Source organism: Macaca fascicularis, chromosome 1 (assembly GCF_037993035.2).
Source record: "Macaca fascicularis isolate 582-1 chromosome 1, T2T-MFA8v1.1".
In the NCBI taxonomy this organism is placed as follows: domain Eukaryota; kingdom Metazoa; phylum Chordata; class Mammalia; order Primates; family Cercopithecidae; genus Macaca; species Macaca fascicularis.
In genome coordinates this window covers 132661964-132734052 of record NC_088375.1, presented here as the reverse complement: position 1 = coordinate 132734052, position 72089 = coordinate 132661964, and the positions used below count along the sequence as shown (strand labels likewise).

At 35.7% G+C, this 72089-nt stretch overlaps 1 long non-coding RNA gene across 1 annotated transcript; it reads left to right on the top strand.

Moving 5' to 3' along the window:
• The first annotated feature begins 28042 nt into the window (after nt 1-28042).
• LOC135968686 (uncharacterized) lies at nt 28043-66511 on the top strand. The gene is made up of 2 exons (XR_010583628.1): nt 28043-28189; nt 66281-66511. It is a non-coding gene; the product is annotated as an uncharacterized lncRNA (long non-coding RNA).
• The last annotated feature ends 5578 nt before the right edge of the window (nt 66512-72089 follow it).

Genomic DNA, 72089 nt, shown 5'->3' with positions numbered 1-72089 from the left:
GCCAGCAAAAGCCAAAATTGACAAATGGGATCTAATTAAACTAAAGAGCTTCTGCACAGGAAAAGAAACTATCATCAGAGTAAACAGGCAACCTGAATGGGAGAAAATTTTTGCAATCTATCCAACTGACAAAGGGCTAATATCTAGAATCTACAAAGAACTTAAACAAATTTACAAGAAAAAACAAATAGCCCCATCAAAAAGTGGGCAAAGGATATGAACTGACACTTTTCAAAAGACATTTATGCAGCCAACAAACATATGAAAAAAAGCTCATCACCACTGGTCATTAGAGAAATGCAAATCAAAACCACAATGACATACCATCTCACACCAGTTAGAATGGTGATCATTAAAAAGTCAGGAAACAACAGATAATGAAGATGTGGACAAATAAAGTTTTACACGTTGGATGGGAGTGTAAATTAGTTCAACCATTGTGGAAGATAGTGTGGCGAATCCTCAAGGATCTAGAACTAGAAATACCATCTGATCCAGCAATCCCATTACTGAGTACACCCAAAGGATTATAAATCTTTCAACTATAAAGACACATGCACATGTATGTTTATTGCGGCACTATTCACAATAGCAAAGACTTGGAACCAATCCAAATGCCCATCAATGATAAAGTAGATAAAGAAAATGTGGCACATATACACCATGGGATATTATGCAGCCATAGAAAAACAAAGTTTTTTGTTAATTCTCTTTATTGTTTTCCTGTTTTCTGTTTCATTGTTCTCTCCCTACATTGCATTTTTTTTTTTTTTTTTTTTTTTTTGCATTTCTTTATCAGGTTTCTTAAGGTGGACCTTCAGGCTATTGATTTTACCCCTTTGCTTTTTTCTTATATAAACATTAGAAACTATACACTTCTCTGTAAGTTCTACTTTAGTTTCCCCTTAAGTTTTAGTACTAATACTTTTATTATCATAGAACTTGAAATATTTTCTAATTTTTCTTGGATTAAAGTTATGACTCTTGGATCATCCTACTTTTACAGGGGAAAAAAAGGTTATCCCCAAAATAATCACTGGGTTATTTAAAATTATATAATTTTTTTTCCAAACTGGGGGATTTTTCTAGATATCTTGTTGTTATTTATTTCTATTTAGTCCTATTGTCAGAGAACACATGTTATATGACTTCAGGGATTTTTTCTTTCTTTGAGATAGATCTCACTTTGTCACTCAGGCTGAAATGCAGTGGTGCAATCTCGTCTCACTGCAGCCCCAACTTCCTGGACTCAAGTGATCGTCCCGTCTCAGTTCCCCACAAGTAGTTGGGACTACCAACTGCTTGTTTTCTCCCTACATTGGATTTTCTTTGCATTTCTTTATCACGCTTCTTAAAGTGGAACTCTAGGCTATTGATTTAGACTACTGATTAAAACAGCGCGCACCTCCATGCCCAGCTAATTTTTGTATTTTTAGCAGAGAGGGGATCTTGTTATGTTGCCTAGGTTGGTCTTGAACTCCTGGACTCAAGAGATTTGCCCACCTTGGCCTCCCAAAGTACTGGGATTACAAGCCTATGCCACTGTGCCTAGCCAACTTTTTTTTTTTTTTTTAGTTTATTGACAATATTTTTGACCTATCTTCTGTCTTGTTGACCATACCATGTGTGCTTGAAAAGAGTGTTTTCTGCAGTTGTTGGGTGTAATGTTTTATAAATATCAATTACGTGGCCAGGTGTGGTGGCTCACACCTGTAATCCCAGCACTTTGAGAGGCCAAGGTGGGCAGTTAACTTGAGGTGAGGTGCTGGAGACCAGCCTGGCCAATGTTGGGAAACTCCATCTTTACTAAAAATATAAAAATTAGCTGAGTGTGGTGGCACACACCTGTAATCCCAGCTACTCAGGAGGCTGAGGCAGGAGAATCCTTTGAACCCTGGAGGTGGAGGCTCCAGTGAGCAGAAATTGCCCCACTGCACTCTCTTGCACCATTGCGCTCCGGCCTGGGTGAGAGTGAGACTTTGTCTCGAAACAAACAAAAGAACAAGCAAACAAACAAACAACTATGTTAAGATGCAAATGCTGTTCAAAACTTTTATGCCTTTGACGATTTTTTAAATTAACTAACATTTCCTGTGAAGAGGTGTTAAAACTTCCAACCACGACTTTGTCTATTTAACTCTTTAATTCTGCTAATTTTTTCTTCACGTATTCTGAAATTATCTTACTAGATGTTATCTGTATTTCTGATTGTTATGGCTTTGGTATGAACTGACCCCTTTGTCATTGTTATATCATTATCATTATGAGCACATTATCTCTGTTAATGCTCTTTGTCTTAATGTTGACTTTCTCTAATATTAGTATTTTATTTTATATGTAACATCAGTACATAATGTATTCACTAATTTTTTATTTAAAATAATTTTAAAAAGTAACTTTAAATTCATGTACCTTTAATCTATCTTTGTCTTTATACTTAAAATAAATATAATTGAGTCTTGCTTTTTAAATCTAAGCCGACAACCTCTGCCTTTTAATTGGAGAGTTTAATCCATTTATAATATATTTATTGTAGTTATTAATATACTTAGGATTAAGTCTACCATTTCAGTTTTTGTTTTCTGTTTATCCCATGTAGGTTTTTCCTCTGTCTTTCCTTTCCTGACATTTTTCTTGTTTTAAATTGAATATTTGTATGAATTATATTTTAATCTATCTATTGACTTTTTACTATTTTTTTGCATTATTTTTAGGAGTTGCCTCCGGAGTTATACTACAAATATTTAGTTTTCACAGTCTACCTAATTTGTATTGTGCCATTTGTAAAATGTAAGAGGTGTGCAATCTTATACATCTTTGGTTCTCTTCTTTTCTGGGATATCCCCCCCTCATCAAGCTGCCATTTACTTTGAGCTCTTTCGTCTAGTTCTTCAAGTTGGCAAAACTATGTGTTTCTATCCAATATTCAACCACCTGTGTAGAGTTGAATGGGGTGTGCCCTCAGGTAAAGAGCCACACAAATGGGAAACTCAGTGCTGTTTCTTTTTCCATGTGTGGACTCCGATTGGATTCCCATCTTATACCTTTACTGGAGTTATATAGTTTTGTCTGGAAGAATTAGTACAATAGAAGCAATCCTACCATTTCAAAAATCTCTTCAAACCATCTCCTTCAAATTTAAATTAAATTTAAGCTTTCTTTTCCCTACATCCTCTTTATTTTCAGGCATCTAATTTTTTACTTGTGTTAGGAAACTCACATTTTCTGAGAATAAATTAAAGATCTCGAATTGCTTACTGATAACTAAGTCAGACACACCTTGAAATTTTCTTGAACATTTAAACAAAACAGAATTCTGCATTATCCTCAGGTGTACCGAATCATGGTATTAAGATTTAGTTTTATGAATCTGTATTAAAGAAATGAAACTTACCTGGTGATTCTGACTAACCTTTGAGACAGACGTTTGAATTCTAAATTAAACAGAAATTGTTACTAATTTAAAATATAAATTCTGACATTTTAATTCTATAGAAGGCAGGCAAGGAATTGGAGAAAAGAGGAATCATCAGAGTTACTTTGGGTGGGAAAACTATGTAACATGCAATTTACAATAATTTTCTTGTATTTCCCAATTATCTTAAAATTAGAAAATAATAATATAATTTCACAAGTAAACATTTGGGGGCATTTTATATGCTCAATGAAAGTTTATATTAAATTTTTCTTAGAATTGAGGGTTATTAATAATGATTTGCTCAATTTGTAATATTATTTATTCAGCACATACTTATTAATGATGTAAAATATCACTATTCTAAACCATAAAATATGCTATGTGATGGAAACTCTTGTTTTAGATAAAGATAATTAAAAATGACCTCCCTAAATTTTGTTTATGTGAGCCTAAGTTTTTCACAGGTTTCCCCACTTAGATTTCTCATGTAGAAATAATTGATGAAAAATGGTATTATTATCAATCCAATTTGAAATAAGAACAGTTTTGGAAGTCATAATAAGCTGTCTTCCTCACACACACATGCATGTACACCCACACTCACATACACACACACACACAATCAACTCACATTTGCAGGCCTTATGAACCTGATCTATTAAAAAGTAATCATGCAGGCAATTTCCTTCCGATAGTTTCTATGTGAGAATCTAACCAAAAGAGTGTCAATGAAAAGAAATTAGTGTAGAGTCAATGATTAGGCATCTGTGTTGTAGTTTTCCAGTTTGCTACTTGGCATTGCTTTTGCAATGTTATTGCAGTGGAAGAACTGAAAACATCAGACATGAGTATGAGAAAATCAGCAAGAAAATATAGTAAAGAAAAAATATGGAGCAAAAGCTGAAATTTTACATAAGTCTATTTTATTAATATCCTGTGGGAAAGAACAACTTTCTCTTCACTTACTTAAAAGTGAATGCCTTACCTGGAAAGAAGCAGAAAGTAGGACAAAAACAAGCAAAGAAAAGAAGATTTGGTTTAATGACAGAGTTCACAAGTTGTTTAGAAATCTCAAGGCATAAAATTTTATAGGTTCTCCTTACATAGGGTTCAGGGAAAAAGCCTAGAGATGTGTAAAACAATAATTAGTCTTTAGAAAAGAGTATGCAGTGCAAGACGCAGTCCTTGAGGCTGTTGCTTGCAGTTTCTCAGTTCCCACTCTGACTGCAGTACTGTGGAAGACTCAAAAGCAGTCGTCCCTGACATTTTTCAGTCTGCAAATCACTTTAAAAATCCCAAGAGGGAGATATATGGTAGTGAAATATAGTTAGTACTTGGAGCCAACCATGATTTGAGCTCTTGGCATAGGCACAGCATAAAGTAGCTTTAAAAAATACTGCATTACTTTACAGCCCCTTGTTGATTTATAGATTGATATTTCTTTCAAATTTTGTGTTCATTTTCATCTCCTATTTGTTTTTGTGTATGCCATGATAAAGCCAGTATCTGGTCTGAGAATAGTTTTATTTTATGATTTTCTGAATTCACAAAGTAGAGAATAGACACAATTGCCAATATGCTGCTCCCAAATAAAATATTCTCCTGAAATTTATAATTGATGCCAAAATATTTTCTCTCAATCTATGTATTTCAATTATAAACTGAACTACTTAGGTGTCAGTTGCAAACTGATGGAGAGTTATAGCTACCTAAAATAACCACATAAATTCTAAGGACTCAACAATGCTGTTGGAGAGTACATTTCCAATCAAGTGTGACTTTGCAACTTAACAAGATAGGCTAAGAATTAGATTTTCCATTTCCTGAAGGCAGATCTGGTTTTATATGCGGGCAGAGTAAGTAGCTGCTTCTGTATTGGGATTTGAGGAACACTAAAATTCCTTCCCTATCCCTGATGCTGAAGTATATGTCATCCATATTCAGAATCTTGAAGGTTTTGTAATCCAACTCTCAAGTTTTTGAATGAGGAAACTGAGATCCAGGGAGGTCAAATAACTTGTTCAATCTTGTCTTTTTTCCAGAAGTCTGAAATGATACAGAAAACCAACATAACAAGGAGACTATATAACCTGCGGTGAAAAAAAAAAAAAAAAAAGCAGACAGAATAATGTTAACATGCTTACTGTAATGATTTGTTACCTGTTTAACTGAACATATTTTGGAATTTTTTAACAACTTAAGAAACAAGGAAAATTGAGTCATAGCATTCATAGTAGTCAGAAGAAAATTATTATTTATTTATTTTGGCAAAGTACAATTAGCAGTGAATTTTATGTTTTATATTCTGAGTAGAGAGAGATATTTCCTAAGGATTACTTCATAAAAAGGACTACTTGTGATGCAATAAAGAAACTTCTTTACAAATCCTGAAAATGGGTGTAACTAATACATTTCAGAAAACGCTTCCTCATAGTCACCTTCAATATAAATTGATGGTCACATACCAAAGTGCAATGAAGTGAAAGGAATTCTGTTGGGAACTAGGACAGTGGTATTCTACTCTCAACTTGTCTGTCTGGATTTAGATACCTAATAAGATATATGCTTGGCATGTTTAAAAAATGGTTTTTACTAAAATCAATAAAATATTAACAGTAGTTAGCATGTTTGACCTTCTTACATCTTGATGTCAGATACTTCACCAAAAATGGCCAATTTTAAAATTCATTTTTAACAGTTGTATGCATTGTGCACAAAGAAGAATAGGAATTCAACTGCAAGAGCAAAAAGCTCAAGAGAAAATGAAGATCAAACATGTTAATTGGCAAGAATCTCGAGATTAGGTTTTTTGATGAAACCAGTGAAGAATTATGCATTGAGAATCCAATATGTTACCACATATGTTCTGAGGGTTTTGCATTTTCATTTAATGCTGTAGGAGTGAAGCAGATGAAAATGCAAAACTCCCAGAACCTTTCAGTAAATTTCATTTTAGAAGAGATTGAAAGCAAACTCTTAAAGAGATTAACCTATACTCAGCTCATTTGGAGATCTCTGAGCATATTTTTTCTTAACTCAGCAATACAAAGCGAAAAGAAAGCTCACAACACTATAGTCCATGGTTGCATAGTTTTTTATCAATAAAAGTTAAGGGCTTTTTTTTCCACACAGAAATAGCTCAGTGACCAACTCAGTGAATACTTTATATCCTAGAACAGATGCTAATGCTGTATGATATAGTTCCTCTAACATCCCAAATATAATTCATCAAGAAGTCTTATTGGTGCTGTCTTGAATGACTACCCAAATCTCATTACTTCTCAACATCCTTACTGCACTCGTGAAGTCAACATCATCTCTCACTTCTATGACAGCAGAAGTCTCCTAACGGATCTTTCAACCGCCACAACTTGTCCCCATCCTCCAAACCACAAAGCCATTTTCCAATCAGCAGCCAAAGAGATTTTCTTAAAATGTATATCAAATCATATTTACTTCTTTTTTAAAAATTCCTCCCAAGATTTTCTATTTTCATTGGAATATAATCTCACAACTTTATCCTGTCCTTCAAAACGGCATGTAGAAAGAGGCATTGGTAATGGTTCTTTCCTTTTTTAAAATGCTGTACCACTTTACCGCCCTCGCTGCTCCTGACAGTCCAAGCATGTACGTTTCTGTCTGTGAACTTGCAGTTTGCTCTGCTCGGAACCCGCTTCTCTCCGATGTGTTATACTGTTTCACCATTCAGTTCTCAACCTGCCAGCTCTTCTGAAGGACCTCTTTTACAACTTACTCTTTATGAATAAGTTCCTAGGGGAAGGGAAGAAGTCTACCAAAATAACTCCAAGGAGATACGATGCCTAGAATCGCCCCTGATAAAACTGTGATATCACTGAAGTGTTTACTTGGTATCCCTAGCCTCTTCTTAGTGTGTTATTTTCTCCTTTTTATGGTATTTGCTCCTCCTTGTTTCAGCAATTAGTGTCTCCTCCTCCTTCAACAAAACCTCAGAAAAAACCCTCTGTCATTCTTTGCCTCTTATTTTGCATAGTAATTAAAAAGTTAAAGTATGAAGAGCATTCAACAGTTTTTTATGACCATTTTTTGTTTGCTTCTGAAGTTATATCATTTGCTTGTATATGATTGTTGTCTGCTTACTCCTAGAATATAACACTGATGAATACAGGGACTTTGCCCTGCTGACTTCTGTATATACCATAGAACAGTGCCTTGTATCAGATAGATAATGTTGAATGAACGCATGGGTAAAAAATGATGCTCTTGTCATATAACCATAACAGTGCTGATTTAGAATTAGTGTGATATCTATAAGATGCAGTCATAGGAAACAATCATAACAACTTTGGTCTGTGTTTCATTGTCACCAAAGAAAAATATTTCAAAATGATTTGATTAAGGTTTTAGCACAGTGTAAGTTTAGCAAGTAAGAAAGTTGACCCATAAAGGCATATAGCTCATGGGCTTGGCATCCATTTGCCATCCTCTCCTCAGTGAACCCATTACTAGTAAGTGAACCTAAAATTTTTAAGGTGAGTAAAACAGTTAAGAGTATATTTTTATATTTCTGGACACCTCATCTGGTTATAGAAAATATTATCCATGAAGAGTAATAACAAGACTGTCATTAATACTGGATCATATTAGGATTTGAGATCAACATACTCTGTGTTGATCTTTACTAGGACTGAGCACTTGCCCAGGATGTAGTTAACTCCTGGTCTCCTTCCTGATATTCTTCCTCTCCATTTCCTAAGAAAGGAGACTCTAGAGTCATGGGATATACAGCCTAGTGAGTTTCTGATGTTGATTTATGCAGCTCTAAGATTTGTAAACCACTTAGGAAAGCTCTTGTTGTTGAAGGGAAAATACAGTATTCTTTATTTCCATGAATAGCTTATTTCTAATAAAGCATTTTTAACAATCTGGCATTTACTTTAGGAAAAAAATGGACATTAGGTATCACTTAAAATTTTCATGTGTTAGTATGACAGAATGTAATAAACGTTCATTAGCCCTAACTACAGTCTTTAACACAGATAACAGACAATTTATAAAAAATGGTTATACTATATTTATTTAGCACTTTCTAAGATGGATTATGTTATAGACCAATAAATTATCAGAAAAGGATGTTAGTTAGCCTAAAATGCAGTTTTAAGTAAAGTGCTAGCTCAGTGCTGAGGGGGAAGAAATCTTGTGACTAGATGCCAGGTGGTCTCTTTCATACACTCTGTTTCTATGAATTAGTTTCCGGGGGTGGGGGTAGAAGTCTGCCAAAATAACTTCAAGGGAATCCTGTGCCTAGGACAGCCCCTTGATAAAACTGTGAAGTCAATGAGGTGTTTATTTGGTATCTCTAGCGTCTCTTTTTTTCTTTCTTTTTTTTTTCCTCCCCTCACCTCTCCTCCCCTCCCTTCCCCTACCCACCCTTTCCCTTCTTCCCTCTTTTTTTTTCTTTTTTTCTCTCTCTCTGTCACCCAGGCTGGAGTACAGTGCTGTGATCTTGGCTCACTGTAACCTCCATCTTCCGGGTTCAAGCAATTCTCCTGCCTCAGCCTCCCGAGTAGCTGGGATTACAGGCACCCGTCACCATGCCCCACAATTTTTTTTTTTGGATTTTTAGTGGAGATGGGGTTTCACTATGTTGGCCAGGCTGGTTTTGAACTCCTGACCTCAGGTGATCCACTGGCCTCGGCCTCGCAAGTGCTAGGATTACAGGCGCGAGTCACTGTGCCCAGGCTCTAGCCTCTTCTTACTGTTATTTTCTCCTTTTCATGGTATTTGCTACCCCTTGTTTCAGCAATTTGTGTCTCTCCCCTCCTTCAATAAAACCTCAGAAAAAACTCTCTTGTCCGTCTTCGTCCCTTATTTTGCATAGTAGTTAAAAACAGACATTTGCGAGCTAGACTACCTGGATTCAAATCCCAGATCTACCACTTATAGTGTAATGTGTTTGTAACTCACTTTTTCTATAACTCAGTTTTCTCTTGTGTAAAATGGAACTATAGGAGTTTTTCTGTCAGAGGTTTGTGGTTTTGGTTTAATGAGTTAAAATGTGAAATCCATGATAGTCTTGCCATGCAGCAGGTACTCAGTAAATGTTAGCTCTTACAAGGTATCTGTTTCATTGCTAATTTTGGGAGGAATAATTTTGTCTTTTCTTGAAGGAATTTTAGGCAGTTGTGCACAGAAGGAGTCAAGTAGGTAATCTTTGGTGCTGGAAGTCTTCTATATTCTTCCTGAAATAATAAAATTAGGTCAGTTCTTACCCTGAGGGTCAGCAGAGCTTGCCTCAAAATTTCAAGGATTAAATGGCCACTACAGCCAAAACTGTCCAGGCTCCCAGATTTTATGTACGGCTGATGCAACTTCGGAGATCGAAATAGTTTACAACTTATGTATTTCTTATGTAACAAGTGAGATGTTACTAGTATGCTACTAGATTTCAGAGATCTTTTCTATAAGATGTTTAAGAAAAAGGGATAGAGAGCTGGGAGTGAAGGCTGCTGTGATGTTTCTGTTCTCTTTGAAGGTCTTTTAAATTAACTAACACATATTGTCAATCCACTCAACCGGTGTCATTAAATGATATTTTGTTGTTCAATGCCATGGGCATAATCTTTTTCTACATGAAATGCGGAGAAGGAGTAGAGAAACAATATAAAATATTTATGCCATATCAGTATGTGTGAACATTATTTATGGAAAACAATTCTATATGCCAGGCACTTCCATGCGTTTTCTCGTTTTGCCCTCAAAACCATTCTACGAAACACATTTTGTTCTTCCCATTTCGCTGTAATAGATGGAAATGGCAAAGGTTAAATATCATGACTGTGGCTGACCTGTTGCCCAGAGGTAGAGCTAGGATTCATTCCAGGCCTGTCTGTGACTAATTGGAGCTTGTGCTCTTCATCACTGCATTCCATCATGAACTACACATGTATCTGATAGATTTCATAGCAATGGAAGACTTTTGCTCTGAAAGCTAATAAGCAAGGTTTACCATCCTTGGGAGTTTCCCAGAGGCATGATATTGATCCTAAGACTGGTTGAGTCAGAATTGCTGCATTTGTTTGCTCAAAGCTTCAACAATGAAATGAATCTTGCGTTCATAATTGCCTATTATGTTCGGTCTATTTTGCACTGCAAAACTCAAGAACAAGAGCTCTCAAAGATGATTCCAGATCTTTTAGAATACTTTTCAACTAAAGCAATTTCAGTTTAGGTTATATATCTGTTGAAACCAGCATAGGAAAAAGATTTTGGATCGTGTGGAGAGAAATAAAAAATAATTCACTCATTTCTTGCTTTATTTGGATTAATGTCTTATATACAAATATAAATGATACAAACTATTTGCTTCTGAGTCTGCTAAGTGGATGGAAAAATGTATGGGCAATTGAGATTTGGGCATAAATAATTCCCAACCCCATATTTATAAGTATTGTTTTAAAGTAAGAAAGCTCAGGAAGTATTACATGAAAATAAAAATAGAGTTCTTTAGACTTCTGAAGAGTGAGGGGTGTTAGCAAAATTCTGCTTCCTTAACAGGGAACTAAAAACCATATGTACATAAATGTTATATCATTTTCCAAAAGATGAAATGAGTTAAGGCATATAAAACAGAACAGGGCTTTGCCTAAAGCAAGAATATTACTATTCTTATTCTGTCATATGTCCAAGAGAACAAAGATGGAAATATATTTATATATCTATAATAAAAAACACCTCAATAAAAAACTACATGTTTCATATTGCTGAAGGATCATACACTTACGAAAATATATCAGTTAACTTAGTCTGATATTAAGGGAAATACTAAAAATTTTAAATACTAAAATTTTAAAATACTAAAAATTTTAAAATACTAAAAATTTCAAAATTCACTTTGAGATGTTAAATCTCAATGTATACAAAACAAGCATAGGAGGACTTCTGATATGTTTATTATAAAACAACCCCAAGTGATAAATAATTATAAATCTTATATTTTTTACTAAACACTACTAATAGTCAACTTGGATTGTAAAAAATTATAATGCACAAAGTATGTGTTTAAACATGCTATTTCTTCACCATTTAACAAGACTAACCCTATTTTCTTTCCCTAAACTATAAATTTGTGGGTGGGGTCTGACAATAAGGGTAAAAAATTCCCAAACATGGTAAATCAATCTCTCTTTTGGCCCCATCATATTCAAATTTCACTTATCTGAAATCCAAAAGATTTAAAACGACAAAAAATACGAAATTTCTCCTTTAATGTCTACCTCCCCAAATGAGGTAATTAATGTCCAGAGAAGGAAATTGACAAGTTTTTTGTCTGAGGAATGGTGGAGGAGAGGAGTGACCAGAACTCAGGCTTCTAGCCTCCTAAAAATTTTTATGAAAAAACAGATGAAAAATACATAATGGATATAAAAATGTTTTAAAGTGAAATGACTTTCAAGTTATGTTATGAAGTTAGTGTAGATATAGCCTAACTTCTTTCAACTTTTTAATTTACTTTAAAAGAAAATAGATGTTCATCAAAATATTGTAAGCTGTTAAAATCTTTGGAATTATTGAATATTACATTACATTCAGAATAACTTTAATGATAAGTATTTATTAGTACACCGTATTTGTTTTCTAAAAGGATTTGTGTTGTTGCAAAATAATGGGACACACACCTTAAGGTTAATAATATAAGAATAGGTGGAAGTCAGGGAAACTAGTAAAGAGTAAAATGAAGCATTTCATATGCTAAATTCTATGCATTAATATAAATCTTGTGTTGCAGAGTAAAATTTGACGGTGAACCTTCACGTTGTCAATGCAGAATGGTTATACAAGCCTTATCAAAAAGGAGAAGACTTAATTCTAAAAAGCATAGAAACTTTCACCTGACTCTAAATTCTTATTTTATTCTATTATACTTTAAGTTCTAGGGTACATGTGCACAACAGGCATGTTTGTTACATATGTATACATGTGCCATGTTGGTGTGCTGCACCCATTAACTCGTCATTTACATTAGGTATTTCTCCTAATGCTATCCCTCTCCGCCGCTCCCCACAATAGGACCCAGTGTGTGATGATCCCCTTCCTGTGTTCAAGTGATCTCATTGTTCAATACCCACCTATGAGTGAGAACATGCGGTATTTGGTTTTCTGTTCTTGCGATAGTTTGCTGAGAATGATGGTTTCCAGCTGCATCCATGTCCTTACAAAGGACATGAACTCATCCTTTTTTATGGCTGCATAGTATTCCATGGTGTATATGTGCCACATTTTCTTAATCCAGTCTGTCACTGATGGACATTTGGGTTGATTCCAAGTCTTTGCTATTGTGAATGCTGCTGCAATAAACATACGTGTGCATGTGTCTTTATAGCAGCATGATTTATAATCCTTTGGGTCTATACCCAGTAATGGGATGGCTGGGTCGAATGGCATTTCTAGTTCTAGATCCTTGAGGAATCACCACACTGTTTTCCACAATGGTTGAACTAGTTTACAGTCCCACCAACAGTGTAAAAGTGTTCCTATTTCTCCACATCCTCTCCAGCACCTGTTGTTTCCTCATTTTTTAATGATTGCCATTCTAACTGGTGTGAGATGGTATCTCATTGTGGTTGATGGTATCTCATTGATTTGCATTTCTCTGATAGTGAGTGATCATGAGCATTTTTTCATGTGTCTGCTGGCTGTTTGAATGTCTTCTTTTGAGAAGTGTCTACTCATATCCTTTGCACACTTTTTGATGGGGTTGTTTGTTTTTTTCTTGTAAATTTGATTGAGTTCTTTGTAGGTTCTGGATATTAGCCCTTTGTCAGATGAGTAGATTGCAAAAATTTTCTCCCATTCTGTAGGTTGCCTGTTCACTCTGATGGTAGTTTCTTTTGCCGTGCAGAAGCTCTTTAATTAGATCCCATTTGTCAATTTTGGCTTTTGTTGCCGTTGCTTTTGGTGTTTTAGACATGAAGTCCTTGCCCATGCCTATGTCCTGAACAGTATTACCTAGGTTTTCTTCTATGGTTTTTATGGTTTTAGGTTTAACATTTAAGTTTCTAATCCATCTTGAATTTTCATATAAGGAGTAAGGAAGGGATCTAGTTTCAGTTTTCTGCATATGGCTAGCCAGTTTTCCCAACACCATTTATTAAATAGGCAATCCTTTCCTCATTGCTTGTTTTTGTCAGGTTTGTCAAAGATCAGATGGTTGTAGCTGTGTGGTGTTACTTCTGAGGCCTCTGTTCTGTTCCGTTGGTCTATATATCTGTTTTGCTACTGGTACCATGCTGTTTTGGTTACTGTAGCCTTGTAGTATACTTTAAAATCAGGTAGCGTGATGCCTCCAGTTTTGTTCTTTTGGCTTAGGATTGTCTTGGCAATGCAGGGTCTTTTTTGGTTCCATATGAACTTTAAAGCAGTTTTTTCCAATTCTGTGAAGAAAGTCATTGGTAGCTTAATGGGTATGGCATTGAATCTATAAATTACCTTGGGCTACTAGTATGGCCATTTTCATGATATTGATTCTTCCTATCCATGAGCATGGTATGTTCTTCCATTTGTTTGTGTCCTCTTTTATTTCACTGAGCAGTGGTTTGTAGTTCTCCTTGAAGAGGTCCTTTACATCCCTTGTAAGTTGGATTCCTGGGTATTTTATTCTCTTTGAAGCTATTGTGAATGAGAGTTCATTCATAATTTGGCTCTCTGTTTGTCTGTTACTGGTGTATAAGAATGCTTGTGATTTTTGCACATTGATTCTGTATCCTGAGACTTTGCTGAAGTTGCTTATCAGCTTAAAGAGATTTTGGACTGAGACGATGGGGTTTTCTAAATATATAATCATGTCACCTGCAAACAAGGACAATTTGACCTCTTCTTTTCCTAACTGAATACCCTTTATTTCTTTCTCTTGCCTGACCGCCCTAGCCAGAACTTCCAACACTATGTTGAATAGGAGTGGTGAGAGAGGGCATCCCTGTCTTGTGCCAGTTTTCAAAGGGAATACTTCCAGTTTTTGCCCATTCAGTATGATATTGGCTGTGGGTTTGTCATAAATAGCTGTTATTATTTTGAGATATGTTCCATCAATACCGAATTTATTGAGCGTTTTTAGCATGAAGGGCTGTTGAATTTTGTCAAAGGCCTTTTCTGCATCTATTGAGATAATCATGTGGTTTTTGTCTTTGGTTCTGTTTATATGCTGGATTATGTTTACTGATTTGCATATGTTGAACCAGCCTTGCATCCCAGGGATGAAGCCCACTTGATCATGGTGGATAAGCTTTTTGATGTGCTGCTGAATCCGGTTTGCCAGTATTTTATTGAGGATTTTTGCATCGATGTTCATCAGGCATATTGGTCTAAAATTCTCTTTTTTTGTTGTATCTCTGTCAGGCTGTGGTATCAGGATGAAGTTGCCCTCGTAAAATGAGTTAGGGAGGATTCCCTCTTTTTCTATTGATTGAAATTGTTTCAGAAGAAATGGTACCAACTCCTCCTTGGACCTCTGGTAGAATTCGGCTGTGAATTCGTCTGGTCCTGGACTTTTTTTGGTTGGTAGGCTATTAATTATTGCCTCAATTTCAGAGCCTGCTACTGGTCTATTCAGGGATTCAACTTCTTCCTGGTTTAGTCTTGGGAGACTGTAAGTATCCAGGAAATTACCCATTTCTTCTAGGTTTTCTAGTTTATTTGTGTAGAGGTGTTTATTTTATTCTCTGATGATAGTTTGTATTTCTGTGGGATCGGTGGTGATATCCCCTTTATCATTTTTTATTGTGTCTATTTGATTCTTCTCTCTTCTTTATTAGTCTTGCTAGTGGTCTATCAATTTTGTTGATCTTTTCAGAAAACCAGCTCTTGGATTCATTGATTTTTTGGAGGGTTTTTTTGTGTCTCTAACTCCTTCAGTTCTGCTCTGATCTTAGTTATTTCTTGCCTTCTGTTAGCTTTTGAATATGTTTGCTCTTGCTTCTCTAGTTCTTTCAATTGTGATGTCAGGGTGTCAATTTTAGATCTTTCCTGCTTTTTCTTGTGGGCATTTAGTGCTATAAATTTCCCTCTACACACTGCTTTAAATGTATCCCAGAGATTCTGGTATATTGTATCTTTGTTCTCATTGGTTTCAAAGAACATCTTTATTTCTGCCTTCTTTTCGTTATGTACCCAGTAGTCATTCAGGAGCAGGTTGTTCAGTTTCCATGTAGTTGAGCTGTTTTGATTGAGTTTCTTAGTCCTGAGTTCTAGTTTGATTGCACTGTGGTCTGAGAGACAGTTTGTTATAAGTTCTGTTTTTCAACATTTGCTGAGGAGTGCTTTACTTTCAACTATGTGGTCAATTTTGGAATAAGTGCGATATAGTGCTGAGAAGAATGTATATTCTGTTGATTTGGGGTGTAGAGTTCTGTAGATATCTATTAGGTCCGCTTGGTGCAGAGTTGAGTTCAATTCCTGGATATCCTTGTTAACTTTCTGTCTCGTTGATCTGTCTAATGTTGACAGTGGACCATTCATTCAGAACAAATAAGAATTTAACATATGATGTCCACATTGCCTTCAAAAAGTTTGAAAGGGTTCTTTGCACAGTGGGTAAATGCGTTTGTTTTTTTGTTTGTTTGTTTACTTTGAAGAGTCTGTTTTAAATTAATGACTTAATGATTTACTTGCTGTTTGTAATGGTTTAAAACATTTCTACAAAATTCTCTGACATTTTCTTATGGAGAAGCTGGGCTGGCCTTAGTGACTCATTTGTAACTAATAGAAATTAATGAAAGTTAGGTTGGGTGACTTATGAGGTCAGGTCATAAAAAGCCATGCTTACATGTAAGAAGTCTGAGTACGCTGAAACCACCATGTTGTTAGGAAGCCCAGGCCAAAAAGAGAGGCTGTGTGTAGGTACTCCCATCAACAGACCCAAACCAAGCTTCAGATAAGTGAGTAAAGTCACCTCTAGATAGTTCTGCCCAAGTTCTCTATCAAGAGACCTAGTCATTCAATTCTTCTCAGCTTATGTGCCAGATATTGTGAAGCCAATAAGAGACAGTCACGTTGTATACTTCTGAAAGTTTGGACTTCAGAATCCTTGTTAAGCTAAATAAAACGGTTGTTTTAAGCTGCTAAATATTGAAGGTTTTTTTTTTTTTAAAAAAAACACAGTAACAGTAATTAATGGACTGTTAAAATAAATTCTGCATTTAACCTGGAAAATATCTACTGTGAGAATTCAAAAAATTAGAAGTATGAGGAGATCTGAGATTAGATAGTTTCATTTTTGTAAATCTGAATAGTGATTTAGGAAATTTGCTCACATTTCTGAATTAAAAAGAAATGAAAATAATTTACTTTTCCTGAATGAAAAAATATATGGAGAGGTGCCAATTTATTTTTTCTGAATGAAATAAAATAAAACTAGATGATGTTGAAGAGGTTGTTGAGATTAGGACTACAGCACAATTCCCAGAGCGAGAAGACTCTTAGGCCCTGATACATTAACGAAGGTGGTCCAGAAATCACTTTCCTTAAGTATTTTGCCTCTAGATCTATAGCAATAGAGTCCACCCACTGCATTCTTTATGAGCATAGTGTTCTCAGAGAGTTTCTTTTGGTTTTATCAATTCAATAATGCCCTATGGAAGGAGAACTGTAGACACTATAGGTATAATAGATTGTTGCACAGACCACTTGCTGCCATCTGGTGTGCCACTGACTGCAAACGAGTCTCTTCTGTGGCAGCATATTTTCCCTTTTGTAGCCAACAAAATATTTTATTTTCAACTGATGACTCTGCAATGAGGTCTTAATTATGATTTCCAAAGAAGAAATTGAAACAATGAAAGAAGTTTTAGAGAATATATCTATCAATATCTCTATTTGTTTATTTGTATTCATTATCTAGTTACTTATTTTTATCTATCTATTGATACATCATCCTGAAGGGTTAATTGGCTATATGCAACATAATGGTAGACTGTTCTTCTGCCTTTTCTTTGAATGTGTTCCACAATTGGACTAAAAACTATTTTATTTCATGATTGCAGTGAGTCTTCCTTTCCTGTGACTTTTACAGAAATAAAATTATAAAACCATTGCTGAAAAACTGTAAGAAACCTGTGAAATAATTTATTGTAACCTCCAGTTTTTTCTTCTAAAATAATCTCCAAATTTCTTCGTTCTTACCCCATCATAGAACCACATAAAATTTGTGAATATCCTAAAACTGCCAACTCCTTTTATAATTCCATGATTTCTATATGCTGCATCTATAATTAGAAATCTTCCTGTCCCATCCCCTTAAAAAACATTCTCCTTCAAATCCTAAATAAAATGTCATGGCCTCTATGAAGCCTTCTCTAACATCCAAAGTTAGTTGTTCATATATATCACCTTGTTTTACCCCTCTTCTAAAGGATTCATCACATCGAACTGCAAGTGTTTATTTATCCATTGTTTTCTGCATCAGAGCAACCTGAACATAGGAAACTGTGTCTAAGTTACTTTTGTACTTGTAGTGCTCAATAAATTTTGATGCAGAAAATACTGTGTTGATTGGTGGCACTAAGATTTTAGGGTTTTACTTTCAGCTGGGCCCTCAGAACTACTCAGTAGTCCTTTATTCATTCCCAGTTGTACCAGGGTGTTACTGGGCCTTTCTCCTTTCCTCCTCCTCAAACCTAGTCGACCATTTCTCACCCTCTTTCTAGGAAAAATATATGAGGAATTTATTTAATTTACTCCTTACCCCCCAAAAATGTATGCATTACAGTTATCATTGCAATTTAATTTGTTCCTTTACATTGTTCCATTCCAAGGCCAAGTCTTTCACTTTGCACTATCCAATACTCTCACAACTACTCTTATAATCAATCAACTCTTCCACCTGTTTTCTCTCCCTTTCCATTGACAATATACTTTCTACATCCATAAAGCCAAAGAAAGCAAATCTTCACAATGAAAATAAAGGTCTAGTTAAAACCCAAACCATTCATTTAACTAAGCACCACCTTCAAAGTTCTTCCCCATCTCCCTCCTTCTTTCCTGCACTCTTTTCCTAAAAATACCACCTGCACCTCCCGTATTCACTTTGTCAGGTTCCTCATTCTCATCTGAATCTATCGAACCCGGCTCCTGCTCCCACCATTTCCATGAAACTCTTTGGATCAGATCAATTATAGTTGGCATATATCCAGGGTGTATTCTACATGATCTTGCAACTTTTAGATGCTGGTGACCTTGGACTTCTTGCCATCTCTCCTTATCAGTATGCTTTTCTGGTTCCCATCTCTGACAAAATCTTTTTTCTTCTATTCTTATCTCCTCCTCTTCTGCTTGCCCCTGAATGCTACAACACTGAGAACTCTGTCCTCCTTCATCTCTTTATCTCACCCACTCCTGTGGCTTTAGTTTATCATCTTTGTGTTGATAAATTTCAAACTGGATTCTCTGGCTCAGACTTCTCTTAGTTCTAGATCTACATTTCCATTACTTACTGAACTTCTACAAGCAAAAATATATCCTTTTTTCTATAACCGAACTTACTGTTTTACTAGCAGAAACTTTCAGATTAGTGTCAGTTGATTCATAGTTTATCCCTCAGCCACTTATCTCTGAGGTTGCCCTTAAGTTCCAGGGGGCATAAATGGGTATGGTGGGAGGGAGGAACATGTGGGGCTGTCCCTAGTCTATGGCTATTCTTGCTGGTGCCTGTCTCGCAGCCTCGTAAATGTTGGTTCCTTTTCATCAGAGTCTGTCCTAGTGATCTACCGAGATAGCTATATTTCCATCTAGTTTTCAGCATTCACTTAGACAATTTACTGTCCACTCATTTATAACACGACACAGCTCTCCTGGCCCTCAGTCATTTGCTTCTGAGACTTCCAGTGTAGACATGGAAATATTCTGATTCTGTTTCATGACACCCTGGGGACTGGGAGATTGATGCCTTCATTTGTATTCTGCTAATGCTAAACCAAACTTGCAGTGGTCTCTAGGTCTATACCATTTTTGAGTTTCCAGTTGTGCAATTTACTGTCTTTAATACCATCTCTCCTACTAAAAAATTTTACTTAGATTTGGGGATCTACTGCTCAGAGTCCCATATTGGTATATAAAAGTTTCTTCTCTTTTTTTCTTCACTAGTTCAAGACAAGTTTATCTTTTTTCTGATAGGGAGGAAAAAATTAACTCTGACCAAGCTCAGATTTTTCTGTGCTTATTATTTAAGGCTTAAACTTTATGCCCCTCATTATTTAGAGCTCTGGCTTTTGATCATTAAAATTTTGAATTTCACAGTTTACCATTTTTTTCCATTAAAAGCCTTTGTACCATACATTTCAAAGTTCTGTTTTGAAACAAAAACCAATTCTCTTCCACTCTCTTTGCATTTTTGCATAATAATGCAACTCTGAGTGAAGTAGTGTAGATGCCCTTACTGCAGCCTGACTTCAAGGAAATGAGTATGAGATTGAAAGAGGCATGACTATTGTTGCAAAATATCCTCCAATTCCGGTTTCATTCTTGAACATCCAGATTGTTTCATTCTACTGTGTCTTTCAATAATAGCATCATCATTTCCCTTGTTTATTGTTTTATTGACTCTTCTTTCTTGACTTCCCCTTTTGTCCCTTCTCACTCTTACTGGAAATGAATGTGACAATTCTATCTAGAAATGTTGCTCCAATTAGTCCTTTCTTTCACATCCCTTTCACCTCCAATTCAATACCGCTTTCATAAACTCTCCTTTGGACCACTATGACAGAATCCTGATTAAGTATGTCTGTCACCAATTTCTGTTTACTGCAGTCCATCCTCTAGCTTACTGTAAATGATGTTTCTATAAAAGAAAAATAACTATTTTACTCTTGTTTAAACACCTCTGTTACATCCGTTTCATACAGAAAAATTCAAATTCAAATTTCTTAGTTTGCATGAAAATTCCTTCATAATATAACTTCAACATGTGTGTTCATATGCACATTTCTTTGCTCTTGCTGTTTTCAGCTCTCTCCACATTGAATATCTCTCTGTTCCCCAGAACACTGGGCTCTTTCACAACTGAGTGCTTTAAGGAGTAGTTGCTGCCTTTATTAGGTGTGCCTAGTCTCTGCTTCCACCCTCTACCCCTTCTTTTTGTAAAAAATAAAATAAAATAAAATAAAGTAAAATAAAATAAAATAATATTGCAATTCTTCAGAACCAGTCACCTATCATAGAACTTATGCTCTGTTTTAACTGGCTCATCATTTGACTTTAAATCTGATTAGACTAATAAAGACCAATAGAGCATGTACTTTTTCTACTTTTTAAACATTATGCTGCCAATACGAATTACAGTGCCACTCCACAAATATGTATTAAATGAATAAACATAGGCCTTTCATGCTCCTATATCACTGTTTTTATTTTATAACACTGCATTGTATTACTGTTTACTTCTTTACATATCAATATCTCCTATTAGATTTCTAATATTTGCCATCTGCATTGCATTTAGCATAGTTGGTCCCCATGCTTTTTTGAAAGACTCTCTTCTGTTCCTCTCATGTCTGTGGCCACTGCTTCTTAGTCTTCTTTAAAGGTTCTTTTTCCATTTGTAAAATATCTCCTTCCCTTATCCCCTCCCTCCTCTTCGTCTCCCCCTCCCCTCCTTCTTCTCATCTTTGAACACTCAGTGCTAACTTCTCTTACATTATCTATCTATCTATCTATCTATCTATCTATCTATCTATCTGTCTGTCTGTCTGTCTGTCTGTCTATCTATCTATCTATCTATCTATCTATCTATCTATCTATCTATCTATCTATCATCTATCTGGTGATATCATCCAAATTCTGACTTTATCAGTAAAACACAAATAACATTAATTTATAATTATGTCCAAGATCTTCCCTTTGAACTCTAGATTTGTATATCTGTTTATATAATATGTTCATGCATTTTCTCACAGTCCTTCCCCCAAAAAGCATGATGATATAGACTGAATTGATTCCCCGCAATTTCATAAGTTGAAGTCCTAACACCTAAGATCTCAAATATGCCTATATTTGGAGACAGGTTCTTTAAAGAAGTAACTAAGTTAAAATGAGATCATCAGAGCTGGCCCTAATCCTATGTGACTGACATCCTACAGAAGAAGAGATAAGAAACACAGACACATAGACTGAGGGGTGTTCGTGTGAGGACACAGTGAAAAGAGGGCCGTCTGGCAAGCCAAGGAGAGACACCTGAGAAGAAACTAAATCTGCTGACACTTTGATCTTCACCCCCTAGCTTCCAGAACTGTGAGAAAATTAATTTCTGTTGTTTTAACCGCTCATTCTGTGGTATTTTATTATGGCAGTCCTAGAGAAATCATATACATGCCTAAATATTGAATTCATTTATTTTTCTTCAAATCTCCTCTTCTCATCTTTCTTATTTTAGTGGATAGCACCATCATCCACCCAGTTATAGACATTTGAAACCTTGTTAATTAGCACAGTAATTAATGTAGATTGATCTGTATTCAATCTTAAACTGCACCTTCATTCTAAATATCTCTTCATCTCCACTGGTGCCTTCCAAGTTAAGTCACCATTGCCTTTTACTTGATATGGCAGCTATAGCCCCTTATATTCCTTCTTCCATTTTTGCTCCTATTCTATATTCTCTGCACTGGAAATTGTTTTACTTAAAAATATAACCATGTCACTGTCACAATTAAAACCCTTAATAACATCCAATTGCATTAATGTCTAAAACCCTTCAGGGCTTAGAAGGCCTTTTTAGATATGAACCCTGCCTACCTCTCCAGGCCAATCTTGCATTACTTTTCTTTTCAGTTTCCTTAGTTCCTCAAATGTACTATGTTTCCTTTCTCAGGACCTTTGCACATGCTCTTCCCTCTTCTTACTTTCTCATCTTTCTTTCTCCACATCTTTTAATAAATGCAATTACAGCTAGCATTTTTCTGAGCTTTATTTTGTGCCACGCACTGTCCTAAGCAGTTTAAATATGTTAGATTATTTAAATCTTACCATAAACCCACATAAAAATTTTCTTATTTTTGTTTTGCCAGTTAAAAAACTGAGGCACAGATAAGTTATTAAAATTAAGTGACTGGTTTGAGATTCCAAAGCTGGAAGTGGAACTTGGATTTGAACTTGGTTGGGGACAGGGTAGCTCTAAAGCTTAGATCATGATTAAGAACAAAAGCTTTGATTCTCTAAATTAGGTCATGGCAGTCAGTATGCATGCTGTTAAGTCTCATCAGATTTGTAATGAATAATTGTGTAATAAATTGCTTAGCACCTATCTTCTGGATCAGAATGTAATCTCCATGGGATCAGAGGCAATGTCTATCTTGTTGCCATTGTATCTGTAAGTATCTTGTATATGCTGCCATGATGAGGGCATTCACAAATATTTGTTCAATAAATACACTGTAACTTTTCCTAGAACAGATGCTGACTGTACAGCTTTGGCTAACAGCAGAGTCCTCACCTACAGAAAATGCTCAATATATATATGTTTGATTAACTATCACCAGTTAGTTACAGATCTGCAGTAAACTTTAATTCCATGTTTTGCTGTCTACCTGTATTAGTTCATTTTCACACTGCTGATAAAGACATACCCGAGAGTAAGCAATTTACAAAAGGAAGTGGTTTAATGGACTTACAGTTCCATGTGGCCAGGGAGGCCTCACAATCATGATAGAAACCCAAAGCACTTCTTCCATGGTGGTGTCAAGAGAAAGAATGAGAGCCAAATGAAATGGGTTTTCCCTTATTCAAACCATCAGATCTTGTGAGACTTATTCACTCCCAAGGGAACAGTTTGGGAGAAACTGCCCCCATGATTCATTTATTGTCCACCTGGTCCCTCCCACAACACGTGGGAATTCAAGAAGAGATTTGGGTGAGGACACAGCCAAACCATATCTCTACCCTAAACAAGTGGAAGCATTTTTATCCTAATAAAGGGATGATGATGCAGATGGTGGGATGTTGGTGAGTGTAGAGAGGGGAATTATCTGAGCTATTTATCCCCATTTTTATCCTCCAAACCAAATTTTCATTTTAATTTATGTTATAATTCACTGCATTTGAAAATCTCAGGCATATATTAAAAATCTCTCTCTCTCTCTCTCTTTGTCTTTCTCTCTGTCTCTGTCTCTCTCTGGTTCTCATTCTCTCTTTGGGTAGACTGTGATAGTTACTTGTTTTGTGTCTTTTTTTCTAGCTCTCATTTTCTTCAAGTTCAGTATTTTTCATTTTAATGCAATACAAATATTATGGAGACTATGCCTGTCTTGGAGTCATTTTCGCTATTGGAAGAGTTTCTGACTCCTCTGAGATGAGTACTAGATAAGCCATAATTGTACTAGTACAGAGTTTAAAGGCATGGCAGTACTATGATTGGGTTAATACTTTACTACCTTCCTCCCACTTCTAATTCATCTCTCCCAAAACAATTAAGAAATGTCTCAGAAGTCCTATTCACACATCTTCGCCATCCCAGTAGAGGGAGAGAGAAACAGTAAAAAATAAGTAAAATGGTTCTAACACTCTGCACTTAATGAGCATCTGTAAGAAATATTTAATATTTAAAGAGTCTTTTAAATAATTTTGTTGGTAGAAAAAAAATCCAGAGTCTCCTTTTAATAAGCACATCTATAGAAACAGCTCATTGAATGGTTTTCAACAGTTAATGTTTTTGTTTCTTAAAAGAAATTTATCATCAATATGTTGTTCAAATTATCATTTCAATAGAAATTGACATCTTTACACTGAACACCATTCATATTTCATGTAGATTAGCATTTTTTTTCTTAAGATCAACGTGAGTTAGTGATAAAATTTGCTGCTTATATTTTATAGGTATATAGTCCCAGGGGTAATTAGTAAGGCAGTCACAATTTTAACCTCACAGACCATAAACTTGAACCTATTAATGTGTGTGTGCATGCGCGTGTGTGCATCCCTAGCTTCTCTTTCCCCATGGCAGAGGGTGGTGGTGGTGGTGTAAGAGGTTAACATGAAGGGAGGAAGGTGGGACCTCAAATGGATCAGATTGTGGAGGACTCAATCAATAAGTATTATGCACAATTGAAACACTTAGTGGTAACCATTAGGAAAATTTTTGTTTTGGTAATAAAGTTATTGTTAGGATTGGTGTTTAAATTTACAAAATAATTCCCTTAGACCTTGAGTAAAGGGAATAGTGCTGTACTTTTAAAGTTGTATTATAAAACCACAAGTTGTTTTATTTTTCCTTTCCAAGTTATATTGACAACTTACAGCAGTAGCATAAACAATATTATTAGCAGGTATAAAGAAAAAAGGTAGTGACAGAAGACAGTCTGGCAGCATTAAAAAACAAACAAACAAACAAACAAAAAAAACAGACACGAAGAATCCAGTTATGCTTAGCTAAAAGAGAGTGTCTCTGTGGTAAAAATATTTCACAAATTCTGTTCCCACTGCCAGGATTATCCAGAAAGTGGCAAATACTCCCAAACTATCTTATTTGGGTATTTTTAATAAGACTGTCTAAGTACTTTTAGCACTAATTTTGACCATGTAAACTTAGGATTATCACAGCTTCTTTTAAAAGTTGGATTATAAGAGAAAGAATGCTTTAGATACATCCTCTAAAATTCAGGTCTTGCAGCAATTACGTTTCTCATAATTAATAAATTACATTCTAGTGTCTACTTCAATTTTCAATGCATTTTAGTTGACTTAATTTATGTAGTAAAAAATCCCAAGAGCCTTTAAAGCATAGACTTAGTTTTTAGAATCCACCAAGCTAGCTAATGTGGTTCCTGGTTTGAATCAGCTTTCTCTTGGCTCAATCGTTTGGATTGTTTTTGGGGTTAAGGTCTTGTCTTTGCCATTCTGATGAAGACTATGCAATCTCTCACTACACACACACACACACACACACACACACACACACACACACACACACCCCTTCCATAATTCTATATATTCTTTCTTTGCGTACAATTTCAAAGGAATCTTGGGACTCTGAAGCTCACTCATTTGCTTGAGAATTAGGAACTTTCTACCTCACTGTAGTTCGGGTTTAAGCTTGTCTCTTGCTCCATTTTGTGGTGCTATACCGAACAGCTGAGGTTGAGGAATTTATAAAGAAAGGAGGTTTATTTCTTACAGTTCTGGAGGCTGGAAAGTCTAAGGTTGAGAAACCCAGATCTGGTGAGGGCTTTCTCACTATACCATCCCATGGTGGAAGGCAGAAAACAAGACAGCACACACAATGTTGTGGGGGCACTGAGGGCGGGAAGGGGGCTGAATTTAGTCTTTTACTAGAAACCCAGATAAAACCAGCCCTCATGAATGCATCACCTCTTACAGTAACCTCTCCACACTGTTGCATTAGGGATTAAGCTTCCAATGCACGAATTTGGGGGGCACATTCAAACTACAGAAGCTTCTAAATGCTGCTCAAAGTTTGATTTTATGCCCAGTAACCCCAAAGAGGAGAAATGTTCATCCTCACTAGCCAATAGTCCTTGGCAATTGGACTTCCAAAATGATTGAAAAGTTAAGCACATCCATCCATTGATTGGATTCTTTTCTTTAGCCTCTTTGCTGCATGTAACTGATGTGGAAAGGGCATCTCTCTTTTTCTTGTCAGAATTCTTCTCTTTTTACCATGAGGTGGAGAAGGTAAGCATTGCTCATTGCTCCATTCCTCCAGTCATCACATACTCAGTCACTGGGGATATATACCTCCAGCTGTTTTTTTTCTCTTTTCCTCTGTCTTTTTTTTTAATCTGTGTATATTCTTCTCACTCATGTTTTTATATTTTTATTACAGATATATGTATTCATAAATAATAGCCAACATTTATAGTGCTTTTATTATACCAGTCAGTAGTCATTATTTTGATGGCACACACACATACACACACACGCACACACCACACAATTTAATCTTCACAATGATCCTCTGAGGTAGATACTGTCATTATTCCCAAATTAATTATGAGAAAACTGAAGCCCAAAATATTTCTTGCCCAAAATCACAGTTAGGAAATGATGGAGTTGTCTCCAGATTTTATATTCTTAATCAATATTTTTTTGCTTTTTCATGAAAGACGAAAGCATGAATGGTATTTTTTTTTTTTTTTTTTTTTTTTGCCTAAGTATCTCCCTTAACATGTCTTGTTAACTCCCTTAACAGTGCAAGTTGGCTGATGATGAATTCTTTCATCTTTTGTATGTCTAAAAACACCTTTATTTTGTCTTTATTTTCTGCTAGGCATATTCATTGGGTATAGAATTCTAGATTTACAAAGTCCCCTTTCCAAAGTACTTAAAATACATTGCTCCACTGTCTTATTACTTGCATTATTTCCAATAAGAAATCTGATATGATTCCTAGGTTTGTTTCTTTCTGCATAACATGTCTTTTTCTCTGGCGCTTTTATGATTTTCTCTCTATCATTGCTTTTTAGCAATTTTGATTAAGCTATACATTGGTATTGTTTTATTCATATTTCTTGTGTTGAGGTTCATTGAGCTTCTTGAATATGTGGATCAACATTTTCCATCAGGCCTGGCAGGGTGGCTCATGCCTGTAATCCCAGTACTTTGGGAGGCTAAGGTGGGTGGATCATTTGAGGTCAGGAATTCAAGACCAGTTTGGTCAATGTGGTGAGACCCCGTCTCTACTAAAAATACAAAAGTTAGCCAGGCGTGGTGGCGGGCACCTGTAATTCCAGCTACTTGGGAGGCTGAGGTATGATAATCGCTTGAACCCGGGAGATGGAAGTTGCAGTGAGCCAAGATTGTGCCACTGCACCCCAGCCTGGGAGACGTACTGAGACTCTATCTCGAAAAAAAAAAAATTCCATCTCCATCAGGTTTGTAAAAATTTTGGTCATTATTTATTCAAATATTATTTTGGTTCTCCAACCCCCTCCTTTGAGGACTTCAAATGAAATTGTTCTATAGCTTTGTGATGCTTTTTTATTTTTTAAAATGTATTTTTCTCTATATGTTTCATTTTGGATTGTTATATTTATATACCTTCAAGTTCCCCAATCTTTTCTTTCACAATGTCTAATCTATCATTAATCCTGGCTAATACACTTTAAATTTCTAGTATGATCATTTGCATTTTTAGAAATTCAATTGAATTTTTTAAAATATCTGCTATGTCTTCTTTTAACTTCATTTAATTTTTTGGACATATGGAATATAGTTATAAGGTTTCAATGTCTTTGTTTGCTAATTCTAATGTCTATGTCAATTTTGGGTCAATTTCACCTAACTTATTATTCTTCTTATTATGGCTTATGCTTTCCTAAATTGTTTACATGCCTGGTACTCTAATCAAAAGCTAGATATTGTGAATTTTACCTTGTTTGGTGCTGGATAATTTTGTACTTCTATAAATCTTCTACAGTTTGTTTTTAGTTACTTAGAAGTGGTTTGATTATTTTGGATCTGGTGCATAATAAAAATAATTTGTCAGTAGCTTGGGAGCACTGCTTAGTCTATAATTAATTTTCAGTTATTGAGGCACTACCTTCCTGGGTACTCTACCCAGTGTCCTGTGAATTAAGAAGTTTTGCAGTCTGATTGGTCAGAACACAAACATTTCTTGGCCCTATGTGAATGTTGGGCCCTATTTATTCTAATTATTTTGGACAGTGTTTTCCAGCCTTGGACAATTTTCTCACACACTTGCATTGATCAGTACTCCACTGAATGCCGATAAGGGTGGGATGTGAAGGTGGAATGCGGCCCTCTACTGAGGACTATGGACGTTTCTCTGCACAGGTCTGTCGTCCCTGGTTAATTTTTTCTTTGAACACTGCCTGTCTTAATTCTTCAGGAATCTCAGCTCTATCTCTTCACCTCATGGGGTCTGCCAGGTTTCACCCTCATTTCCTTCTCTGTCATAGTTTAAAATCTCTTTCAAGGCCAATAAGATGGGGCTCACCTCATTTGTTTTTTGTTTTTGTTCACTTGTTTTTTCAATTGTTTAAGGAGGGAGGGTAAGGGGTAAATTTGATCTCTGTTATTCCATCTTGGCTGGAAATGTATGACAATTTTATATATACATATTTTTAATTAAAAATATTACCTATATGTTTTCACTTTGTACATATTCTTTTGAAACTTACTTTTTCTACTCAATCATATATGTCAAGATTTACACCTCCAGACTAGTATATTTCATTTGTAGAAATATTACGCTAATACTTGTTTCCTTATCAATAACTTTGCATCGTTTTCAACCAGTTGCCATTATTATAATGGAGCAGTTGACATTACGAATTTGCAGATTTTTTATCTGCAAAATACTGATAGCAATAGCAGAGTTGTTATCAGAATTATAAAATGTGTCTTACGTTGTTCAAAAGGAGCAAAGTACACAATGTTAAGTAAGTTTTAATTTATTCTAAGATGGTTTTCTCTTCTATTAATCTAATTCCTCTTCTCTTTCTTTCTACTTTATCTTGCCTTTTTGGATTTATCAAACAAGGCTAACTAATTCATTAAACCCAGTAAGTAATTACAGGTCAACAGTCATTTTATGAGCTACAGGAATGAGCACCAGAGGCAATCCAAGTGATGTCATGTGAATTGTTTTGACTGAACTTTTTGGTTTTTAAAATTCTGGCCTTGTAGGACTCAACTTTTCTCCCAGTAGCAGGAAATACAAGGAAGACCCTAGGGAAAGGTCACAAATAGTACTTCAAAGCACTGTAATTCCTTGGAGAGGTGGGAAGCAGGGCACTAAATCGTGTTGCCAAAGTGTGCAGAGACTGCCTTTCTCTGTATCTGCCTAATTTGCTCCTGGAGGAGTTAATTCTTTTTACATTTTGGAAATCAAAGCTCCATGAATAAATACTACTCTTTCTGACCTCATGATTTTTTTTTCCAGACTTCATCTAAAGCATCTTAAATCAGATCAAAGGGAACACGAGGCTGTGCATTTACATATCCAGTTGAAGTCATTTTCTTAGTAGTTTCCCTACCACCTGTATTTCCCTCCTCCCACTATCTGCATTTTGCTGCCAGGCTCATCTTCCTTAAGTGAACTTCACAGACATGGATGGTTCCCCATTGTCTCCTAAATTGAACACAATAGTCTCAACCAGCTTTCAAGCCTCTGAACATTGTGATCTATAAGACATCTTTTCATATTTATGCTATAGTGATACCTTTCCAGTACTCTGCATTTCAACTCCATAGGACTGTTGACTTAGGGCTGCTGCAAGTGGCTGTGCAGCAGTGAACTGCACAAAGGCAGAAGGATAAGGGGACTGAAACTCGGCATGCGCTCTGACCTAGCTACACACTTTCAGAGTTGTGTCCGCGCAAAGGAGGTGCTTTTTTTCTACTCTGAAGGAAAAGGAGTTAAGGCCGAGGTGGTCCTGTTAACTCATGGTCCTGTTAACTCAATGTTCACCAAATACAACTTAAACAATTTCCTGTATCTGTTTGTGTCTTTGCTCATGCTCATTGTCTTCTGTACATTCCCAGTCTCTTTTTTCAACAATAAATTCTTTTTTCAATCAATCCACTAAAGTTGTCAAAGCTTTACTGCTGACCTGATACTAGTGTTTATGGTTTTAATCTTCTCTTTGGTAATTTATTGGTTGACTTCCCTCTTAAGTCCTTCTTCTTCTGGTTTCTATGTCATGTCACTTTCCTTATTTTCTTTTAAATATCTGACTAGTCATATTTGGGCTTTCTTGAATTCCTCTCACCCCCACCTCATTTCTTGACTCTTAAAGTGTTATTATTCCTCAGGTTTTTGGTCTTTATATTTTTGTGCCTGGCTTATATGTTCTCTCTGGTTGATCACATTTTCTAGCATGTCTTCAACTCACATCTATGACTTGACTCTAAAATCTTTCTTGAGCTCCAGACCTGTATCTCCACCTGCCTGCTCAGGCATATCTCCTTGCATGTATCCCTAAATCGATATGTCTAAAATAGTATTGAATGTCCATTTTCAAAGCATCTCATCAACTTGTATTTCTATCTCAGTTCCTGGCAGCACAATACACCAGTTTCCAAAATTATAGTTAGGTAATTCTTCTCCTCTCTACTCCTGACAGTCAATCAATTTTCAAGGCAATTCTACCTTTGAATATTTCTCATCATCCTTTCTTCTTGTCTATCCCAACTGCTATTGCCTTAGTTCAAACGTTCATCTTCTTAAGGCTAGACTATTACAAAACACTCCTCTTTTACATTTATTGTGCTTCTTGATATTTCAACCCATCCTGCACGTTGCTGACCTAATTATATTTCTAAAACATTGATTTATCATGTCCTCATCCCATCTCCTTGTTTAGGATCAAAAAAACAAAGCACCAAATTAATTGAAAGCCCATTCTCCTAAACACAATGCTAAACACTTCACATACATTTGTTGTCTCACATAAAGTACACGGTAATCCTGATGCAGAGATAATATTACGTTAGAGATTAAGAAAGCTCACAAGTACAAATAATTTTCTCACACAGAAATGGCAAAGCAGTTTTTCAAAGGTAAGGTACTCTGATTACAAAGCCTCTATCTTCCTTCTAACCCTTACTGCCCCTTCCGAGATTTGTACCTTAATGTAAATATTTCATGTTTTGAATAGCCTTGTAAGTTACTTAACTTGGTATAATAACAATAATGACAATATAAAACTCATAGGAATTTTTTCTTAAGAAAAATGAAATACATATGAAGTACTTGAAAGTAATAAGTACTATGCAGATGTAAGTTATTATTACAGACACTTCAAGGTCCAGATGATCTATTTTCTAAAACTTTCTTGATTTGCCAGGTTGAACTGGCAAATCATTTTTTTCAGTGCACTCATTGCTGCTGGTGCATATCTCAGTTTATTTACTTACTTACAATTTTTTCTCTGCATAACTCAGCTTTTTAGAACAAAGGCTGTGTCTCCATCATTGCTATATACCCAGGACCTATCAAATTACCTGACAGAGTAGATTGAACACCATCTGCCAGCCAAAATGGAAAACAAAAACCTTAAGTTAAAATTAATGCAATAGCATGAAAGATATTTAAACCCAGAAAGATATCCTGTTCACCTTCAAAGTCAGTAAAGGTTTATAGAGAGCAGAGACTGAATTTCAAAGAGAAGATCTGAGAAAAGAAATCAATAGACAGATTAGATTCTCAATTCAAATATAAAGCCTTTAAAATATTACTGTTGCAGACCTTTTTACATAGCCCTTTCAAATTGTCCAACAACAACCATTTATTAAAAATTAGGAAATAGACTCCCTGCTACTTCATCTGAACCTGTAGTAGAAATAATATGTTGTTGGTTCCCAGATTTTTAAGGGTTCATGAATGTGGATATAAAATTCTATGGTGTTTTCAAAATTTTAATAATCTTCTTGAAATTGCTTAATTCCCTGAATTAGATGGTCTGGCTAACAAAATATATTTTCTTTTCTGTGGGCTAGAAGTAAAGCAACACATTTTGAAAGTAATAGGTAATGATTGACTTCTGGTGATATCATGGAAATTATTGGAACAAGTTAGGAGATTAAACACTGTGACGAGAAACCTGTCAGATGATCACCGTAATAAACTGAATATGTCCTATGTGTGATAAACCTTGGATACAAATGCTAAGCGACAGTAAAAATGAGCTACTGGTAGCACTGAAAAATGCTAAGTGTCTGTCAACTTATTTATTACTTCTTAGTAATACAACTGACTTATGTGAAATCATAAAAATATTATGAAATCACAAATGCAGAATATAGGGTTAAAATCTGAATGAATGTAAGAAAAGATAGGGATAAACATTAATAAATACAGTTTTGTAAGCAGACAAATTCTTTCAGATTATGGTGTCCATAAAGCAATAATAAAAGGAAAATTTAGTGATGAAAACATTGATACCTTTTCATGAAAATGCATAAATTTTAAGGGTATAGTAAACTTATTTTTACTAAGTGAATGTACCAGCACATGCACCTATCATTTTATATTTAATGAAAATATCAAACATTACCAGCATCTCAGGAAACTTTCTCACAGATGCTCCCAGTACTTACGCATTGTGCCCCTGTCCCAGCTCAGGCAAAAGGTAACCACTATCCTGACTTTAATACCACATATTAGATTGCCTCTCTATGCAATTTATGAGATCAAATAATTCAGTATGTATTTCTGTCTTTGACTTTTTACACTCTATATCATGCCTGTTGTATTCATCTGTGTGATGTTATATGGTAGTAGTGTGCTCCTCATCATTATATGGTACCCCATTGTTTAAAAATACACTTAAAAATGTTCTCCTGTTGATGGACAATTGGGCTTTTTCCAAGTATTAGCTATTGATGATATTGCTGCTATGAGCATTCTAATATGTATTAATATCTATATGTATCTGTTGCTGCATATCTGTGCACATTTTGGTTAAGTATATAATTAGAGAGGACTTGTTAAACAATATGAATGCATGTGATCAGAGTTTGTATAGTAGATTTTTTAAGTTTTCCAAAGTGGTTTTACCACTTTCACTTCAACTAGCAGGGAGTGAGAGTTCCAGTTGTTTCATATCTTAACAGTTGGCATTGTTAGATTGATGGATTAATGGATAAAATTTTATTCATTCTAGTGGATAGGTGGTAATACCTCATTTCAAACTCAGCTATCATTCTTTTATTTATCTCCTCTTTTCATAGATTGTGGTTTAGTATTAATGATGTCTCATGGTTCTCGTAGTGTTATTGTTTTCTTATTTTTGCCAGTTCTATTTTGTTTAGTCTAATTTCTGCTACCAAGTACCACTGAGTATTGTTGTTCTTCTTGAATTGTATTTTATCATAATAAGGACATCAATTTTCAATTTCTTTGCAAATAATTTGTCCTTACTCATTAGGCATGATATTGATCTAATGAAAATTTCAGAGTAAAGAATAGGCGGTTGTGGAGTATATGCTAATTTGGAATTAATACCCTAAGCATATTTTCCCAAGATAATTCAAAGATTTGGATTTATTTTCCTCTAGCACTTACGATTGATGGTGAGTCAGTGAAGGCTAGTGGACACCAGTCAGTGGCTGCAGAACCAGCAATAACCAAGCCCCTTATACAAGCATTTTTATGCTCTCCATGAAATAGAAAGTTTAGAAATAGAATGGTTACAATGAATTTTTAAGAATTGGATGTGGCTTCTTTAATTGATCTTTCCCGTCCACTAACTTAATGCAGAACAACATGGTGACCTGGGAAGATGGTGGTGCCATAGGTAGAAGCAACCTACTTTTCTGAGTTACTATTTGGAGGAGAGTCTTCCACAGATTAGGAGCATTAGGACTATGTAGGAGTGAATAATAAACTTCTAATGTGTTTGGGCCACTTAAAATTTGGGGGTTTGTTTGTTACATCATCTAGCTTTTAATTAATACAAAAATTGAAACTTTGAAAAAGAGTTATTTCTCCAACAAATAATTAAAATATGTGGCATTGGCTTGATAATCACTGGTGGGCAAGAAATGCATATTACAGGCTGTAAAAATGACAATCTATATTTGCAGTGACAAAACATTTGGTAAAACTGCAAATCACCTGGAAGACAATCAATTGTTTGTAGGTCTGTAACTCTAGGAGTACAGAAACCTGATTGTGTACTACTTTCTTCTTATAGCACATGGAAATGTATTATTAAAACAAAACAAAAAGTATAAGAACAACTGACAGTTTGAAAGCAGCAATGAAAGGGGGTAGAAAGATTCTGAAAGCTTTAGGGCTTGTAGAGTTGGAAAAATTGTCAGCTTCTACGTTCCAAACAGCAAGAAATGAAACTGAAAACAGCATTGAACAATAACAAGTTATTAATATTTTTCAGGTAAACAGCCCTGGGACAAAGAACAGACTATGGGTATTGCCTTCTTAATCAACCATAAAGTATTAGCTGGCTTCCAGGAAGACACCACTGACTTTTGAGAGAAAGGCATGGGAGTAAGGAAGTAAAGAATTCAGGTAGGCTTGAAAATTACACTCAAGAAAGAAAATTGGTCCTAGTTACTGGCACATGGAAATAACTGGAAATAAATAAACTAGAACCTACTAAGATTTTGAGGGATTCTGATTGTTAAAACTGTTAGGAACTGGCCAAGAAAAAGCCTATGACTCTACAACTTTTTTCCAATCCTCAAACTTGTACCAGCAGGAAAGAGTTTCTGGAATTTGGACAGGCCCCCAAAACTGGCTCACTCTTCAATACTCACATAAGATAAGGTATTGAGAGGTGACAATGTGCTAGCAGCCCTCACTCTCCATGCCTCCTCAGCTTTGGATCATCGGAGGAGCCCTTCACCTTGCCACTGCACTGTGGGAGCCCCTCTCTGGGCTGGCGGAAGCCGGAACTGGCTCCCTCTGCTCTCTGGGAAGGTGTGGAGGGAGAGGCGTGGGCGGAACCGGGGATGCACGCGTCCAGGCCAGTGGGAGTTCCAGTGGGTGCTGGCACACTTGGCAGGCCCGGCACTTGGACAGGCCCAGGGCAGTAAGTGGCTTAGCACCAGGGCCAGCAGCTGCAGAGGTTGCACTGGGTCTGGAGCACTGCCTGCCCGCATATGCGGCGCTGCTCTGGAATTCTCCCTGGGCCTCAGCCGCCTCCCTGTGGGGCAGGGCTGGGGACCTGCAGCCCACCATGTCTGAGCCCCACCCTTGGCGGTGGGCTCCTACGCAGCCGAGCCTCCCCCATGAGCGTGGCTCACTGCTCTGTGGGGCTCTGTCCCATCAACTGCCCAGGCGCTGAGGAGTAGGAGTGCATGGTGCAGGACTGGCAAGCAGCTCCGCTGGAGGCCCTGGTGCGGGATCCACCAGGTGAAGCCAGCTGGCCTCCTGAGTCTAGTGGGGACTTGGAGAACTTTTATGTCTAACCTAGGGATGGTAAATACACCAATCAGCACCCTGTGTCTAGCTCAAGGTTTGTACATGCACCAATCAGTACTCTGTGTCTAGCTAACCTAGGGGGACTTGGAGAACTTTTAATGTCTAGCTAAGGGATCCTAAAGGCACCAATCAGCACTCTGTGTCTAGCTCAGGGTTTGTAAATACACCAATCGGTACTCTGTGTCTAGCTAACCTAGTGGGGACTTGGAGAACTTTTACGTCTAGCTAGAGGATTGTAAATGCAGCAATCAGCACTCTGTGTCTAGCTAGGGATTGTAAATGTACCAGTCAGCATTCTGTCAAAACAGAAGAATGGGCTCTCCATAAAATAGACCAATCAGCAGGATGTGGGTGGTGCCAGATAAGGGAATAAAAGCAGGCTGCCTCAGCTAGCCAGTGGCAACCGGCTCCCCGTTCCACACTGTGGAAGCGTTATTCTTTCGCTCTTTACAATAAATCTTGCTGCTGCTCACTCTTTAGGTCAACGCTGCCTTTAAGTGCTGCAACACTCACCATGAAGGTCTGCAGCTTCACTCCTGAAGCCAGCCAGACCACGAACCCACCGGAAAGAAGGAACAGCTCCAGATGCACCGCCTTTAAGAGCTGTAACGCACACTGCGAAAGTCTGCAGCTTCACTCCTGTCAGCGAGACCACGAACCCACCAAAAGGAAGAAGCTCCAAACACATCTGAACATCTGAAGGAACAAACCCCGGACACACTATCTTTAAGAACTGTAACACTCGCTGAGAGGGTATGCAGCTTCATTCTTGAAGTCAGCAAGACCAAGAACCTACCAATTCCGGACATGGTACAAGGACAAACTTCTCAGGGCTGGAACCAGAGACAAGAGATAACGACGGGCAAGAGAGTTTCTACCAGAGAGCAGGTTTATAGTCTAATCTGGGAATAGTCTCTACTGACAAATAAGCGAATGCCTACCCAGCAGGAGTTAACTGTTTCTGTAGAGTTTTACTATTTTCTCTTTTCTTTTCCAATTAAGAGGTTTTAATTATACTTCTCGTGTCCCTCCTCTATAGTATATTGAGAGAAAGACAGAGATAAGTGGGGGAAGGGAGGAGGATGTGGCAAGTAGAAACTAATTTGTCTGTTAATGTGTGGGAGCCATTAGGATCTGGTGAAGAAGGCTGTATTTCACCAGGACATTCTGAACTTTGATTTGGTTAAAATTTCTTGATGGGATTTTGGAAGATCTGTCTTGGCCAGGGCTTGACTATGTCCTATGTATGAGGGAAATAGATGGCCAGAGGGGTGAACCATTTAAAATAAGGCTAGTAGCGCCCCTCACAATTTGTGTGTCTCCTTCCATAATGCCCATAATGCAGAGTTGTGGCTAAGATGTGGTTTCCATCTAGCAAATACTTTCCCTACTTTACGTTTTTGTTTGTTTTGTTTTTGTTTTTGTTTTTGTTTTGAGACGAGCCTCGCTCTGTCGCCCAGGGTGGAGTGCGGTGGCGCGATCTCGGCTCACTGCACCGCAGGCTCCCGGGTTCACGCCATTCTCCTGCCTCAGCCTCCCGAGTAGCTGGGACTGTAGGCGCCCCTCACCTCACCCGGCTCATTTTTTGTCTTTTTAGTAGAGACGGAGTTTCACCGTGTTAGCCAGGATGGTCTCGATCTCCTGACCTCGTAATCCGCCCACCTCGGACTCCCAAAGTGCCTACTTTACGTTTTACTTTTCAGCAAGGGTTTTAAAGAAGCACATGTGCCTTTTTTTCACGGGCGTTTTCACCTTCTGTCATCTTGGTTTCAGGGAACATGACAACCCTGTAAGCCACATATTGAAGATGGCAGAAACATGCGACGGAAGGAGTTTGTATCCTTGAATTATTACTTTAGGGAAAGCTTCCAATCAGGAACACCTTTGTTTTTTAGAGGAAGAAATAAAATTTAAATGTATATGAGCTGTTTTTAGATTGATTTGTTACAATAAGCTAATGTTATTAACTAATAAACAAGGCACAATTTTGTGTTTATTTTAAATTTTCCTATAAGGGAAATGTTACAGATAAGAAGTACTTTAGTGATATTTAGGTGGTTAGATGCCAGGTTGAAGGGAAGTCTGTAGTGAGGGAAGTCTGTAGTGACGTGTCCTGGGATCCTGTCCTGTCTGACTTGTATGACATGCTTTGCAATCATGTTACAATTATTTGACTGGAAACCTATAAAGAGGTCATGTTTGCAAGAACTATCAATAATTACAATTAATTGATTTACAAATTGATTATAATTTTATTTTTATGTGAGAAGTCACCATACTTAAGTTTCACGTAGGAGAAAGGAAAGAGAATTGCTGTTTTTATGTTTAACAAGATGAGTAAATACAGGATGAAGAAGATGTGACTCAACAGTAATTCATATAAAATATCCTGAGGTTTTTCATTGGCCACAAATTCAATGCAAATAAAAATACCAACGTATTGTGGTTACGTTGTGGAAGTTTCCCTAGCCTTCTCATTTTACAAACATTTGAGGGAACTGAAGATGGATGTCCTGGAAAAGCAATAACTAAAAAAAGACTTAATATCCGCGTTCCAAGGTTCAAAGCCATCACATAAAGTTGTATCTACTGTGGCTTCAAATGCCAGAAGTTTCATCAATTCAAAGAAGCTGGAGGGGATCTTTTAAACTTTTTTCTCTGACAGATCCTTCAAAGAGAGTTGTTGTTTCATGAAGTACTGAGGAATCTGTCACAGAAAACATACACATAGAAATCAAAGAGCCCTGTGCCAGAATGACTGCAGCAAGCATTTCTTTTCGAGTAAGTTTGACTATGTATCTCCAAGGTAGTGGCTCCCAACATTTTCCATATCATGGCACAAAAGAAAGAAATATTTGTGTCTCACAATGTGATAGGCCATTTAAGGTGAGAGTTGGCTGAAGCTCAGCCCATCCCACTCCCTGTTGGTGGCAGGAAAGGTTTATCCATTCATCTCTAACCTTTTCAGAGTACACCATTGTGTTGTGGCACATGAGGTGGAAGAACTCACTCAAGTCATACCCAAGTCTAAGATTGCATGATTCTCCATTAGAGGATGGAAAGATCTTTTCTTTTCCCAGCAAGAAATGGCTTCCATTTTAGAAACGAAATGGCAGGAAATAGAGCAAATGTAGATGAAATTTATTCTTGCTTCTGATTCTTATATCCTTGCTACAGTGCTCTGATCCTCAAATTTGAAACTGGGTAAATAATTCTGTATTTTTATTATTCTGGGAACTTGTCTCCAAAAGTAGGGTACTACTTCACAATAAGTCAATTACTTTTTAAAATCTGTGCAAAGAAGTAAGGAGAAAGAGAATATTCGATCTATAGAAAAGAAATAAGGGCTTCTGCAGATGAAAGCATATTAAGCAGAATGCTAGAATAACAAATGATAATGTCCTTTTCAGAGGGAGCTAACAGAGCTGCAAGATCTTGGACTATGTCCATATTTAGTTTCCCATGTCAGTTCTGAATTTTTAGCTGCTGAGATCTAAGTTTTATTTCAGCTAGAAGGATTTTAACTACTTATGTCATATTGAAGACATCAAGTGGGCAACCAATTTATGACTACATACAAGGGAAATTATATTTTACATTTAGTCATGAGCTCAATTTTAATCCACTAAGAAAGTCTTCCTTGCCAGAGGACTACTTGTCTTTTTCAAAAACATGACTTCTTGGATCTCAACTCTTTTGTAAAATCTTTAAGGTGAGAGAAAGAGATGAAGGATCTTGTCAGAAAGAGAAAACAGATCTCCCATGTCCAATACATGTTTGTTCTGGATTTTCATTATTTTAAAATTTTTGTCATTTTATAGAAATAATGCAAATTACCAATAATTTGCTGACAATGTTATGGTTATTTTTTATTTTCCATTTTTGGTAATAACTGCTATAGTTTGGATTTCTGTTGAATTAATATTTATTTATTTATTGAATCTTTAACTGTTTATTCAGAACTCATTCTGTGCCCAGCACTGTACAACATGTTGGGAAGGACAAATGGAACAAAAAAAAATTATTGACCAGAGAGAATAAATAGTCTAGGGGAGGAAATAAATATACATGCTGATGCTTCCATATAATGTAGCAAACACTCTGCTCCTATATATTCAAGATTATACACAGGCGAAAAGTGAACAGATTAGATGGGGAGAAATTCTGAGAAACAATTTTGCAATGATGTTGGGCACAGAGCTGAGTCGGGCTCACTCTGTGCTCACTTTTATTAATTTAACCTATTGCTCTAGTCTTCTCACAGATCATCCTCTTAGATTATTTCTAAATGTTAGGATAACTCTGATCCCTGCCCTCTGAATCACTCTCCATCATTTCTCTGCCCTTTCAAACAAGAGTAATCAATTTATCCTTACCTTCTGCCAGATCCTGTTTTTCATTCATATGCTCTTTCACACAAACGCTTTCGTTGTTCTGTTTTTCACATTTTCTATGTTCCTACTGATTTATTTTTGTCTGTGTGATCTGTCAGTTATTGGAAGATATATATTAAATCTTTTGATAATGGATGTATTAGTTTCTACTTGTAGTTGTGTTGGTTTTTGCTTTACATACAGTCAATTCTCATTGTTTTTCATAGTTCTGTTTTATAAAGTTGCTGTGAACACTGAGTTAGTGAATATTGAACCATTATTCTGAGGGGAAATACAGGGTTAGGTTCCTGTGAGTCTCTGGTCATAATATTTCCATCAACTTACCAATACATAAGGTTTTTTTTTGTGTGTGTGTGGTTTTATTTAAAGATACCTTATTTAGCATACATTGTTGATTCATTAACACACAATTTATGGCCAAGAGCATTATAACTCATGCTTGAACAAAGCTTATCTAATACAAGTATTTTCTTTATAAGGTACATTACAGCCTGCTAGTGCTTATGAAAACTAGGCAGCATTTCAGCATTACACTTGGGGGCCATTTTAAACTGTGAAATCACCAAGAAAAAGCACAAAAGTCTGAAAGACACAGAACTACATAGACCTTGAAAAGAACACCCGGTTACAGTGTCAGAGCTGAAACAAGAAAGCAGAATGTCACTTTCTTCAACCTCCTCTGGGAAGGTGCATTTAGGGCAACTCAAATGTTTTGCTATTCTCTACATGTCTGAAAATGACCACAAAAGTCCTGTGACTATTGGTTTTGGGGATACAAATAAATTGTAGTGAGCGGGAGAATTTGCAAATGTGGAAACCGCAAATGACGAAGATTGCCTGTATTTGAAACTGCTATTAGGTGCATATAAGTTTAGAATTATTATACCTTCCCAAATAATTCAACCTATTATAAATAAGGAGTGAATTTCTTATTTCTAGTAATGTTATTTGCCTTAAAGTGTATTGTATTTGGTATTAACTGTGTATCAGCTTTCTCTTGTTTAAAGTATGCCAATCTTTTTTATATTCAACTTTCCTGTCCTTGTGTTTCTTTTTAATGTGGTAAAAAATACATAACATAAAATGTATCCTCTTAAACATCTTTAAATGTACAGTACAAACATAGACAACACCACTAATTTGCATGTCATCGTTATGCAGGAATCATGCTAATCATTCTGGTTTTTGTATAAGTATTGCCCAGTAGAGCACTGTACTTACGTTTTAACTCTGCCTTTTATAAAGAGCTTTTGGATATACTTACAATACAGTCTAAAAAAAAAAACTTTCCGTCTTTCACTGGAAATTTTAGTCCTTTTATACTTACTGGAATTAACTATTTGGATTCATTTCTATCCTATTATTTTGTGCTTTCTGTTTTTCCCACTTTTACTATATTTTTTCTTTCTTTTTTTGTCTTTATTTACATTGATTAAACTTTTTCTTGTCTTCTATTTTTTCTTCTAACTGCGGAAATAATTTTTAGCTATTGACTCAATTTATCTAGTGTATATAAGATCGATCTAATTTCTATTTTATCTTGGATCAGTTTAGAGACTATGTTTATTTCTTTTCTTACAATGATTATCACAGATATGTTAGCATGTATATTTTATTTAGGGAAAATAGAATGGAACCAGGCACCAACATTTGAATATTACTCATATTAGAATTATTAGCTGTAAGGAAATTTACTTCATTTTTTGTGGAGAAGAGTCTAATGATTTATTTTTTTTTTTTTTTTTTTTTTTTTTTAGGGCAAACGTTGAGCTGCCCTCTGGACTCCAATGTAAAAGACGTGGATAGTGGCTGACTAGTGTACCTATTATGTATGCAGACTTTGAAGGAATCCCCCTTGTTTTTAGCTGTTCTTCCATTGCTCCTGGAGACTCTGAGCTCAGAGATTTTCTAGTCTCTGATGGGCAGAGTGGCTCCTTTCCTCCCTGCAGTTTTCTTCATGCCACATTCTGGATTACAACCTCCTCCAAAGAGTGTCGTCTGTCAATATAATGCCATCTCTTGATTTCTCTATTTTCTTTTCTTCACTATAATAGGTAATTCTATGTTTTAGCATATCTAAATACATTGCCTTCATCTTCAATCCTAGAGACTAATTCCTTATTGAAAACAAACTTTACTATTTTATCTGGTTAAAAAAGTAGTAAGGTACATTTTAGTAACTTGGACTATAGAGAAATTACAGAAAAAATTGAAAATCCACCCACAATCTTGTAACCTAGAGATTACCGTCGTCAGTATTTCTGTATTTCTCTAGTATTCCCACAACATACATTTCAAGGTGTCTAGCGTGAGCCAGAGCTTAGATTTTAAGTATAGTTTGGCATGTGTACTGGAAGGTTTAAAATGTTAGCCTCATCAATAACAAGGTGTATGGCTTTGGGTAAATCTCTTAGTCATTCTAGACTGTTTCCTCTCCTGTACAATGGAAATAATAATATCTGATTGGCTTATTGTGAGCAATACATTAATTGACACATGTAAAATGAGTAGAAGAGTGCCATGCACAAAGTGAAGACTATATAAATGTTAAAACCATTTTTATCCCTTCTACCCATGCAATTGCAAATGAGAGCTTTACAAGTGAGAAAATTCATCCATCTTTATATGAGTCTTGCCTACCTTGTTATAGTGGCTGGTTTTGGCATGGACACTTGAACTCAGTGGGAACCATCACATTAGTTGCTGACTTAGGAGAATAAACTGACTAGATGAAGAGAAGAGAGAGAGTTTTTGTGGTGCTAGCTCCAGTTGCTCTTGATACTTTTTGCTCTCTTTGTGCTTCTGTATCCTATCTTGTGACTCTTAGGTGGGCAAAATCTTCCTTTTGCCTATCCAATTTACAGTATTTTCAGAGTCAAATCAAAGAGTCTTAAAGAATACATTTATTTTCCTGGATATTAATATTTTCCTGGACATCGTTTATTAGACAAACATTTCTACTATAAATATTAAACACTTTGCATATATATATACCCATCTAATGTTTACCACAGTCCTATGTAATATGTATTATAATCTCCACTTAATATTTGAGGTTACTGTGATGCAGAGAGGTTAAGAAACATCCTAAAGCAGAGAATGTAGGTCCAAAATCTATGTTTTTAACTGCTAGGCCATATTGACATGCCCCGGTCATTTGGGCTATACTCCAGTTTGCAATATGCAAAGAGAATATAGATAGAATTTACACACCAAAGAATCTTATGAACCACCGTCAATCTGCTTACCAACTCTCTCACACACACACTGAGTAGAGATGAATCACTAAATTAGTCTAATCCAGTAAAATTATTCCTACCTAATATTTTAATTAGTGCCTCTATTTTTTTCCCTTGCCTACCATCTCCTACAGGTGACATCTGATTGCATAAAGGAGATTTCTGTATTTGAGATTTTGTCTCAGAAGCAAGTTCAGAAAGAAAGGAGCTCGGCATTGGGTTTCCTTTTCTGCCTGTGTAGGTGATGGTATGTTTAGGTGATGGTATGTTTGGGTGATAGTATGTTTGGGAGATGGTAGGGGCAGCACTCCTGCATACCAGGGTTGTAGTATGGTTTTTAAAACTGATCAGTGACTTCTTTTATTATATTATACTTTTCTTCTACTTACTTGAGAAAATAAGCTTCATATGCTAGGGGACATGCTTTATAGAAAAATAATATTTTATAAGTATTTTTATTCTAATTTTAATATGGCCATTCTAGTTTCCTGTGGGTATTCTTTTATCTATCATGTGTATTTCTTTTTTTTTTTTTGGAGACGGAGTCTCTCTCTGTCGCTCAGGTTGGAGTGCAGTGGCATGATCTTGGCACACTGCCACCTCCACCTCCTGGGTATAAGCAATTCTCCTGCCTCAGTCTCCTAAGTAGCGGGGACTACAGGCGCATGCCGCCATGCCCAGATAATTTTTTGTAGTTTAGTAGGGACAGGGTTTCACCGTGTTGCCCAGGCTGGTCTCAAACTCCTGAGCTCAGACAATCCACCTGCCTCGGCCTCCCGAAGTGCTGGGATTACAGGTGTGAGCCACCGCACCTGACCATTCTTTAATTTTTTTTTCCATCACTTTGATTTAGTATGTTTCTTATAAGGAACCAGCTTTATTTTGTTTAAAGACCCAAGTCATGCTTTTGCTTTTTAATTGATATGTTTAATTGCCAGAGTGTGTATAAGTTCTCCATTAATTTTGCCTGTGATTTGGTGGGATATTTTGATTTTTAACCTTAAGCCAGATCCTTTTGTGTCTCTGCTGTCATGACAGGCCATTCCCTTTTGTCGTATGCAGACCATGCTCTTTTAAACATACCCCCCAAATTTTATTCTGTCTTTTGAAGAAGACTATTTTCAGTGATATGTTTTTATTCTCAGACTTCAAAGCAAAGGCTCCTTCTCCTTGATTGTAAGTATCTTTTCAGAAATTGCATGACTTTTTTCTGTTCCTTCCACTCACTCCCGAATAAAAATTTTTCGTTATCCAACTGGTGGATGGGTCATGACTGCAGTGTCCCTAGCCTCTTTTAATGTCCACTTGCATGCTGGCATCTAGCCCTGAAAGACACTTTTGTGTCCTTGGTCCTTAGCTCTATTTGTCGAGTACCGTGGCCATTCGTATACAGAGGCCTACCAGAGGGCTTGTCTCTGCTTCAGCTGTGGGTATCTTTGCCTTGTTAAATGGATCATATGCATTAGCTGTCCTGCTTTATAAGTGAGGAAAATGAAAGACTAAACACAGTAATGGTATCAGTGCTTCTATCTCTCCTTTTAATATTCTTCTGTATATAACTCAATAGTCCTGTATGCAGTGTGCACAGCCATAAAGTTCCACTTCCTGTCACGTTGTATACTGGGAGTTTCAATCTCTGTCTGACTTTGTAAATAAAGGCTCTGACAGGGAAGTGGCTGAGAGGAGGACAAGGTTCAGAGATTAAGCTGCTCAGAATTCCAGTGCGGTTGAGGTAGGTCTTTTTTAAATGTTTGCATTCTGGGATTAGTAGTACATGGCTGGAGTTTGTTAAAATGTTATATCTAACGGAGTTAGGGTCTTCTGTATTCTGATGAAGTTTGTGGAGTATATCCAGGCCTTTCACCCATGCCCACTAAATATCACCATTAGTAAAAGTGTAGTTTAAGTAAGAAAATATGGCATTCCCAAAGCTTTGGTTTATAGTGCCATTAAAAGTTTTCATCTTTCTATGTCTCTTTGTGGATTGTTAGTGTAGTGTTTTCTTGCTCTTCTGATAACCTGTTAACATGAAGACTTATCATCTCATCTTTATTCCCAGTCTGATTCTCTATATATTTACACCACCTCCTCCTTGAAGGATATAGTACCCAAAGCATGAAAGAATGTATTTGGAGAACAATTGGATATATGGAGTTAACAAATCCTTGTTTGCTAAATTTATCTGTGAGTTCATTTGTATATCAATTTATCTACCATCAAATATCAGAAGATTTAATGGTCTTTCAAGTTGAGAGAAAGAGCACATGCAAAAGATGGGAGACCAACCCTCACATCACATTCCATCATGTAATAAAAATACCTAGATGTTTGGTGCTGCTTTAAATGTGAACAGAGTAATGGGAACCGAATTTACTAAGGCAGGATGAAATGAGACTTGCTAAGCTGGTGTTTGAACTTTACCCTATTGGCAGTGTGAAAACAATGAAGGTAATTAAACATCAAAGTGACTTGATTCAGATTTGTATCTCAGGGATTTAGCAACTGAGGCAGCCACTGATCAGGTGGAAAGTGCAGGGACCACAGACAGGACTATCAGCTTGGAAACTGTTATAATAACTTAGGTGTGAGTTTCTAAGGGCCCACATTAAGACAGTGGTCGCATGAAGGTTGGAGAACAGGGAAGGTGAGAGATTTAAGAAATACTTAGCTGATAGACCAATTAGATTATGGATTTGATGCGATGGGGGAGAGAGAACAGTCAAGGATTTCAGTTGTCTACATGTTATTTGGATTAATGGATGCATGTTAATTTCTCACACGTTAAGGCATGTGGAAGGGGCAGCAAATGTCTGGGGTTTCTGAAAGACAACCAGATGGAAGGAAATTAATATTTATTAGCCACCTACTAAGCACTTGTACAGTGTTGGAAACTACACATGTTGTTTCATTTTTTTCTCCCAATAACAACATGAAATTTAATAATTTTATTTTACAGATAAGGATCCTGCCTTCTGTACAACTTAGTTAATTAAGTTGCAAATTCTTGTTGATAATGGTAAAATTTCATGATTAATGTAGTGTAACCTAGAGTTGAACCCAGATCTAGCTGTGTCTTATTCACACACTTCCAGTGATGAAAAGCTAAAGGGTATGAAGTGGAGTTGGAGAGCAGTCAGTACAAAGACCCTGGAAACAGAGTGCCTGGTTCACATCCCACCTCTGCAAGTTTTAAGCTTTGTGGCCTGAAGCAAGATCTTTAAGCACCCTGTGCCTTATCTTCATCTTCGATTAAATAAAGGACAAAGCAATAGTAGTATCTGTTGCATAAGGTTGGTTTTGGAAGCTTAAATGATACGAGTGCATATATGTGTATGTGGATTATGTATATATCGTATGTGTGTGTGTATACATATACACACACATGAATAAGTGCATATTATATAGATATATACGTATCACTCAAAAACAGTTTCCGATATGTGTTTGCCCTAGGTAAGTGCCTGATAATTATTATTACTATTATTAGTGTTATGGCATTTGCATTTCATGTGAAATCATCTCTTAGAGAGTTGGAGATATAGGTACAGAGGCCAGGAAGAAAGGTTAGGGGTCAAATATTTTGATGTAGGTCATAATTAGAGTCAGTGAACTGAAATGATTTTCCTTCTAGTTTTAAAAATTGTTTTGAATCTTTAAGAATCTGACTTTCTGGGAGAGAACTTTCTTTTGTAAAAGGAGATTTGTACTTATAATATAATAATAATTCGTCCAAAGCACATACTTCAAAAATCTTCACCTATGCTTTTCTTTTAATATGTTAAAATCCCTTTGGTGTCTTTGATAAATTAAATTTATCTAGGTTTTCTAGAAATGCTTTTGGGATTTTAGTGAGGAGGGAAAAAAGCAGTTTTCATATGTAAGTGCAAAGTATAAAGCAATTTTTTTGGAGTAATATAATAAGAAATCCACAAAACTCCTGATGGATTCAAACTCCAATTCTTGTACAGTATTTGAAAAGAAAATTACGATAAAGGGGAAGTGTAAGCCCCATAGACCCATGAAGCTGAGATTTGCTTTCAAAGCCATCTTATGTTGGGTTTGAAACTGGTAACTTTCTTAATTGTTCCAAAAATTCTGAACCTCTGCCCAACCTGTTATTACAGCAGTTTGTAAATGCTTCATTTTGCTAATGTCAGATAACTTTTGATCTCATATAGGTTTAAGGACTGTGATAAGGGTTCAGATATATAGCGCTGACTAAGGAATAGTTCTCTATGACAAGCAATTCACAGTCACATGGGAGAGACAGGGAATGGGTTATTAAACACAGGTTATTATGGAACGCAAAATAGGCAACTAACATTGTTGGGGGGAAGAAAGTGTGACACTGAGCAGAATCTTTAAGGGTATGTAGAGTGAACCAGGTAGAAGGGAGGAGAAGAGGGAAAAATGTTTTAGGTGGGGGAAAACAGCAAGAGTAAAGTCATCCAGGTGAGATACAGCCTGGCAAAGAAAGAAAACTCCTACTTAGCCCTGCAGTGTTGCTGGAGCATAAAGGGCAAGGCCTGGCTGCATTCTAGGTAAGTGAGTGAGGACTTTAATTAGATCAATTGTGAAAAAGGTGGAGGCAACAAACATGGTCACATTTTATGACTATTTACTCTTTCAATGAAGGAGACTTTCTTAGCTAGATAGGAAATCCAGAAGACTTAAAAAAGTGATTGAGAAACTAGACCACATGCAAGTGACAGATAAAGATGTAAACTTCTTGGTATGTGAATTATTAAGAAATCAAGAAGGCATATCCATATAGAAGAGTGTATTCTTCCCATAGCTGGTAGGATGGAGTCTAGTCCTTTTGAAGATTCAGCCTCTGAGAGAGGCTTCTGTGCTTGAGCTGACTCTAACACATCAACAGCTACCTATGTCAGCTGGTTAAGATCATAACTTTCACAATGATCCCCCAAGCACACTAGAGACAGCAACAAAGAAATAGTGGGAGATATCTATGTCTTAGCTTGTCTGTTCCTCTAAGCTGGGTGATATATGTAAAATGATGTGCAGAGTGACTACACATTTAAATATAACAGCCACATAATGTATTAAGCAAAAGATTTGTAGGGTTTTGAAAAGACTAATTATACATTTAGTCATAGGAACTATTAACTATATCTCTAACCTTCAAATATGGCTTACCCACCAATAATAACACTCCTCTCATAGGAGTAGAGTTTTTCTTCTCTAGCAAATATATCTATATTAAAATGACAGATCAATGTCCTTTTGGGGGAAATTTCTCTTACAAACTGATATCAACTCACTTTTGAAATTTTCATAACAAAATTTTGGTTTAGGAATTGCAGAAGTGTTTTAACTCTACCTCATCTGACACCTGGGCAAATGGACCCATTCGTAGGTGTAACTCAGAAGATAGTAAGTAGACCCTATTCTTAAATCTCATGCATGGTTTAGTTTGCCCTTTTCTCCTCCAGATGGAGTGGGCAACTCCCTCATTCTTCTTCATTCTCTAAATCCTGAGTTTAATCTGTTAATCTGAGCTGACTATGAAGACAGATCCACAGATAAGGATACTGCCTTACTGGATTTTCATGGCAAGGAGAGTGTGCTGGAATTTTATTTACATGTATTTACTTGTTTTCCTTTTTATAAGCTATTAGGTGCACTTTAATAAAGGAGATAAATTAGAAAAGGGTATAGAAGAAAACAAAACACCATGTCCGATTGCACATATTGTATAAATTCTCAATATCTTCTTGTTCCCACAAGGATATTGAGTCCCTAAATCCTATTAGAGAATACAGAGTGAGTTTGTAAACTGAAAGATCTCTGGAAGTAAGTTTGGTCATAGTTTATGAGTTTAACTCAGTTATGTATTTCCTAAACTAAAATCAATTTCATTTTTATTCTTAACCACAGAAACAGACATACATATTTGAAGTCTTACTTTAGACATACTTGATTGAAGTGCTCAAATTATTAAATAAAAAAAATAAGGCTTGTATTTGAAAAAGGAAAATAAAACAACCACAACAACAAAAAGACAAGACAGAAATACTAAGCAACTTTATTTCAGCCAGGTGCTGCTTAAAAATACAACAGTCTTCAGAATACTTTCATGTGTTGTTGAAAGAAAGCACTGCAACTAATATGGCTACAAAGGAGAAACAGTTATTCTTAAATGTGATCTGTTTGCTGGACCTGAACAGGGTAAGGATTCAGACTTGACTCATTCAATTACTGTTCCCAGCAGTGTTCTCACCAGCATATTGCTTTTTTGACTGCTCAAGAAAGTTGAAATAAGATTGGGTTGTATGCAAGAAAGACCTTAAAGAAACAAAGAGCAGGTTATTGGCTTTAAAAACTAAGGAAAGTACATTTTATATTTTATGTTATTTAAATGAATTGAAATATAATGCATTTTATTTTTTTAACCTCCAAAAACTAAGCTTTTGGAGTGATAAAATAAATATAAAATCCAAAACATAAGTCGAAATGTTGTCTTTTGTGAATTTCAAAACTTAGCACTCTAGTTTTGCAATAAATGTATTCTATTTATTGCAGTGTACAAAAATGCATAAGTTAAAAAATAACAGAATTAGATAAACATATTTTTCATCACAATTATGTCCATTTTCTCTTTACAAATTAAATGTTTGAAAAATAAGCCTTATGCCTCAAAGCTATTTTACTGTATTCAAAATATTTGCTGTTACTACAAAACGATTTTCTAAAGGAATCCTGTTTATTGATTTTTGTAATAAGCCTAACCCAGTATAGTTCTTTTTAAAATAAATCTTTTAAATTTAAAAATAAAAATTGTATATACTTATGGTTTACAACATAATATTTTGAAATATTCATATATTGTTCAATGGCTAAATCAAGCTCACTAACGTATCCATTTCTTCACATACTTATTTTATTTTGTGGTGAAAACACTAAGCATCTTTTAGCAATTTTTATGCATGTAATAAATTGTTATTAACTATGGTCACCATGTTGTACCACAGATTTTTAAATGTCTTCTATCTAAAATCCTGTATCCTTTGACTGTATCTCCTCACTGACTAGTATAGTTCTACGCATGTAATATGTTCTCAATTTGCACTAATCTGGACAAAATGAAATCTTTATGGCCTTAGACATCTAATCATATACTAAATTTAAAATTAGCACCATAGTAAAAATTTTTGGAACATTATTTGCAAATTTAAAAAAATTGCATATTAGAAAATTATGGCCTGTAGATTCACTGGATACTTTAATGAATAATATGAATAATATTTTTTCATTCATTGAGTGAATAATTATTTGACATTTTTCCCTATTTAACTGAAATATTTATTAAAAAGAGCTATTTACTTGTAGTTCTAATAGTAATTAGAATACTTCTCTTTAAGTAGAGTTCACTGGTAGTGCAGTGTTATAGTTGACGGATTTAATAATATTGAAGTTATTGTTCTGGCATCTTATTTTCAAGACTGTACCAACAGAAAAGCACATTTTGAAGGAATCTGAGCCTCTTGTAATAGGAAAATACCTCCTATGAGTCATTTCTTATTATATTTTGCTGTATGAGTTTTATAATTTCATAATTTTAATGAAGCAGTTTACAGAATCATGTTTCCTCAGAGGGTTATTAGTAATACATAAGAATTCTACAGCCTTTGACAAATGAGTTTAAAACATAAGTATGAGTAAAATGTGGTATTATTTATAACGAATTCTTTTCTACCTGGTGATTTTTTTTTTTTTTTTTTTTGGAATGCCTCTTTTCTAACTCAGCAATACAGAATTTCTTAGTACCTAAAGCATATAGAGTTGAACCTTATTTTTTTATTCATCTTCTGATGGGTTGCAGATAGAATTATATCTATTAAAACAAAACAAGATTTAGTGAAAGCTGTTACAAATCACAGGTAGACCATGAAATGAATATTAATCTTTCCTCCTCAACAGCCATCTTATCAAAGTGTTCCCTAGGTGGGTGACTAAGGTAGAGAAAGACTGATGTATGGCCTGTGATATTTTCCCCATCGTGCTCTCAGGAAGGACACCTGTTGACCTTCAGGTAGGGCTCATTACCAGCCCCAGTGCATCCCGTTGCTGTCTGATATGCCACTGCCTTTCCCTATGGTCCCAAATTAACCAGCCTATCATAGATTACTTTGATGGGTAATTTCCCAGCATTGCATTAACTCAGTTCAGCAGAGCAGAAGAAGACAGGCTCTATTTATATGAAAGAGTTAATGAGGCTTCATAGTTAGCCACCATAGCCCTCAAAGTAAGCTAGCATTAGCAGACGGGACAGTTGCTCCACTTCCTCATGAGAACTGACCTAGCATTTGATGTAGTATGATGTCTTGATTAATTCTACAGCTTTCCAGGAACACCAGACAAGCTTATAAATGACAAAAGTTTATCAATAACCACAGCAACTCTATGTGTTTGATTTTATTTATCAATAACCACAGTGACTTTATGTCTGTGATTTTGTCATGAATTATTGCAATTAATTGATCCTTATTAATATTTTCTAAATGTATTCAATAGAAATGTTGAAGTATGTTTCTATAATCAAATAATTTTGTTGTTGGTGGTGGTTGTCTGAATATTTCATCAGGGATTTGAGAATTTTTATTATGCTCCTATACATTGTGATTCTCCAAGCTTTATTTGGCCATAAATATTTTTATTTTATTTTAATATTTTAAATTAAGATTATCATTTTAGTTGAGAATCTTTTCTATAAACAATACTCTTTTCTACTCTTGATGTGGGCAATAGTGTAGTTGTACACATAACACAATTGCAGATTTCTGAGGCATTGAAAATAAAGAATTCATGATCCCACATATTGACTGAAGTGAAGTTTGTGCATCTGCAGTTTAAGCATTACAAACCACAATGTTAACAATAGATTTTGCATATTAAAGAGCATTCTTCTAATGAACTGTGTGTCACAAAATATTGCCACAAAGCTGTCTTTGTAATTCTCTCTTAGAGATTTGGCTTCATTCTTTCCTTAAGGCCAAACTTCAACTTGAGACTTGGAAAGTGTCCTCATTATGCTAGCATGCAACTGTTCTTATAATTATACAAAGAGGCAATAAACATTGCCAAGGATCAAGGTAACAATTTTATAGTATTATGCCATCCCAACAGAGGTCATCTGAAGTTGATAAAATAGCTCCTATATGTTCAGAGACCTTTGACTTAATGAAAACTTATAACATCCCCAGAAAATTGACTCACTCAGTAAACTGTCTTTTACATAAAACGACATATTTTTTCTGTTGGGAATGATCTTTTCTGCCGAATACTGCCTTAAAGTTTTAAATGAGCTTAGGCCAAAAACCTTACAAAACAAATGAATTTGTAATACTTTTGACTCACTGGCCTGTAGTTCACCTTTGCAGAAACTGCTAGTGAAGCACATTTGCTGCATCTTCAACAAGGACAGGGCTGACTCTCTGCCAAATTGCAAATGAATGTTCTTCTATCCCACTTCCTGGAGTCCTTGCTTTCTCTTGTCCTGTCTTACTTGGAGCATCCTCTTAAAACCTCTACTAATGACAGCATTTCAGGCAATGTACTAAAGTGGAAATGGAGATACTTGGGAGATGAAGGCCTGCCCAGAGCTCCAAATAGCACACTGCAGAAGCCAACACTGATTCAATCTGTCATGAGGGTTACTTGAACCAGGAGGCTGGCTAGCTCACTTTATTTTATTATTTTTTAATTATAAATAAACTTTATTGGTATAGTAGTTTGGAACATGATCTGTGTAGATTATTGACCTCCATCTTGGTAAAATAGGAATAGTAACAGTACCTCATAAGTTTCCAAGAGTAAAACGAGTTTAAAAACGGATAGTGCTGTCCGGGCGTGGTACAGCCGGCCAGGCCGGGCTCACGCCTGTAATCCCAGCACTTTGGGAGGCCGAGACAGGTGTATCATGAGGTCAGGAGTTAGAGACCAGCCTGACCCACATGCTGAAACCCCATCTCTCCTAAAAATACAAAAATTAGCCGGGTGTGGTGGCACATGCCTGTAATCACAGCTACTCAGGAGGCTGAGGCAGGAGCATTGCTTGAACCCAGGCGGTGGAGGTTGCAGTGAGCCAAGATCGCGCCACTACACTCTAGACTGGGTGACAGAGCGACACTCTGTCTCAAAATAAAAAAAAAAAAAAAAAAAAAGGATAATGCTTAGAATAATATCTAGCACATAGAAACTGCTCAATAAATATTCATTATTAGTGTTATCATTGTTTCTACTTCTCACATCCCAGAGCTCTTTACACTTACCTCCCAAGTCATCCGCCATTTGGTTCCGTACAATACTGATGCTCTTCCATTTACAAACTTTCAATTAACATAATTTCAGAGACACACAAAGCAGTGCTCCAGGAAAAAAGAATGCAGAAGCTGCCTCCACTATAGATGGTGACAGTGGCCAGTGACAGACTGTCATTTTGAACTAGTGACAGATTAACTTAGCAACAGTCTTTCTGAGACTAACCTGTCCCAGGAAAGATTAGCTTTCTCTGTTTTCTTTCTTTTCTTTTTTTTTTTTTTTTTTCACTTGCCAGCACTAGATTCATTTTTAGGAGGCTAGCTCACTTTAAATAGAAGGGCAGACTATTCTCTGCAAGCACCTTTTTAGCAGCAGCCTTAATATTCAAATTACTCTTGTGTTAATGATAGCTAATTCACCTCAGTAAAGCACTAATGAAACTGTCTAAGGTGATGCAAATGTATTCTATGAGTCCTGTTAGTTGGTCGGCCAGGTGAAACAAAGGTGAAATGTGAAAGATGATAAGGAGAACCACAGAATGCAAAGATAATTTTTGTCAGAAAAGGGACCAACAGTAAAAGCATTATACTTCCCAGTAATGCCCCTCTCATCCCTGTGGTACTCATTTATTCCACTTGTATTTACAGAGACTCTGGGCCTCCCTGCCCTGCTTATCTCTGCTCCATACGAATTTCAGAGGTGTGACCTTAGCACTTCAGAGTGTTAAGGTGACCTACAGTAACAGTTTGCCCCAGGTTGAAGGGTTTCCTGGGACACAGAAATTTTAGTGCTAAAACCAGGGCAGTCTGAGGCAAGCCAGGATGGCTTGTCACCTTAGTAAACAAGCAGATAAATGCTTTTCAGGCCCCCTCTCTCTTCCTCCAACTAAGAGCTGCGGTAGTTCATAGGAATGAAAAAAGCATGGTTTTAAAATGAAAAGGTCATTGCTTAACTTATTTGTGGCTAGGCAAGATAGTGAACATTTTTCACCCCATGTTTTTACATTTGTAAAATGAAGATAATAAAGTTTATCTCACAGGATTGAAGGAATATGGAAAAACTTCTTACAAAGAGAGCACTAAGTCAATGTCAGCCTCCTCTAATTTTCACAGGTGTTTTGGTCCTTGAAGACTGTAAGCTAATACTTTTTGCAAAAGACATGTATTCTAAATTTTTTTGCTGTAAAACTGACCTCCTCAACACTTACATGGAGCCTTGTATTTAAGAACTTCATTTTACAGTCCTTGAATATCTCTGAGTATTCCAGGTAACTCACATGAATATTCAAGGCCTTTGAGGTGGTGTGTTGCATTAGGCGAAGATCTTCTCTAATAAAGTTGTCTACACAACATCAGGTAACTTTGATTTAGTCAGTTCGGTAGGAAAAACTCAACTACTGCTTAAACTTACATGTGACTTTCCTGATTTAACTTGTAATTTTGGTCAAAGAGGTAGATCTGGTAACTTTAGGCTGACTCCTCATGAACTGTAAAGCAGCTCTGGGTTGGATATGTCACATTACAGCAGAGGCATGTCATTTTACCTCACTTTATCCTTCCCTGCTTTCTGGGATTGGTCTAGACTCACTAAGTCTAAGAATATAGCATTCTGGTATTAAAAAATAGAAATATATCTGCTTTGTGCTTTTAAATATTTGGTCATATATTTGTAGCTCAGAAACTTAGGCACTTTTCTCCCATACTTTGCTGATCACGGACTTCACAGCAACTTTTGCACGTAATTGAAAATCTTAAGCTAAGGAGAGAAGGTAGAGTGTGAACTTATTTCACTAAAAAGTAATGGATTTTGTAATTTTTTAAACACGTCCCTTTTTCGATTCTATTCAATATTTACTACTATTAACTCAACATAAATATTACTATTCTGTAAGGCCAGAGGTAGGAAAATCTGTGTGTATTAAGTTGATGACATTACTCTTAATGGCATAAACCACAATTACTTTTGCACCAACCTAATAATATGGAGGGCCATTATAAGGACCCCTCATATACTCTACTGACTCAGTAGACACATGTTCTGATCATAAAACTTTAACCGCTATGCTCATCACCGCCTCTATGCCTTTGCACTTTCTGTTCTCCCTTACTAAAATGTCCACATTATCCCTCTTAATTATAGTGTGGGGTATAATGGCACACTTATACTCATTAGTTAATACATAGTTCAAATGGCCTTCAATGTAAAGCTTTTTGGAAAAATTAATGCTGTAGCTTCCTGTTCACATGCCTATCTCCTTAATAAACTGTGATCTCTATAGCTCACTTAATTCTTCTATCCCCAGCTCCTAGTGTAAGTTCTGGCAATGCATATTAAAATGAAATAAAAATTTTGTTGAAAGAATGAACAAATAGATGAAAGATGAGTTTTTAGGTTAAGTTTGGCCATTAACTTACTATGTACACTGGAGTAAGTCATTAGCCTGTATTTGGGACTCAGAAAATGATACTCCCAAAGGAAGGCCTTCAAAGCAGCCTCAGAAGCAACAGTTTTTCTGTGAACTTCTCTTGCTCCCTGTCTCCCCGTCCCATTCTCCCCTGGGGTAAGCCATAGAAATGAGAATCCCTCTTCCCCAAGCTGGGTCATAGAAAACAGAAAACCCTATCTGTATAAAAGCTGGCCACAAAGAAATTATCTGACCTAACTTAGTTGATTATAGATCCTAAGACCCTCATTCTGGAGAGGGTCCTGCCTCATACCCAGAAGGAAGGAATACATGCTCTGAAAAGCCAAGAAGAATCCAGACGGACAGGCCTTACTGGGTTTCCTCACTCAGCCTATTAGCATTAGAACATGCTCATTTTGTCCAATCATCTTTCTACATGGCAGACCATACGTTGTTGAACAAAAGTACAAAAATGGACAATTTCCCCTGTATCTTTGGGTCTTCATTTGGTAGGTTCCTGTGTATACACGTTAAATAAATTTGTATGCGTTTTCTTTACTTAATCTACCTTTTTTTTTTGAGTCGATTTGTCAGCTAACCTTGAGAGAGCAAAGTCCTTGGCCCCTTCACCATCGAAGTTTCTTTACCTATAAAATAAAAGTACTGGAATAGATTATTTTTATAGTATATCACATCATTGTACCCAATCGATAATGCCCCTTCCCTGTCCCTCAAAGTGGATTATATAGCCCAGCTCAGTGCCAGGCAACTCCCAGTTCTTCCTGTAGGTAAAGTATAATTCTCATCCATGATCACAACGCCAAGGGAAGGAACAGTGTTTCAGTTTTGAGCATAACGTGTTTCAGTTAAGAGCCTGAATTAGAGTTATGGCTGATGTGTAGTCTAGATATACTATGAATGAGATTTAAACAATTGTTGTAAACCATTTGAATAATTCACTCTTCAAGTTTTCTTTTCTAGTCTATTTTTCCATAATATTACTAGCATTTATTAAAAATTTCTCTACTATACTTGGTTTTTTTTTTTTTTTTTTTTTTTTTTTTTGACAGAGTCTCTCTCTGTCGCCCAGGCTGGAGTGCAGTGGCGCGATCAAGGCTCACTGCAAGCTCCGCCTCCCAGGTTCCCGCCATTCTTCTGCCTCAGTCTCCCGAGTAGCTGGGACTACAGGCGCCCGCCACCTCGCCCGCCACCACGCCCGGCTAATTTTTTCTATTTTTTAGTAGAGACGGGGTTTCACCGTGTTATCCAGGATGGTCTCCATCTCCTGACTCTGTGATTCACAGGCCTCGGTCTCCGAAAGTGCTGGGATTACAGGCGTGAGCCATTGCGCCCGGCCTCACTTGGGTATTTTAAATATATTTAGAAAAGAAGAGCTTAAGAAGCGTGTGAGGCAATCTTACACATGTGAGGCAATCTTACATCATCTTACGGAAGATGAAGTACATCTTCTGACTAGTTTGTCACGGAACTTTTAGGCTAGCGTGAACCGTCTTCCAACAAGCACTTGAAAACCAGTAGAAACTCATCATAGTTATTCCAGCACAACTCCTGGCACCCAACTGTTATGGCCGTCAAAATCTAAGTTGGTCCCCCAATAATCCCTACATACTAGTAATCATGGCCTTGTATAATTCCCTCTCATTGAGAACTTGCTCATAACTAACATATCTCAGTGTTGACGGGATATTACTTCTGTCATTAGATCACAAAAGATTCTGACTTTTGTGTTGGTAGCACACTCTCTCCTTTGCTGGCTTTGATGAAGCAAGCTGAAATGTTGAGAGTTACATATGGCAAAGAACTGAGGTTGGTCTCTGTCCAGTAACCAAAAAACGACTGAGGCTTTCAGTCCAAAAACCTGTGAAAAATGGAATCTTGCCAACAATCACACAATCTTAGAAACAGATCTTTACCATTCAGGCTTACAAATGAGATGACAGCCCTGGATGACACCTTGATAAGAGGCATGTGAGAGAGAGACTCTGAAGAAGACCCAATGAAGCTGGGCAGGGACTCTTGACCATAGAAGCTATGAGATAATAGATGTGTGTTACTTTGATCCTCTAAGTTTATGATAATGTTTTACACAGGAATAGATAACTAACATAACTGTGATTTATTAATTCAACCATCTGTTCATTCTACAAATGTTGATGAAGTATTTATTATGTGCTAGAACAATGTTGGCACTGGGGATATAACAATGAACAAGCAGACATGGCTGTTGTCTTTTTGGAGCTTATTGTTTAGAAGGGAAGACATATCATTAAATTTGCAATTTTAATAAAGTGTGGTAAGAGAGTACAGAAGAGGGATCATGAGACACTGGGAGTCTAAATGGCAGAAAAACCTGACTAATAACATTGGTATTGGGAGGGTTTATTTTAAAAAGTGTTATTTCACTTGAGTTCTGAAGAATAAGAGATTTATTATATGAAAAATGAAGAGAATGCTCCAGGGAGAGAGAACTGATGTACGATGACCTAGAGATGAGAGAGAGTTTCAGAAAAGGGTAGAATTTCTGTATTTTTGAATCTGAGACAGAGAAGCCTTTTTAGATGTGTTGAGATAAGAACATGAAGGCCTGGTAAATCATTTTCAGACTTAAGACATCATGCTGGAGAAAATAAGCTACAATTACTAGTACAGAAACAGACACATAGACCAGTGGGACAGAATACAGCATCCAGAAATAAAGCAGCACACCTTCAGTCATCTTATCTTTGTCAAAGCCATTAGAAAAACAAACAAACAAACAAACAAAAAAAGTGATGGGATGGGGAAAGGACTCCCTACTCAATAAATGATGCTGAGATAACTGGCTAGTCATATAGTCATATGCAGAAGAATGAATTTGGACCCCTACTTTTCATCATATACAAAAATTAATTCAAGATGGATTAAAGATTTAAATGAAATACTTCAAACCATAAAAATCATAGAAGAAACCTAGAAAATAACCTCGACATTGTTTGGCAAACAATTGATGGCTAATTCCTCAAAAGCAATTACAAAAGAAACAAAAATTGACAAATGCGACCTAATTAAATGAAAGAACTTCTGCACAGCAAAAGAAAGTATCAACAGAGTGAACAGACAATCTACAGAATGGGAGAAAATATTCACAAACTATGCATCCAAAAAGTGTCTAATATCCACAATCTATAAGGAACATAAACAACTCAACAAGCCAAATAAACAAACAAAAACAAACAAAAAACCCTATTAAAAAGTGAGCAGAGGACATGAAGAGATACTTCTCAAAAGAAGACATGCAAGTAGCCAATAAACATATGAAAAAATTGATCCAATTACTAATAACAGAAATGCAAATCAAAACCACAATAAGATACCATCTCATACCAGTCAGAGTGGCTGTTATTTAAAAGTTAAAAAATAACAGATGCTGATGAGGCCGCAGAGAAAAAGAATATTTATACACTGTTGGTGGGGATGTAAATTAGTTCAGCCACTGTGGAAAGCAGTTTGGACATTTCTCAAATGTCTTAAAATAGAGTCACCATTCAACCCAGCAATTCCATTATTGTATATATACCCAAAGAAAAATAAATTATTCTTCAAAAAAGACATATGCACTTGTCTGTTCATTGCAGTACTATTCACAGCAGCAAAGACAAGGAATCACCCTAGATGTCCATCAACAGTGGACCGGATAAAGAAAATGCTGTATATGTATACCACAGAATACTATGCAGCCATAAAAAAAAAAAAAGAAATCATGTCCTTTACAGTAGCGTGCATGCAGCTGGAAGCCATTATCCTAAGCAAATTAATGCAGGAACAGAAAACCAAGTACTGCATGTTGTCACTAATAAGTGAGAGTTAAACATTGGGTACTCAAGGACTTTAAGACCATAACAATGACACAGTGGTCTACTAGAGGTGGGAGAGAGGGAGGGGACAAGCACTGAAGAACTACCTATTGGATACTATGCTCACTACCTGAGTGATGAGATCATTCATACCTCAAACCCGAACATTACACAATTAACCCATGTAACAAACCTGCACATGTACCCATTGAATCTAAAATAGAAATTGACATTAGAAAAAAGGAAGAATTTTAAATAAACTGCCACCAATGACTTTTAACAGATGAAGAACATGGTCACATTTTTGTCTTTGGAAAGAACATTCTGCTTGTATTGTGGAGAATGGTTTGTCTATTGGTCACATTCAGTTGAGGCAGAGCTATGGTGACTTTAGAATTATGGATTTACTATAGGAAATGAGCCTTATAAAATGTAGGAGAATGAGGGATGCAAATGTCTAGAAAGAGAGCATGAAGATTTAAAAGGCCAAGCACATCCAGCCTCTGGAGAAAACTCGAAGGAGTTGTTTGTGGAGAGGTCTATGACAAGTGGTTGCCTCTGTGTGGCTACTTCCTCTGGAGTCATAGATATGAATCTGATGGTGAGTCAGGGGTTGCTGTTGGCAGACCAGAAGCTGGGAAGATAAGTTTCACATGCTTCTACTATGCTCTACATTTTCTTTTTTCTGTAGTCTCATCACTTTCCAACTGACTATAAAATTCCTTCCTTTGGTATATTTATTGTCTATCTCCAAATTAGAAATATAAACTCCATGAGTGTGGGAATATCTGAACATTATTTTTATTCCTATCCATTAATATTTATTTCTATTACTAAGTAGCTTAGATCTAGCCCAAAACAATGCCTGGTTCATCAGATACATATACAAAATAGAAAATTTATGTAATTTCATTTATAAAGGTATATATTGGCAGATGTTCTGTGATAATTCTTCAAATTTATTAATTGGCTCTATTTTGCTTATGTTAAAATAATAAACAGTTTATCTCAAATATAATTACAAATGTTTTAATGTTTCTATGCCAAGATTGAGGCATTGTATTTAATTCTTACTTCTTACTACAGAGATGGAAATCAACTTAAATGAAGTCTAAAGATGATGATTGAATACATTAACTTTGGAGGAAATTGTGTTCATAAGTTAATAGTCACATGGGGACATAGATCATTTCTCTTTTTCTGTAATATTTATCTTCAGTTCATATCTGATCAATTTATTTTGATGATTCACTTTCCAAATTATGAAGTTTTCCCTGTGGTTCTGCATTTTCATATTATTGGACTGTTCTAAACGTGGCAATTTTTCTGATTTCTAATCCTTGTAAAGTCCTTATGCTTGTTCTGCACATTGGGACTTAGATCAGGAAGCAGAAGATTTCTGTTTCCATTAGAGATGATATCTTGTTAGATAGAACTGATTTCAGTAACTTGTTCTCCTGAGATAAAGTCACTTTCAAGTTTCTTGAATAACTTGCCATCAAATTTCTCATGATTAGTACTCAACAATTTCTCAGCCTTGAAAGTCTTCTTGTATATTAATGTTGCAAAGCTCTGCCTGGTTTTGATTCATAGATTCAAGTGTGACAGTTCATCCCTGCCCCCTGGGAAACCTAGTGAAAAGGTCTTTTCGAATATGAACTTGTTTTCATACATATACAGAGACTTCCTGGGGCTGTTTGTGAAAGTTTGCTGGAAATGAATGCAGGCATCCTGGGGTGAGGGTGGGGTATTGCACAGATTGTGGATCCTACTTCTACTTTATATCTTTGTTTTTGTTTGCTGTATCTTCTTTACTTCTGCCTTTATGCTACTTCAGGTAGTCCTGGACCACAAATTAGAACACTAGATGGACACTATAGGAAGTGGCTTTAAAATGAGACAGGGTTTGGATTAAATTATAGATGTGCTAGTCATGCCATTTACAAACTACATGGCCTTAGGCGTTTAACTTAGTTTTGTCAACCCCTATCTGTAATATAGATAATTTCTCATCTGTAGTATAGATAATTTCTTTATCTCAAAGTTGTATGAGAATTTAAATTGTGTGTGTATGTATGTCTGCAGTCTCTGGAACCCTATAGGTGCTCAAAAATGTTATTTACTGGTATTAAGATGGGATTAAAAATTTAAATGTACATTCAACTAGGTTTTTTAGTAAATGTGGAAAACCAATCGACAAAGATGGAAATTTAAAATGTAGGTTATGTCATCTTAAATAATCAAGAATCACTTTTCTAAATTAATTTGCTTTAGTTTTTTCTTTTTCTTCTCTTCCTTTATGCTATTTTTTAAGCTTTATTGAAGTATAATGGACAAATAAAAGCAGTATATATTCAAGTTGTACAATGTGATGATTTGCTATACCTATACACTGTGAAATTATTACGTCAATCAAATTAATTAACACATCCATCACCATGCCAAGTTACTAGTGTGTGTGTGTGTGTATGTGTGTGTGTGTGTGCATGTGCATATGTGTGTGTGGTGAAGACACTATAGCTCTTTCTAGGCAAATTTCAAGAAAACATTACAGTATTACTAACTAGAATCACCATGCTGTTCATTTGTCTCGTGACTGATTCATCGTATAACTGATAATGTGTGCTTTTTGACCAGCATCTCCCCATTTCTTGCCACCCACCCCTCTCAAGCCCCCAGCAAACACCATCCTACTTTCTGCTTCTATTAGTCCCACCTATTTAGATTCCATTTATAAGTAAGATAATACAGTATCTGTCTGCCTTTGCCTGGTTTATTTCACTTAGCTTGTGTGCTCTAGGTTTACTTATGTTGTCACAAACAGCAGACTTTTATAAGGCTGAACAGGTTTCAATTATGTATCTATACCACATTTTCTTTATCCATTCATTGATGATGGACATCATCAATGCATGATGACACCACTGCAACGAAAATAAGAGTGCAGATAACTTTTGGACATAATGATTTCATGTCCTTTGGATATATATCCAGAAGTAGAATTGCTAGTTCATATGGCAGTTCTATTTTTAATTTCTGAGGAACCTGCATACTGTTTCCATATTGACTGTATCAGTTTACATTCCCTTAAACAGTATAGAAAGGTTCCCTTTTCTCTACTCACTGACTTTTATCCTTACCAACATCAAAACTATAATATTTCATTATAGTTTTGATTTGCCTTTCTCTAATTAGTGATATTGGGCATTTTTTCATATACTTTTGGGCCTTTTGTATGTTTTATTTGAAAAATGTCTATTTGGGTTCTTTGTCAATTTCTTAAATTGGGTTATTCATTTTTCCGCTATTGAGTTGTATGAGTTTCTTATATATTCAGGATATTAATTTCTTATCAGATATATGTTTAACAAATACGTTATTTCATTCTGTGGGTTGCCTTTTTTTTTTTTTTTTTTTTAGTGGAGTCTTGCTCTGTTGCCCAGGCTGGAGTATGGTGATGAGATCTCGGCTCCCTGCAACCTCCACATGCCGGGTTCAAGTGATTCTCCTGTCTCAGCCTTCTAAGTAGCTGGGATTACAGGTGCATGCTGCCACAACAAGCTAATATTTTTTGTATTTTAGTTGAGACAGGGTTTCACCGTGTTGCCCAGGCTGGTCTCAAACTCCTGAGCTCAGGCAATCCACTCGCCTCGGCCTCCCAAAGTGCTAGGATTACAGGCGTGAGCCACTGCACCTGGTCTGCCTCTTCATTTTGATTGTTTCCACTGCTGTGTAGAAGCTTTTGTTTGATGTAGTTTCACTTGTTTATTTTTGCTTTTGTTGTCTATGTTTTTGGTATAAAAACCATTGCCAAAGCCAATGTTAGGGAATATTTTCCCTGTTTTCTTCTAGGAGTTCTATGGTTTTAAGTCTTAAATGTGAGTCTAATCCATTTTGAGTTAATTTTAGAATATTTTAGACTAGCTCAAGTTTATTCTTTTGCATGTGGATATCCAGTTTCTCAACACCATTTATTGAAGAGATAATTTCTCCATGTGTACTGTGTGCTTTTGTCAAAGGTTAGTTGACCATATATATGTGGTTTTATTTCTGGGCTCTCTATTCTGTTCCACTGGTCTATATGTCTATTTATATGCCAGTACTATACTGTTTTGATAACCATCAATTTGTAATGCACTTTGAAATCAGGAAGTATGATACCTCCAGCTTTTTTTCTTTTTATTCAAGCTTGCTTTGGCTACTCTGGGTGTTTTGTGGTTCCATACCAATTTTGGGATTTTGTCTTCTATGTCCATGAAAAAAATTCATTGGAATTTTGATAACGATTACATTGAATCTGTAGATTACTTTTGGTAGCATGGACAGTTTAACAATATTAATTCTTCCAATCCATGAACACAGGATATACTTCCATTTATTCGTGTCTTCAATTTCTTTAATCAATGCCTTATAGTTTTTGATGTATAAATATTCTACCTGCTTGGTTAAATTTATTCCTATGTATTATTATTATTGTTATTATTTTTGAGACGGAGTCTCACACTGTCACCCAGGCTGGAGTGCAGTGGTGTGATCTTGGCTTACTTCAACCTCCACCTCCTGGGTTCAAGCGATTCTCCTGCTGAAGCCTCCTGAGTAGCTGGGAATACAGCTATTTTTTCTGTAGGTTTTCTTCTTCCATAGGTTATTCTTTCCGTCTGCTATACTTGTCCTGCCTTAACACAATGTAGCCTAGCTAACTTATTTTCTTCAATTCCCAACCGAATGTTCACTTATTCAAGAAATAGTCCCTGATATCTTTAACCAGATCAATTGTCCTTACTGACAATGCTTATAGAACCATGTACATCTCTGTTATAATGTTGATGGCCATTGTAAATTAACACATATGCAATTTTTAAGTCCTCAACAAATGCTTTCGCTCCGTGAGTTGCCAAGGTTAACTTTGTTTGCTGTTCTTGTTGTTGCTCACCACTTAAATTTAGCACCTAGCACACAGTATCTCGAACAAAATAGCAAAAAATACTTTTTGCATGAGTGTCCGAATGCATTAAGCAAAGACATTTAGATTCTACTTCTCAATTTCTAGAATAGTAAGTATAAACTCTATATCTCCCTTTATGTTCAAAGCAAATTAAATAATAGAAGTGTTGGAAGAAAGTGTTAAAAAGAAAGTGATGACTGGGCTAGATGTCAAGTGACAGAATTTTAGATGTTGAATCTTCAATTTCATACTTGTGCCTCTTTAAGCAAGGCTCCACCTCAATGTCATTTTTAAGATAGAAATAATAGCTAAACTATGATAAATTTACTATATGCATTAGACAGCTGGCTAAATGATGTAAAGGCATGTCCATTCATCCTTAGAATTCCTATGAAATACATACTAATATAAAAATTAAAACAATAACATCTAACAATTATATAGTACCATATGCCCAACACATTTTCAAGCATTTTACATTCATTATTTCATTTACTCTTATGTATCAGGAGGATTAGACAAAATATTCATGAGAAATATTGGGTATAGTGTACATCAGAATATACAGGTGTTAATTATTATATCTATATAATCTAATGAAAAGCACACTTCTGTGTAACATGGAGATTAGTTATGCTATTCTATGGCCAGTACTGTGCTTCTTTATTTTTTGCCAGGACTATTTTTCTTTCATGCCTCCTTTTGCAGTAATCCATTGTTAGTCAGTTCTCACCTGTGAGAATTTTGTCATATTTGACATTGCATATTTGGTATTCACAATTCTCTAACACTTCATGGCCAGAGGAAAATGCTGTTTTGCATTCTTATAGTGTGAGATAACTGCAGAGAGTTGATAAATTATTTTTATATTCTTGAGGCCTATAAAATCATATTTTAAATATGTTTACAGGCTTAAAAATCAGAATTATTACATATGATAAACAGGTTTCCTAATGTATTTTTGAGATATTTTAATTAAATTAAAAGTAATTATTTATTTCACAAAACTGTTTGAGATAAATAAGACAAAATACCTAAGGACATTTCTAACAATTGCAAAAAATAATAGAAATACTGGCATCTAATCTTTGAGTATATAGCATATTACATTTAAGTTGAGTATACTTTCCTATTATGAACTAAATAAAATTCTGTATAAAATTTTATGGGGAACAAGAATAATGGAGGAAAAGTATTCAAATCTAAAGTGATTTATTGCACGAAGCCTGTTTTTCTATTTTTTTAAACCTTAGCAGTGTATAAGTCTTTCTTCAAAACACAGGTTCTTTATTTATCATATGTGTATTGGTCAATCGTAGCCCTTGAGTGTCAGCTTCAAGCATTTCTCAATCTTTGCTTGTTAAAATAGATTTTTCTAGCTCATTTTTCTTACAAATAGCCAGTAGCAGAAATAATAGCATGTAAAGTTATACAAAGCTGACTTCCCAAATAAAGACAACCCGGAAGTGAGAAACCAGATCCTAGTTCAACTTACTATGGGACTTCTGTTTCATCATGTGTAACGCAAGAAGTTAGGACTAGAATTCCATTCATTCATCATTCAAACACATATTTAATGTACCAGGTACTGCTCTAGATCTCTAGATGCTAGAGACAGACAAAATTTCTTATGAAGCTTGTATTCTTCTGGAAAGACAGCAAAAAAATGACTTTATGATTAAATAGCATTTTTATTAGCATTCTTTTGCAGAAATATTTTTAACATCTATATAAATAGTACTTTGTTTATAGTTGTTACTTAACTTAATACATTTTATTACATTTACTGGCTTATATAGAGAGTTCCTTCTTTGGAATTCCTCAAAAATTAAAATAATGTTTTAATTTTTTTTATAGGTTGCAGTACTTTCTACAATTCCTGGAACATATGCCTGCTTAACGATGGTTTGCTAAGTGGATGAAGGAATACATAAATTAATTAATTAAAGGAAGAAGAAGGAAATGAGTAAAATTTTTGGAGCCTAGATTGAAGCTCAGGCTTTCAATAATCTCATTCGGGCCAATGTAAATTGGAAGTAGGGTTGAAGAATTTGCTTTGTGAACAATTAAAATCAATATTACAAATAACCATTCTCTTTATTTGGCGCAACAAAAATTACAATCTGGTGGTATGCATTAACCAGGCAACAGGGCAAAATCATGTTGATGTTCCCAGGTCAGAAGAAAGAGCTGTAATAAGGAAACAACAAATGACATGGTAGAGGGCCTGGAAATCCTCTATAATGAACCATGAAATATTTCAAAAGAACATTATTACACATTTCCATTCCCTTACATAGAAACTATACCTCTCACTCTTCATAGTAGCCAATGCTGCCTAAGATAAAATGGATTAATGTTTCAGTAGTGTTAAAAGTTGTAAGAAAAGAAAAAAACTTATGCAGTAATTGCCACTAATTATATTGAGCTTATGAATACATAATCCATTTATTTAAAAAAGTTATTTCTCATCTATTAAACTCAATTGGATTAGTAATTTTATGACTTATTTTGATATAAAAAATTTTACTCTTTTATATATGTGGATGAGTGTGTGAGACTTTTCATCTGTATATAAAACATATATTTATAATGCATATATTTACTTCAAAACTATTTAAAAATATGTACAATAGGGCCAGGTGCGGTGGCTCACGCCTGTAATCCCAACACTTTAGGAGGCCGAGGCGGGCGGATCACGAGGTCAGGAGATCGAGACCACGGTGAAACCCCATCTCTACTAAAAATACAAAAAATTAGCCAGGCGCGGGAGCCTGTAGTCTCAGCTACTTGGGAGGCTGAGACTGCAGAATGGTGTGAACCTGGGAGGCTCAGCTTTCAGTGAGCTGAGATGGCGCCACTGCACTCCAGCCTGGGTGACAGAGCGAGACTCCGTCTCAAAAAAAAAAAAAAAATGTACAATAGATGATATGCAGAATTTTTTTTTTTTTTTTTTTTTTTTTTTTTTTTTTTTTTAAATCTGCGGTGTAGCTTTCTCTGATTCAGTTGCTTGAGATCAATCATGGTACAAAAATATTAAGTGAAGAATTCTAGAAATATACAATTATAAGTTTTAAATTGTGCACTCATCTGAGTAGCCTAACGAAACCTCACACTGTCAGACTCTGTCCTTCCTGAGTAGTGAATCATCCCTTTTTCTGGAGTATTCTCCTGTGGACTCTACTCATTCATTAGTCACTTAGTAGCAGGCTTGGTTATAGGATTGACTGTTGAGGTATTGTAGTGCTTGTGCTCAAGCAACCTTTGTTTTACTTAATAATTACCTCAGAGTACAAAAATAATGATGCTGACAACTTGTATATGACAAAGAGAAGCTGTAAAGTGCTTCCTTTAAGTGAAATGTGAAAGTTCTCAACTTAATAAGAAAAGAAAAGAAATAAATCCTGAGATTGCTAAAATCTGTGGTTAGAATGAATCTTTTATCCCTAAAATTCTAACAAAAGAAAAAGAAATCCGCGCATACTATACGTAAAGTTCAGTACAATCCGCAGTTTCAGACATCCACTTGGGGTCTTGGAATGTATCCCCTGAGGAAAAGGGAGGACTACGATATTCCTAAATATTCTGAGTTAAAGATTTCCTTAAGCAGAGAAATTTAAAATATATATTATGTTAGCCTTTTCAGACTCTCATCATAAATGTGTGATTAAAAGCATCCAGTAACATAATATTAAATTATTATTGAAAAATATAACTATACACTTAAATATGAATTCCTTTCAGTAACATTTTAGCTTTTCTGTATTTACAAATCATAAGACGAGAAAGCAAAATAAAAACAAATTTTCCGGTCTAGTATTTAAATTTTGGCCTGAATATATTTCCTGAAATCTAGACTTTGGTTATAATCTCAAAATGAAATCAACAAATGATCTCGAATTGGCAGTGTCATTTTTCCTAGAACTACGTTAAAATGTCAAATTTGAATGGTATTATTCATGAAGCACAATGGGACATTTGAGCTTTGCTGGTGCCCATGGAATGAGATTTTATCTGAGGGATATTGTCATTTAAAAATTCCAAATGCGATCAGTAAAATCTGAAGTCCTTTTATAGTGACCTTGAGCTTGCTTCAAACCATGATGAACAACTTGAGAGATTAATCTAGTGAAGCAAAAGATTCCAGGCAAAGACAATACTCACATTATCCAATTTGTGGTTCTCATACTGTATGGATTAGGACTTTTGTGCACAGCTAGGGTGGTAGACAATAACTAATTATGTCAGAAATGAGAGCTGTCAGCACATGAAATCCAGGGCTTCAATCAAGTAAACTATCTTTTTAAAAATTATTAATTTGTATTATCAATATTCACATACCCATTCTGTTACTCTTTATTTCTTATGATGGCTCTGGGTTTCCATCTTGGATTATGTAGTTATTGATAGTAAATTCTTAAACATATTCTGTGCTGGTTTACTGGTTCATTATTTGAATTCTTCTTGATTGATTTATTTGTGAAAATACACTTATTGCGTCTACGTTTTTGAAGGCTATTTTATATGAGTATGGGAACGTAAGTTGGCAGTTATTTCTCTTAGTACCTTAAGGATTTTGTTTCATTTTTAGTTGGATTCTGTTATTCTCTTGAGAAATCAGTTGTAAAATTAATTTTGTTACTTTGAATAATGTGTCTTTTAAAATTTTATTCCCTATTTTCAGATTCTCTCCTTTTGTTTGAGGTTTTCTTCTATAACTAGATAAGGTGTGTTTTTGTTGTTGTTGTTATTGTTTTTATTGCATTTAAATTATCCAGTGCCTCTTGAATATGTGGATTGTTGTCTTTCCTGAGTTCTGGTTTCTCCCCTGTCTTCTCTTCAAATTTTGCTTCTGCTTCATTTCCTTTCTGATTTGTGTTTGGGATTATATCTACATTTATGTCAGATATTTGACTGTGTTACACACAGCTCTTTTTTTTCAACTTTCCACTTTTGTAGATGTGCTTTTTTTATTTATTTTTTCTTTTTCTAACATATTTTGACAATCTGCTATTAAATTGTTTAAATTCTCAACATTCCTTTTTTTCATCACATTTTTCTTTTGGTATAATTTTTTCCCTGACAATAAAAATAAAATGTTTCCTGAAACATGAAAAAATACATTTAGAGGGCTTTTTTTTTAATGATTAAACACAGTTTTTATTTCTACATATTTAAAATTTATCATCATCTTCAAATGATTATTGTGAAAATCTGTAATTATAGGTTGGTGATTATCTTCTCTCAGCACTTTAAAAATATTATTTCACCGTTTTCTGGCTTCCACTCTTGCCATTGCTGAATATCCTTTTAAGTTAATCCTCATTCTTTTAAATACAATCTGTCTTTGTTTCTATCTTCAAGGCATTTTTTAAGATCTTCCCTTTTTTTATTTCTTCTTTGGTTTTCAAATGATGCTTTTGTTAAATTTTTTTTTTTTTTATCCTTGTTGTACTTCCTGGACCTGAGGATTTGTGTATTCAGTAACTCCAGAACATCATACAAATTTTAAGAACATTTTGTTGAAGTATAATATGCACTCAGAAAAGTGCTCATAAGTGTACAGTTCAATGAATTTTTACAAACCACACATATTGATCTAACCAGCCCACAAATCCAGAAATACAATATTTGTAGAACTCCAGATGCCTCCTTCAGTTTCCCTTTCAGTCATCTTCTACTGCCAAGTGTTACCACTTCTACTGTCTGGAATTCTGCAACCAAAGATGAGTTTTGCTAATTGTTGAACCTTCCATAAATGGAATTCCATAGTACATATGATTTTATGTTGACTTATTTTGCCCAATGTTTATTTTAATCACCGAGTAGCGTTTTATTTTTCAAATACAGCCATTATTTTTTAAATATCCCTTAAAAAATCATCTTCTCAAAAACCAGTTACATATATGTTAGACTTTCTTATTTTCTTTCATATCTTTTATCTTCCAGCTCATTGTTTTACTGGCTTGTATTATCAGTAATTTCTTTTCTTTTTTTGAGACGAAGTCTCGCGCCTTCTCCCAGGCTGGAGTGCAGTGGCGCCATCTCGGCTCACTTCAAACTCCGCCTGCCGGGTTCACGCCATTCTCCTGCCTCAGCCTCCTGAGTAGCTGGGACTACAGACACCCGCTCGGCTAATTTCTTTCGTATTTTCAGTAGACATGGGGTTTCACCATGTTAGCCAGAATGGTCTAGATTTCCTGACCTCGTGATCTGCCCGCCTCGGCCTCCTGGGACTATAGGCATGAGCCACCGCGCCCGGCCCGTAATTTCTTAATACACATCTTTCAATTAATAAATTTTCTTTTGAGCTTTTTATAACCTGCTCTCTAATCTGAACTTGATTTCAAACTATGTTTTTAATTTTAGTAATAATTTTTATTTCTAGAAATACTATTCACTTATTTAAAAAATATGCCTTATCTTTTAAAAAATATCTTATTGGTGTTTTATATCTTTATTCCATTTTAAATGTATTTAAATATTTAAAGATACTTCCATCATATTCTAAGTCTTATGGTTATATTATATGATACTATCAAATGTCTAATTATACTATTGGCTGTTTCTGCTTACTCTCCCTAATGGTATCTTATGTTCCTAAAGTGTTTTGTGATCTTAAGTAATTAGATCATTTGTAACATGAATTTTTTTTAGAATCCCAGGAGTTATTGATTTTTTTGTGCTACTTTTTTGAGAATACAGTATTTGCCTTTGATTCTTCATGAGGCTACTATTAAGTTAATTTTCTCTTGGACCTTGCAAATAGTATAGATTAGAATTCCCAGCTTCGGTGTGACTTGAAATTTCTAGGAGAATTTTTTTCATCTATATCTCACATAAAAGCTAAAATTTCCTTGTTTTCCCCTTATGCCGACATTATGTTTTCTCATCTATAATTTTACTAAGGTTATAGACCTCTGAGGCATACCCTTTCAGGTAGGGAGCTCCTTTCTAGCACTCTACCTTATGTGACACTCAAGGTCTTGCCACTTATTCCATAATTGGCATGAAAGACAAAGGTTATTTTACTGAGATTAATACATCATCTTAGATTAGCCATGCCTTTTGAGTAAGCTCATTATTTATGTTTTCAGTTCCTCTTTTATTTTGCCTCTGAGATTTTGTTTTTAGTTCTTATAAATTCAGCTATGTCTTTAAAATGATGTTTGCTGTACATTATAGATCATTTTCAAATGCTTTGTTTTGGGAGTTTTAAAGGCATCTATTCTGCCATATATCTGAGTTAGAGGTTTTCCTCTTTTCTTTAAAAAAGACTCACTCTATTTTATTAAGTAGCTCCCTCAGTAGTTAACAATGACTTTGGGGAAGTTACTTTAGCTTTTGTGCCTTGTTTTTGTTTGTAAAATAAAGATGATAAAATTGTCTATTTCTTGTGATTTTGTTTGGATCAAATAGCATAATACGTGTAAAGTGATTTCAGTAGTGCCAAACACATACTAAGTTGTTAGTAACTGTTAGTTATTACTACTAGCACTATTGTAACTGTTGATGACCCCTTTGAAGTATCGATTTCCAAACTTTCAATGATATTAACAATAATAATGGATAACTTAATATTTATAGATTTTCCATATCACATCTTTTATGCAAGCTTCAATTTATGTTGCCAACTTTTCCTTGAATAATAGTTCCTCCAGAGTTT